Below are 68,077 nucleotides of genomic sequence, written 5' to 3'. Positions count from 1 at the left end.
CGACAACACCTCTGCGACAGTCGGAGTCGAGACTTTGTCTTTTTTCTACCGCGCCGTGTATTTTATCCTGCGTGAGGGAGTGACAGTGACTAGTTATACGAATACGCAGTGTTAATTAGTGACCTGTGCACTGGATTCGCGTTATTCGTTTTGTGACGAGGAACATTAATACCACTATGGCGGGCTAATCACGAGAGAAGGAGGGCTATGGGTCTTCCTAGCCTGCATGAAGCCGACAACGCAGCAGATCATCGCTCAGCGTCGCGACGTCACACCACTAAAACGCCGTCACAAACACCACATCGCCACAAATGACGCCCACAGCCCGATTAGAAGCCATGAAATGATACCGCCGAAAGCCGCCAGTCGAAACAGCATTCCTAGAGTACTTAGACGCCGACACCGACGCCCGACGAGAATTCTACGGAGAGAGAGAGAGAAATTGGAAGATGAAGCGACACCAGCCCACACTTAGATCTACCGTCTAGAAGAGAAGATTGAGATAATGAAGCGACACCTACTGCGTCTTGAGACGACGCCGACGTCCTGCGTGAGATTAGCAGCGAGAATCCACGAGTACCCCCGGTAAAGGAACTTCGCCCGTTTTTTCGCCGTCCCCCCAGAGAGAGAGAGAGAGACGATGCGAAGCAATTAATCGCTCCATTACGAGGCCGACAAGATGATCGCCGTAATGTTGAAGCGTAAAAGGAAGGTGTGTCCCAGAAGATTGCGAAGTGCCGCTACAAAGAAGTAGCGTGGGGAAGTGTTAGTGTTGCAAAGAGGACCGCGGATCGACGTCCCGCCGCCGTTTAGAGGACTACGGTAAACGTCGCTGAAACGCCTAGAACGCCGAGATGGTATAGTATACTACTGTTAATTTTCTATATGTGTGAGTGATCATCTACCCAAGCCTCCAAAGATCGGCCGTCGGACGAAAAGATACCTGTATTTAAAATTAAAAGTCGCAAAGGTATTGATTATAATTATTTCTCGCCAGCATCATCTAAATTTCACGACAATTGCTAATTCGGAAGATATATTCACAGCATACTGTTGTTTTTCCACGCTCTGCGCCGAACTGTTGAGTAATAATTTTTATTTATGTCACCTTATATGCTTTACTCGGTAAAATATTTGATTAAAAACAGCATAAATCGTGTATCTCTTGCATAGATCACCTCTCAAGTTTGCTAAGTGAGGAAGTAAATTAACTTCGTGCTATTTTTAATGTATTCATACAACAGTGTCTTCATTTTTATTCTGCAAACATGTGTGCCTTGCAGTTGATATCTAAGCCTAATGTTATTGAAGTTCCAAGGCGCATTAGTGATAATTCTACAACAATTATTTAAATGTTTTTAATAAATTGCAAAAATATAAAAGTTTACGTGTCATGCCCCTTTGGCAGAATGTAATGAGCACGCGCAAATGAAAGTTTAGTATCTTTAATTCTAAGCAAATTAACGTCTTCGGGCGCAGTTTAATATTCATAAGAAAAACTAAATATTGCATGGTGTCTAAAAAAGGGCCAATGTATTTATGTTAATGTAATTATTCCCCTGCGGTATGAGAGAGTGTGTGAATGCTTGAATGATAGTGAGGGGTTCTGTAATCCGTCTATTTTGTGTGTTATATAATATACATTTTTGTTATCTATGATTTGACTATGATTTGTGTTCATACAAATAGTATACTAATCCTCGTAACTGTTGGTATTTATATTTTAGTTCAACGTTAAGTCAGCAAAGCATTTCTGCTGGCTAACATCAATTATTATTATTATTGATTATTATTATTATTCAACGTCACTTTATGCACGAGTCGGCTATTCGTCGGGGGTAAAAACCGATCCGGTCACACGTACCCTGGAATCAAAACCGTTAGCTGGGCCCGACACCTAGGAAGGGGACTTCGGTCTCCGGACTAAGTGTCAACCTGAGGTCATGTACTAAAGGTCCCGGTGAGAATTTGGCATCCCGATCAGGGACCGGTCTATCTTTTACCCTCGTCGAGGGAAGTACATTTTCATTTTTTTAATTGATAGATAGCGTGAGGATTTTTTTTCATTTCCTTGGTTAAACTTTCATTAGGTATTTTGTGTTTACGTGTATTCTTGCGGCGTTATTATTTTTTTTTTTTTGTGTCATTTAGTATTTTGAGTTTGCGTTATTCATTCTTGTCGCGAATTTGATTAACGTAAAAGGGCAATTAAGTAGGCGAGTATCGGCAAGGGCGAATTTTCTAGGAATTATTTCATGCAAATTTAGTGGCAATTTTTTGTGTGTGCGCGTAGGCTTTTATGTAGGTAGCAGAAAGGGAACCCGTCGTGCCCTCCTCTCTGCACTTTTGATAGTTATTTGTTTGTATTGTTTTTTCTGTAGTGCGTTTCATGTTTTTGAAGTGTAGACTTATTTTCTGACAACCTCAGGACATAGCGAGTGCTTTTAAGAATCTAATGAAATTGCGAAGTAATAAAATTATTTACGGAAACATGGGCGAAGCACGGAATTGTGTAGTTTGCGGGATTGAAATCCCATTAGGTGAAATGGACCCTTTGAACGAAGCGCAGCCGCGCTGTAGTACTTGTGCTATTTCGTCAGGAACTCCAGGACACGGGGGCTTAGTGGTAAATACTGAATCCACGCCGCCTTTTGAAGACCTGAATCAGCTGACCGCTTCCCCTCCGGAAGAAGTCGCTCCGATGAAAGAAACAAATGATGCATTGAATAATGGCGCCGGCACCAACGACAGGATGTTCGAGATGATAAGACAGCTGATCCGGGCGGAGCACGCAGACACACAAAAGCGAATCGAACAACTTGAGACCCGATTCCAGGAAGTGGTGCGTATTTCGGTGGAACAAATAACTGATCGTCTTTCCACGCGCTTGCAAGACAGTGAGGAGAAACTCACCGCGGAAATCGCTCGCTTGGATTCCCGTGTTGATGACCAGGACCAGCAGTTGGCAACGCTGTCGCGACGGACAGATCAAACGGACCAGGATTTGGCAGTATTGAGACAATCGTCGGCTCAGCTTGAGGCTACCTGTCACCAGAACTTCGAAGGTTTGAGAGAGCGCGTGGCGAAAACAATAGGCGAGGTTGAAGACCATTCGCAAAAGATAGAGGCTTTGGAAAGAAGAATGGACAGTTTGGACCTTTCTCACCCTCAGCGACGAGAAACGCCCACGGCTACGAGGACAAACCCAGGTACTTCGGCCACCAGAAATAATGAGCAGCCTTCGCCTGAATTGACAAGTGTCAATGAGCCGGCGGTAAATGAGAGTTTCCCCGGTTTACCCACTCGACCAGCGACCACCAGCTGCGAAGGTCATTATTCGCCACCCACAATTGCGAGGCGAGCAATTTTTCCACTTGAATACAAGAACCATTTCAAAAGATTCAACGGGGCTGATCGGGTTTTACCGTCTGCATTTTTAGAACGGTTCGAAACTACCTCAGAGGAGCTGTCCTTAGGGAATAATGAAAAGATCCTGGTTTTGCGAGGTTTAATGGAAGATCGGGCCAAAAATTGGTTTGAGACGAATGAAAGGCATTTCACATCTTATGAAGCTTTCCGGGAGATGTTCCTGAGGCACTTTCAGCGGCCGATCCAAGTAGAACGGATGATAATGGAACTGCGCAACGAACAGTATAACCGAAACGCGGGAGTTACGTACGCCCAATATTTCTGGAAAAAATATAATGAATTCAAGGCACTGCAGCCTCAAATGACGGCTCCAGAAATAATCGCGGCGCTGATATATCATTTTCCTCAAGATGTCCGGCGTCACCTTAATGGCAGTTGTGTGTTCGACCCCGACTCGATGTCGCTGACGCTGGAGAACCTGTACCAGTGCTCAGAAGAAGAAGAACGCGACAGGACAGAGCGCTGGAATAAGCGTCCCAGAGGAGAAGATGATCGTCACGGCCGGAACCGACGCCAGCGAGATCAGATGGTTCAGCGAGGGCAGCACCATGATCCACGCGCCAATGATCAAAACTTTCACCCCTTACCACCTTCGCCACGGAGAGAACACCGGCAGTACCAGACAGGCAGACGTGGAGGAGGAAATATGCGTCGACCGCCGCGCGGCATAGAACAGGGTAACCGCGACGATACTTTCCAAAAAGGTCACATACGCGATGGTTATTACCGACCCCACAGTCGATCAAGGAGCCCGCAGTCGGACCGAAGGACTGAAGAGCGAAATCAGGTGCAAACAAGAAGTGACTCTCCAACACCTGGCGTCTCCGGACTTCAGCGTTCGGGGGACCGCTCTTAGAGATTTCAAGTTTATGTTAATGGACTAGTTATATTTTTATATTTTTCTCTTGTGTCATTATTGATTTTTTATATGAGTATATTCCAATGTATTTTTGAATTATGTATTGTTTGAGCCCTATTTACTTGTGTATTATTATTGTGAATCATGAAGGAATTTTTGTATGAAATTTTATATACAGGGTGTTTCAAAAAGAGTATTCATATACAGGGTGTTTTAAAAAAATATGTAACCTTCAAAAATCTCCCCAGCCGAGAGCGATTTTCAAGCCTACAATTTTTTTTGAAGTTAGGGGGGGCGAGATATGACAATCAGTTTTTGTCATATCTACTTTTTTTATCCTAGGTTTTCGTTATTTTATATTTTTCTGTAACTTCGTATCCTCGTGAAGCTTCGGTAGAAAAACACCACGTTTCTGAACCTTTTGTGTTTCTCTGCTTTTGTTGACTTTTCCCCCTTTCGGTCGTAGGAGCTCGGAACCAACAATGTGCTGTGATAAATCTTTCACTGTTTTTGAGCGACTTTTGTGCATTTGGCGACGGGAAGTCAACTTGGGAGGCCAATTACTGAAGGAACATGTTACGTACCGGATGAGGGTAAAACTATTCTTTTCACCCCATTCTAACGCAACACGTGTGCCCCAAGAAGCTGGACCAGGCAAAAAATGGACGCTTGACCACCAACGTCGTAACTTCAGATTCCCGCGCCTAAAAGTCAGTCCGTTGTATTCGAAGTTTCAAGCTGTCTTTATATAGTGGCAGAACGAACAAACAAGTACAGTCTACCGCCAGTTTTCGAACCGACAACACCTCTGCGACAGTCGGAGTCGGGACTTTGTCTTTTTTCTACCGCGCCGTGTATTTTATCCTGCGTGAGGGAGTGACAGTGACTAGTTATACGAATACGCAGTGTTAATTAGTGACCTGTGCACTGGATTCGCGTTATTCGTTTTGTGACGAGGAACATTAATACCACTATGGCGGGCTAATCACGAGAGAAGGAGGGCTATGGGTCTTCCTAGCCTGCATGAAGCCGACAACGCAGCAGATCATCGCTCAGCGTCGCGACGTCACACCACTAAAACGCCGTCACAAACACCACATCGCCACAAATGACGCCCACAGCCCGATTAGAAGCCATGAAATGATACCGCCGAAAGCCGCCAGTCGAAACAGCATTCCTAGAGTACTTAGACGCCGACACCGACGCCCGACGAGAATTCTACGGAGAGAGAGAGAGAAATTGGAAGATGAAGCGACACCAGCCCACACTTAGATCTACCGTCTAGAAGAGAAGATTGAGATAATGAAGCGACACCTACTGCGTCTTGAGACGACGCCGACGTCCTGCGTGAGATTAGCAGCGAGAATCCACGAGTACCCCCGGTAAAGGAACTTCGCCCGTTTTTTCGCCGTCCCCCCAGAGAGAGAGAGAGAGACGATGCGAAGCAATTAATCGCTCCATTACGAGGCCGACAAGATGATCGCCGTAATGTTGAAGCGTAAAAGGAAGGTGTGTCCCAGAAGATTGCGAAGTGCCGCTACAAAGAAGTAGCGTGGGGAAGTGTTAGTGTTGCAAAGAGGACCGCGGATCGACGTCCCGCCGCCGTTTAGAGGACTACGGTAAACGTCGCTGAAACGCCTAGAACGCCGAGATGGTATAGTATACTACTGTTAATTTTCTATATGTGTGAGTGATCATCTACCCAAGCCTCCAAAGATCGGCCGTCGGACGAAAAGATACCTGTATTTAAAATTAAAAGTCGCAAAGGTATTGATTATAATTATTTCTCGCCAGCATCATCTAAATTTCACGACAATTGCTAATTCGGAAGATATATTCACAGCATACTGTTGTTTTTCCACGCTCTGCGCCGAACTGTTGAGTAATAATTTTTATTTATGTCACCTTATATGCTTTACTCGGTAAAATATTTGATTAAAAACAGCATAAATCGTGTATCTCTTGCATAGATCACCTCTCAAGTTTGCTAAGTGAGGAAGTAAATTAACTTCGTGCTATTTTTAATGTATTCATACAACAGTGTCTTCATTTTTATTCTGCAAACATGTGTGCCTTGCAGTTGATATCTAAGCCTAATGTTATTGAAGTTCCAAGGCGCATTAGTGATAATTCTACAACAATTATTTAAATGTTTTTAATAAATTGCAAAAATATAAAAGTTTACGTGTCATGCCCCTTTGGCAGAATGTAATGAGCACGCGCAAATGAAAGTTTAGTATCTTTAATTCTAAGCAAATTAACGTCTTCGGGCGCAGTTTAATATTCATAAGAAAAACTAAATATTGCATGGTGTCTAAAAAAGGGCCAATGTATTTATGTTAATGTAATTATTCCCCTGCGGTATGAGAGAGTGTGTGAATGCTTGAATGATAGTGAGGGGTTCTGTAATCCGTCTATTTTGTGTGTTATATAATATACATTTTTGTTATCTATGATTTGACTATGATTTGTGTTCATACAAATAGTATACTAATCCTCGTAACTGTTGGTATTTATATTTTAGTTCAACGTTAAGTCAGCAAAGCATTTCTGCTGGCTAACATCAATTATTATTATTATTGATTATTATTATTATTCAACGTCACTTTATGCACGAGTCGGCTATTCGTCGGGGGTAAAAACCGATCCGGTCACACGTACCCTGGAATCAAAACCGTTAGCTGGGCCCGACACCTAGGAAGGGGACTTCGGTCTCCGGACTAAGTGTCAACCTGAGGTCATGTACTAAAGGTCCCGGTGAGACAAGGGAGAAGAACACAGGTTGGTTTGATGAACTAATTTGTAAACTAAAAGTGTTAATTAAAGAAACAAAATACGTTCACGATTTAATATGTCATTCAATTTCAGGCACATTCCACCAACTGAAAGAGTATTTTCAAAATTAATAATATTTGGATAACTGACAAATCCAAACTTGACGTTGGGGTGTAAGGGGTGACCTTCTATGTAGTACACCCAAATGTCAACCTCACTTCCACGTTAGTGCACCCTGGACTAAAGACTAACGAGCTCTGGTGACTGGCCCCATGGCCAGTATAATTTTGTTTGTATTGTCCTGTTGTCCTTATGTGTGCTGAGTGGCCGTTTACAGCCTCAGCGTTTAACAGAAGTCAGAACATTTTAAGATTTTTAATTATGCAACGTTAGAGTTGTTCTTTGTAATGATAAGAGGCTGGCCCCCTTATAATGTGACGGGAGCAAAATAGCCTAAGTGCTGACGCTCCCACAATTTTAAAATCAAATCAAATCAAATCAAACTTGACGTTGAGCCCGTAAAGCACTTGATAATTACAGAAATATACGTAATTTTGCTTGAACATGCCCTTAATTTTGTGTCTTGATTGTGGAAATAATGTGTTGCAACGAGCAGTAGTATGTTTTAGAGAGTGTTTATAATCTCTTGTGTACTGCATGAGTATACTGAAGTCATTGTTAGTTTCCTAATCAAATAAAAATTATTTATTGTAATCTTTAAAAAGGAAAGCCTTTGTTTCTTTGCAGCTGTTAATGATAGAATTCAATTGCAAACAAGTTACCAAATTAACAAATATTTATCTTACATATTTGTGCTATGTGCTCGTATGCTTTATACAGGATGAGGAAGGAAGCAGATTCTTCTTGGGTAAGCTGCCCTGCTTTTGTCAGAAAACCTGATCAGCATACTGAACCAAGCCATCACATCAGATACGACTTCAATAATAAGATCCGTTTCTATGGCCAACTAACTCCAAAAACGGTAATAAAATTGTCAGTGTGAGGAGACTGAGAAATAATTGTCTCCCATATTACATTATACTCTGTACGCCTAGTGTGGTTTGCCTGTCCCTAAAGAATAAGCTGAAGACAAACCTCTGTCGATTGTAACGCGTGTAAAGTCTGTTCCAGCTTACAAATTACATGAAATACCTTCGCTCGCTTCAGTGTGCTGCACAAGGTCATGTTCGACTGATAAGCGGATACCACGTATTCCGCGGCCAACCGACAGCACCCCAGAAAACCTTCCGTAACTTTGCGAGGTTCCTTCGCATCCCTGATAAAGCGCATGCGTGTAGTCCAGGCACATTTTGCATAACTGGGGAGTTTGGATTCTGGATACTTTTTGAACTCGGAGAAAAGTAATGATGTGCAGAAAAAATATTTTTTCTGTATGTTTCGATTGTGTGCTCAAATGTTGCAGTAAACATATCTCCGTGACACACAACAACAATTACATTAGTCAGTCACTCCAGATAAAAAAGCGCTTCAATGTTTAGAAACTTAACAAGCGTTACTCACGGGACGAATATATTGTCCGTTTGTCAGAAGGCCCGGTGGTGTGGTGGTAGCGTGTTAGTTTGACACGTAGAAGGTACTTGGTTCGATTCCGTTTGATTACCTCCAATTTTTCTTAACTCAAGCAACTAAATATTTCATTTTATTTATTGCACACATTCTTATTTTATTTGCTGTGCGAATTGTTGAATTTCGAATTGAATTTTGTTTTCCAAACTTTTACGATAATTAAACTAAACCCACAGCGCTACAGCCCTTGAAGGGCCTTGGCTTACCTACCGACTGCTGGTCTCCCTCCCACACTGTTCCTCCGTCACCTGTTATAGCGTGGAGGTCTTAGACCAGTATTGGGGTGACGGGTGATCAGCCCGACGAACCCCCAGTCGTTGTTGTAGGTCTTCTTGACCGGGTTCGCTCACTCACTCGGAGCTTCCCAATTTCCTCACGATGGTGGGTTGCCACCGGCCCTATACGTAGGCCGAATAAATTCCGACCAGAGCCGGATTCGAACCTACGCCGTCCCGCAGCAAACGATCTCAAGACGAGTGAACGCCTTAACCCGCTCGACTACGGAGGAGGACTTTTATGATAATTACTTGCGAATAAAATTATATTTATTCCTGGTTCATTTTCTCGAAAGAAATGTATACTTTTCACCAGGTATAACATTTTTTGAATAAAACACGTGGACAATTTAATATGTAAATGTTTGTAAAATGATGAGAAAAGTGGAAAACTATCTTAAAAAAATATTTCCATAAATAAAATTGAAAACGGTAAAATAGAGATTTCCACCCAAAAATAAAGTAAACATATATTTCACCTTTATTTCAATAAATTATTAAATAAAATGCAAACATTTGTTGCTAGAGTTTTTAAAATAAAATTGGGCAGTAGAACGGGAATCGAACCCATAACCTTCGGGACGTGATACTTATTCGCTACTATGGGGCTACCTGGCCACTTTAAAGTCATATAATATAATCTCCTCATCAAGGCACTTGGAAAGCATCGAAACCTTCAAGCGCTTTTCCTCGGATGCTTTCTTCTTTTAAGTCCACAGTAAAGAAGCTTATACCGGACTGGACCTACAGTTTAAAGTGGGATCCAACCACTCGCGTATAAACCGGGTATCAAACTTTTCCTCGGAAATTGCTGGTTAACGTGCGAATTTATCAATACTCTTTTCGGGCATGGATGTTTGTGTTTGTCCCAATGAGAATAAAGAGAACATAGATAAAAGTGACATGTGTAGAAACTGAGAAAAATGTGAAGAACTGGGGATACTGACAAGTAGGTGTATTCCTTTAATTCAATAATAAAAAAAAAAAACTGCAGGGTACCGTACCACTATAGAAAGTCCTGTCCCAAACCGTAGCCTCTCCTTCTTAGATGAAATCAACAGATATTCGCAGTTTGTGACTTGTGACTTGTGTGCTTTTTCCTGAGAAAATTAGATATTTTATTTTAGTTTACAATTTTAGTTCATCATTACTTCTTCTCTCTTGTTTATTTATATTAATAACTAAATTCCTATTATAGTACGAAAATAAATTTCACTATTCATGAGTCATGCATTGTAAACTGTTAAAAAATAATGCATTGTTCTCTGCAGTTTTGTGTAGTAAGTGCAGTTTATGTAATTACATTAAACGTGACAGATCAACTACAGATCAAATTTTTCACATCAGATAGACACTTGAGAGAACGTGGGAATATAATCAAAATATCCATCAGCTATTCAAAAAAGCATATGATTCGGTCAAAAGAGATAAATTATATAATATATTAGTCGAGTTTGGAATACCTAAGAAGCTTGTTAATATGATAAAAGTATGGACCAGTGAAGTCCTCCTCCGTAGTCGAGCGGGTTAAGGCGTTCACTCGTCTTGAGATCGTTCGCTGCGGGACGGCGTAGGTTCGAATCCGGCTCTGGTCGGAATTTATTCGGCCTACGTATAGGGCCGGTGGCAACCCACCATCGTGAGGAAATTGGGAAGCTCCGAGTGAGTGAGCGTAACCTGGTCAAGAAGACCTACAATAACGGCTGGGGGTTCGTCGGGCTGATCACCCGTCACCCCAACACTGGTCTGAGACCTCCACGCTATAACAGGTGACGGCGGAACAGTGTGGGAGGGAGACCAGCAGTCGGTAGGTAAGCCAAGGCCCGCCATGGTGCTGTAGAGCTATAGGGTTATGTTATGGACCAGTGAAACAGAAATTAAAATTCGTGTGGGTATTAATGTGTCTGACAAATTTACAATTCATGATGGATTAAAGCAAGGAGATGCATTATCTCCATTGCTCTTTAATTTTGCCTTAAAATATGCTGTTAGTAAGATAAAATAAACTAACGAAGGACTAAATTAAATGGTGTGACTCAGTTGTTATCATATGCAGATGATGTAGACTTATTAGGGGATGATATAAATACAATTAAGAATAATGCTAAGATATTTTTCAAAACTGCTAAAGAGATAGGTTTGGAACTTAACAAAGAGAAAACTAAATATATGTTTGCAGGCGGAAACCAAGTGTTAGGTAATAATCAAAATCTAATTATTGATATCAACTCGTTTGAACCAGTTTCCAAATTCAAATACTTAGGAGTAATATTAACAAGTGAAAATTATATTAAAGAGGAAATAAAAAGTAGGCTTAATTCAGGAAATGCATGTTACTTCTCTCTTCATAAACTTTTGTCTTGTCGTTTAATATCTAAGAAACTAAAAGTTAAAATATACAAAACAGGAATTTTGCCTGTAGTATTATATGGGTGTGAAACTAGATCCCTTACATTGAAAGAGGAACATAAATTGAGAGTATTTGAAAATAAGATCCTTAGGAAAATCTTTGGACCTAAAAGGGATGAGGAGACAGGTGAGTGGAGAAGGTTACATAATTTGTATTCATGTCCAGACATTATTAGAATAATTAAATGACGAAGACTTAGGTGGGCAGGCCATGTGGCACGAATGGGAGTGGAAAGAGCAGTTTACAGGATTCTTGTTGGGACACCTGATGGTAGGCCAAGACAAAGATGGAGGGACTACGTTGAGTTGGACCTAAAGGAAATCTTTAATGATGGTAAAGAGTATATAGATTTTGCTCAGGATAGAGACAGATGGAAGGCCTGTGTTGCTGCAGCCATGAACCTTCGGGTTTAAGAAGGCTAGAGAGTTAGTTAGTTAGTTAGTTCTCTGCAGTTTTGAATGCAACATTCAGGCTGTCTGATCGTGCATCATACATCAGGATATTGTCATTTATAAGTTGGTTTAAGCGAAATTCTCCATTTTTAGTATTTCAATATATGGTATCAATATCACATTGCAAAAACCGTTATTATTGGTTTCATTGTCATTTTCTGGGAATAATAAGAAAATCGTATTACTTTTCATCTTTGCTGCTTTCAGATTGCCAACATACGAAGTGGCATGTAATTCAACAGGTTTTAATGAAACCTGAGTTTTATAGAAAAGGTTGGAAGAAATTTGACAAAAAAAGTTACCTTCCGCTGGGCTCGAACTCAGCTTGACCGCATGTTAGTCGAATACGCTAACCAACACTCCAAACGAGACAACACGAAACGATTTTGCAAGTAGTACACCAAAACGAAAGTTTATTTTCGGATTTCAAATTCCCAAGGTATAACACTCGTAACTTTGGTCTCTCCCTAAGTTAATCACGGGAATAGTGAGGAATGTTTTTTAAACGAAGATGATAAATAGACATACAGGAATAATCCACCCCCGCAATAAATCCCGAACTCAAACCTGGAACCTTCAATGCGAGGTGTGTTTCTTGTTCTAATTATATCTGTGTGTTTTCGTTAGACTCATGGTATTTCGTGAGTAGATATGAAGAAAGAAAATAAATAAGTGAGTGGAAGGGACTTTAGAATCGTAGGTACGGAACTATTGAGAAACTATCCTTCGCTAAGATAGAGAATCTCTACATCCCTTTTGATAGAGAACCTATTAGAAGAATGAAAGGACAGATTAAAATATTAAATTTGATGTGTATCCTTTCGTTAAAATGCCTAGAAAACAATATAATAAACTTGTTCACTACAAGAAAATAATTAAAAATTGTACCCCTGGTGGGGATCGAACCCAAGCCTCCTTGATGAAAGCTCTGCACGCTAACCAACACACTATCAATAGCACTAAGTTTTATTTTTTCCAGTCCGTCTGTTTCCTTCCTCAGCACATGAAAAAGCAAATGCATCTTAATTTCTGATAATTGTCTCATTCACTATTAATAGAAATCACGTATGTCAAAAATAGACGCATTCTTTCTGTGAAATATCACATGTTTCGCACATCATGCTTCTACGTTTACTGTCATTTGGACATTCACTTGGAAGTTAAAACTTAGCTTTGTGTGTGCGTTTTCACGTGCATGTGTATGACAAGAGTGGTGTGAACGTGTGTTGGTTGTTGTTCTAGTTATTATTTTCGTTCAAAGCATTAATATAACTGTAAAATATAGAACTTAGTGTAATGCAAGGAGTGAAAATATAAACCCAGTCCGTCAGGTTCGTTACCAAACAACATTAAATAAAGGAACGTAACTTGGACCGAGTATTATTCCATGTCGAGAACACGAGACATTACTTCCGACAATGTTCATTTCGTATTTCTCTTTGGCATCACTGCTCAATTTACAGAAATCTATACCCGTGACTGGTATACAAGCCGCAGAATTACAATGTTGTTTGGGTTGTCTAGTCACAAGGCGCTTGGTGGTCAGACATGGATGGCTTGCTTGAGTGCTTCTTCAATAGGGTCGTTACAACCCAGAAGTGTCCGTGACTGTACAAGCCTTTCCATAATGATGTAATAACGATATTAACAATAATAAAGGGGTGGCAATAAAATAAATTTATAATAGTCATTCTTATTCTATTATTATTATTTCTACTGTAGAATTCCATGTCTAAGGCCTGGCGCCCTCTACAAAACTTTCTGGTAACTCCCATCTTGTTTTCATTGTGTGCATGAGTATTTTCATTCACATTACTGCGTCTATACTCTATCCTGGGAATATCTGAAGCACGGATTCGCATAACAGTAGTGAAGTGGCTTTAGCGAAGCAGTCGCTCTTCCCCTTCTACGCAATCCCGTTCCCTCTCATGTGTTCCCTGTAGAGTCACTACTTGCGCATACTTTTATTTTTCGCTCGCTCGCTTCTCGTTATTCTACCGAATAGCCACCAAAAGTTATGGCAGCTTTGTAGCCACCACGAATGGTGTACTTCAGCACCTAATAGATGGTTAAAGGCTTCTATATTTGTTGTTGTTTGATTCTGTTATAGTCGACGCGCTAGCTACGTTAACGACCGGCTGGCTTTGTAGTCCACGGAGCGGGCCCACCAGCTGCAACGATCACATTCAACACACAGTGTTGCCACACATCTACTCTCCGCCACCTTGTCCGCGCACAAGCACCTTCCCAAGGTCTCCACATTGAAGTTGTACGGCAACAGCGTATCCGCAGTCATGTGACTGAGACTCCACGTGGAGTAGACGAGCAGAATGACAGCTGCGCCCATTGGCTGAAGGTTGAGTATGATTGGACGAAAACAACTCGCCCGCTGTTTATCCCCACCCACGTTTGTGGCGGCGGCTTTCTTTAGTTCTTCGACGTTAACGAAGTAAACGCGCGGACTATACAAGACACTACAGATGGGGCCGAACAACAGCAGTACTTCATTAACACCAGAAGAAACACCGGCCTTGTCCTTGATGCGGCAACCGGTTAAGTAGATTGTGTTAGGTGATGTACACATGTTCCCTAACTCCTAGCCCTAACTTTCCTCGATGATGTTAACTCTACGTAATCCATTTTATGGCGCACTAATCAAATAAACTTTTCCAATTAATATAAACATTGCAGAAATAATTCCACTGTACGTAAATTTACACTACTTACGTTTCAAGGCTCGGTCTTGAGTTGGTAAAACAATGTGCAACATCTTCAACACGATTCGTTGCTAGTTTAAGGTCCAATTTCATATGCAGCAATAATGGCGTACTCATAGCATTTGAGAGTAGTAAAATATCCCTAATTATCCCTGACGTTATTTCCAAGCGAAGATCCTTTAAATGTTTCGCTGCGTAGCTAATAGTCAGATGTGGATATTTCCAGCAAACATTTACAACTCTAACGAACAATTTCGTACTTGGCTAATCGACCTTGAAAGTAATCGATCCATCGATCTGTTATGAATGAAGCTATATTCTCCTATCTCACCTTAACTGTTGTCTCTGTGGACGAGGCAACTGACAGTACATTCAAGTTAAATAAGCTTACCTCATAAGCCATAAGGAAACAGTAGGCATCTCGATATTCACCACCTTGTCATCAATGGCCATTCTGAGGAAATATTGACAGCTAAATTTCACAAAGGGTATGGTCTCTCCGGGATGGAACGTATAATTTTAGGACATGGATTAATTCATGAATGTAAACAAGACAAATAATGTGTGAATTGTTTATGAACATTAAGCATGTGACATTTATCGCAGAAAGAGTGGATATCTCGTAATGTTCTCTGTAAGTGACACACATGTCAAAACACACACCTTAAAATTAAGCGTCAAGTTTCGAGTTGTTTCATCGCCAAGGACGTATTTATGGAGGGGGGGGGGGTCCAGCGGATCCGGACCCCCCCACCCCCAAAGACTTATAAGTACTAACATTAAATAATGAAAATATAATTGTTTAGCATTTGTTCTATATTTATTGTATTTTTATTTATTTTTTATTCCCGCCGAACGTTTTGGAAGGCAAGGGTTATAATTTGATCATACGGCTTTGAATGGCAGTACCAAAGAAGATTTATACAGACTACTACTCATGATAATACGCATAAAATATTAATGAACATCTTTACTTTTCGTCAACTGTAATAGGTAATTAAAAGTGACCATCATACAATTATTCTTGCTATTTCAATTGCATCTAACGTCCTTTTTGTTATTCAATAAACATTCAATTCTTTATCTATTTGACATTAATTTCCTTGCCAGGGCAATTATTTTTATGCAAAATTTGGCGATCTTAACTACGCGTAAGCTAGATAATGAATATGTGCTGTTTTTATTTATTATTTTACCATCTTTTTACCTATTCATGTAATAATAATTCAATATTAATTAATTTTCATATTTAATATTTTAATGTAATTAATTATTCTATTATTATTAATAATAATAATATTACTATTGAAACACTTGGTCGGACATCCCCCCGAAATGTATTTCTAGATACGTGCCAGTACATCGCATACATGATTTGTAACTATCTTCAAAAGCATTTTATATATGAATTTATTCACTAATCACTAGCAAAGCCATATTATTAGTTTTATGTAGAAAGAAATATTGCCGAAATGAACTAAATGTATTAATATATTTGGCAGTTCTTTTAAAAAAAGATTTATCATGATCCATCCTTCCAAAATATATTTTACCAAGGTGCATTAGCAAAATATATAAAAATAAAAGCCTAGTCCCTGAAAAACAAGTTGTAAATACGCCACTAGTCATCATCATTAATTCACCTCGAAAGGTTTAGCAGGGCAAGATAGTTTCTTCTAACCAGGAGCGTTAGGTGTTTTGCTGAAAAACAATTGACTAATAATAATGCAACAATATCGACTTTTAAGTGCACAATACATTGTACATTTTTGATGTTAAATCAATCACGTAAAGGGCAGTAGAATGGATGTTTATTTGGTTTATTTTAACTCAAGTTAGAACCGGATCTCGTTTAATCTGCAAACAAGTGTTGTGTTGACAAGCGTGTTGTATAAACCCCCAACACCACTATCTGGTGTCATGCCAGTGTTCTTTTAAACCAATTTAAACTTCCCACGTAACGACGGACCGAGATGCTGGTTTGTGCAGTGAAAATCGTCTGCTACTTGCAGACAATGGCCGTGCTTCAAACTATTCGCGATTAAAATTACCACCTGAGCGCTAGTGTCGCTTCCAATATGGCCGCTCTATGTAGAATAAATCTTTTGCATAAAAAAGCACGTAATAGCAGCGTGTTCTCATGGCTGGTATGGGAGAAACGTTTCAATTACTCGATATTTATATATATTTCAAATGCGATGTGACTTCCAGGAACTATAACGAAGGTAAAGCTGTGCTGAGAACGAAGCATTTAATTATGATAGGCAAAAATAACACGGAAAACGCAGACGAAACTAATGTATACGCCCAGGTTCTCCAAAGCAGTGCTATTTCATCTGCTTGAACTGGGGCTCTCGGAAATGATCTGATAAAGCAATTTACCTGTAATTGCAAAGCTTGGGCAGGAGAAATATGAAAACATACCGTTGTAGTTTTTCACCCAAAGAGGCAGGCTGGTTTAATAATAACACAGGATAATAATAATATAATTCACAATTTCATCTAGGCTACCTTCACTGAAAAAGGACTTACTGAATGAAACGGCAACATTAGCTTGTCGATTTGCTTTTTCTGGTTACCATTATGATTACACATATTAATAATTAATTCTTAAACTATTTTCATTTTCTTACTTAATCGATGTGCACTTGTTCCAAATTTCATACATAATACCACAGACAAGGTCTGTGATAATACATTGTTTTTGGAAAAAAATGGTTTATTCATAAATAACAATTTAAAACTTTACTTTCATGGTAATAGAATCAACTTTCGGAAAATAATAGACTCCTTGCCACATTTCAATGGCCCCATGGCAATCTTCTGTCGATCAATTCTGATTTTCCTTATTTATCTACAAATTTCAATTTTGTTGATGCCACGGGTTGGGAACACATGTAAAGTTTTTACTTGTCCTGACCCACAAAACGGTTTAGAGCAAAAAACTGAAGAGTAGACGTTACTCTTTCGAACATTTCCCATGATTTGAACGACTTCAACAACATAGTATCTTACATAGAGTAGTTGCGGAAAATCCCACCAGATGGCATATCGGATAATTTTAATCGCGAATACTAGTTCAGAAAATGCATTTTAAATTTAACAGAGCGATACGAAGCAACATGCACGGAATCCACAGAACAAAACATGGCAAGACGAAGCGGAGAGCGTTCAAAGGCAGTTTGTCAAATGGCTGTCTCTCAAGGTGAACATTGTTCATCACAGAAAGGACTACCAAACGTTATATGAGCATTTCGGTTGGGACACTTTGTTTAACAGAAGAGTTGTCAGTGACGTCATTTTCCTACAGAAATTGATTAAATATGACTGTCAACGTTCCGAGCTATTACAAACCATTTCCTTTAATGTAGGCCGCCACAGTTCAAGACAAAAAAAACTGTTCTACCCACAAATTTCAAGAGTCAATGTGCATAAGTTTTCACCTGCAGTGCGAATGCATGAAACAGTGAACAAACTATTAAAAACTGTAGAATTTGACTTGTTCACGGATGCATTAGTGTGCTGAAGGAAAAGTTACTCACATCAATAAGTTCATAAGTTAGTGTAAATATTCTGTATACAGATTTTCATTTTATATTTTCTTTTCTTATTCTCTATGTACAGTATATTATGTTCAACATAATTGGAAAATGTATACTATGCTGAGCTAATAAATAATAATAGTAAGATAAATGAGCCTTAACTGTTCTTAAAATGTGATTAAAATTAGTAACATACCCCGCAGTAGAGTTTATTTCTGCCAGAACGACGTGCCTTTCACTCAACCCCTTGTTGAAATATTCCATGAAAAAACACTGTGACTGACCGTTTCGCCTATAGTGTTCCTTAAGTCTGTAAAATAGCTGGTTTCACCAGCTTCACGAGGCCTGTTGTCTTCGTAAAATTTGTGAGTTTCATTAAGACGTAAGGAATGCGCCCTTGGACATTCATAATTTTTTATGGCAGAGACAACAGTACCGATACAATCCACAAACTAATTCTACTGTAGGATAGAAGAGTCTCAGTTTTTCACCCTTTTCCAAGTTTCTATAACTTTTGCTACAGTGGATTGGCAATAAGGATTACCATTATGAGGAGTCTGTTCCAAGGTCCCTAGTGATAGAATGCAAAATCTTTCCGATAGAAAGGGTAAATTCTTCCAGCATCCAGTTCCAATCTTGGACGTGGCTCTGGTTTCTTTGCTCCTTCCAGATGATGAGATTCTCTCTTATTCCAGCAGATGACTCCAGTGAGAGGCTGCAGAAGAAACCAGAAGATCAGCTCCAACACGCTTACGAGGCTGGATCCCAGACACAGGGCGAAGATACCTCCTATGGCCACTGCAACAGAGAGGAATGTTGTTGCATTTCATCCATTGCATTCAACAGTGCATTCAAGGATGTATATGTAAATATAATATAATGTAAATATAATATACAATCTAGTATAAGAATTGGGCCAATCCATGAGTTCCGGGTGTGACAATCACACGCTTCAAATCTAAATATTTTGTGAACAAAGACAGTGAGCTCATCGATATCATAATTATAGTATTCAGAAAGATGACATTGTTACTGTCCTGAAGAGTGAGCTCTGTGAACAACGTTGCTTTGGAGCAATTCAAGAATAACTGGAGTTCCGGGCGTGGCTCACACGGAGGTAAAAGCTTCACCTCGTACCACCATACAACTTGAAAACTCTGTGAATTTTTACAACTTTTTTATCCATCATAATTTTTTTTGGAGAAATGTAGATTATAACCTTCCATCTCATGTCTTTCATTCCAGCAAAAACATTTTTATTTTTAATGTTAATATTAATTTTTAAAAATTTCCGGTGTGACCACTCGAAGTTCCGGGTGTGACCTATGTGAATACCTCATTAATTAACTCAATTTAATACCATATTACTCATCTAATAATTTAACTGAACAATATCAAAGGGGAAAAGAACCTCATCAACTTAAATTTTAATAATAAGCAAATTTATTTGTGAAAATTACAAATTTATTGAGCATTGCTTATACACTCAAGTCTTAATGTAAAGAAAACAACCTTTATCTGTATTCTTAAAGCCATTCAAGGACATGTAAATATCAAATTAGTAACTATTTAGTGTCCCGCACTAAGCTAAAACTAAAGCTTAAGTTCAATGATGTTAAAATAGTATTTGAACTAATTTTACTTTTTGAGTGGTAGGATCGCTTTGTTGTGGATTGGCCCAGTTACTAACCTTTTTTGCCTTTTTCTAATTTATTTTAATATTCTACCATTTCATTCATGCTTGATATACTCTGTCCTCTGTCATTACATTCACCAATATAATGAAAACATTGTTCTGGATACCCGAACAAAATATTAATATTAAAAGAACAAAAGCTGTCAAATTACACGTAAAATAGAAAATAATAGGAACAACTTGTAACCTAACTATACAATCCTGTAAAATTGACACAATGAATGAAAGTGACCAATGTGCAATTTGAAATGTAATAGATGAAAATGTAATCAAATACAATACAAATAAAGTGCTCAGCACCCAAAAACGGGGAAACCGTAATTCTGAAGATAAGACGCCTTGGTTTATTTATAGTTTGGCTTATTTTAATCTTATTTTGCAACTGTAGGTTAATAATGTACTACTTTGTATTGTATTGCATTGCACTTTATTGATGATGATCATAACATTGTATGGAGTGGGGTGTGTAGTTGTTATTGTCTTGTTACCCGCAGGTAACACACAGTAGAAATGCTAAATTTCTTCTCTGCTTCCACTGATTGATTATTTCATTTTACTTAACGTTTCTGCCACTTTTGGCTGATTGCGAAGATGAATGATGATAAGGTGAAATAGATGAATAGACAATCACAAACCCAAATGGCCAGAACACAACACGAGTCCGGTAGAGAATTATATTGGCCATGGGTCCAAACGCCAGAGCCTCGTTAGTCTGCAAAATGCAGTCCAGGGTGTATTAGGTGGAAGTGAATTTGACATTTGGGTGTCTTTGTGTATACCGCTTTCTGCTTTCACATTGCTCACACAACCAGATTGGGTAAAGCAATTAACGAAACGAAACGTGGCTTCACTGCATTTATAAAAATTGACAAGGCTTGCTTGTCTGCTGTAAAATTTCCCTCAAGACATGGAGACAAATTATTTTGTGTTACGAGAATGGTGGAAGTCATTCTTTCCTTCGCAAATTGTTCTGCAGGAGGTAACAAGATATTCGGACCACCCTGTAGATATTTCCTCACTTGCCAAATAATGTATTTATGCTTCATTAATTCATAACATGTAGAAGCAATCATAGTTAGTTTTTATTATTCGCCAAGAATTTTTAGTATTAGAGTTAATATTAAGATGCAAATCTTGGTTATGCGATTGAAATTTTTAATGAAATAGTCTAAGGCTTTTTTTTTTAAAATGTACCTTACATTGTACATTTTGTTTCTATTGTTATCGTAATAACATAATTTTAACTCACTTTGATTGGGCCATAAAGATATTTCTTCCATTATGTATTGCACGTGTCATGATGATACACAGGGTGTACAGAGGAAAGGTGCTACACATTCTAGTTCCCGGCCGTAGTGGACGTGATAGGATTAGCATTACACTCCGATCTCCTATACCCTTCCCACCTGAAGTCACCCATCCAGGAATCGAACACAGATGACAATAAAATACTTTACTGACAAGACCAGATTGGTTGACTGATTAAATTAGGTTAATTTACGTCGTTTTTCTGCCACTTTTGGATAATCGCGACGATGAAGATGAGTGATGCTATGATGAAATGGATGAGGGAACACTCATGTCAAGGCAGGGAATCGAGCACGGAACCACAGGCGTCGTAGCGAGCTGTGATAATCACACTAACACTAGGCTGACTAAACTAGACTTTATGAAAAAGTGCTAAATTATAGTGTATTACATTATGCAATGTATTGTGAAAATCAAAATCCGTTGCATCCTACCTATGAGATCGGACCATCCAAACACAACGTCCGTTCTGTACATCACCCCTGTGAGCCTCCCATAATACACCTGGAAGTAGCCGTTGCCATACTGAGCCGCCGCATTGCTTCTGAAGAGAAAGACAATAGAAAATGTTATTTCACGTATTCGTGTAAGCAGCAAATTTCTACACAGGACTATATATATATATATATATATATATGTATGTATGTATGTACGGTTTGAGCCAAAATATACGGTACTGAAACTCGCGCATCTCGAACACGTGGTTGCGTTTGTCAACGGGGCACAGCTCCAGCTGCACGTGTTCGCAGTAGTGAAAAGGAAATTTTGTTGTGTAGTTGTTGTTGGAAATGGGTCTCTCGACGGAGGAAAATGTATTCATAGTTGAGCATTATTTCCGCTCATACGGAAGCGGTCGTGAAGGTGGACCGAGTTTGAAAAAGGTGACTGGTCTATATGCAACCCAAATGACAATCGTCCACTCCACGTGCCCTAACCTAACCTAACCTAACCTAACCTTAGGTTTCCTGACAGTTATGCAACCCAAAAGGCACGATTGTTATTTGGGTTGCATATAGACCAGTCACTCTATTGTAACATGTCTTATACTTTGGTTCATCTTTTCATTTCAGTACTGTATATTTTAGCGCATACTGTATATATATATAAACTCCTCTGGTACCGGAGGCAACCAGAGGAGAATGTATAGTAAAACCTACTTTTAAGTCATTGATAAACATTTTTTAATTCAAAGCATATTAACTTTGTGTTCTTCAGGTCAACATAAGTTCCGGACTGAAGCTGATTTTCTGTACAGCTACTCTTACAATTCTAAGATTGATCAAGAAAACAATACTTATATATTAACTTCTTTTGCACGTGTTCATAACAAATTTCTATGTATCTTTCACGAAATATGAGTTAGTATTTGTATCATTCATAGTTAGGCCGCAGACCAACCATACAACAGCGGTGCCGCCGAGAGTTACGACGTCACGGGAGGAGATGCTGCGTGCACCTCGTTCTATAAGCGCATTGGTCACTTCCCCGCTCCCCACTCCCCTTTCCAGCATGTAGGCCGCCCGCCGTAAGACCAGACAAGAGCAATAGTGTACATTAATGTTTACTAATCTTCAAACTGAAATCTTAACATGTTAAAACTGCAATATATTAGTGTAAAATTAAGATTTAAGAATCATTAATATACAATGGTGGTGACTTAAAACAGAATTTAGCCATATATTATTTCACTGTACAAATTTTAACATATCAAGATACATATTTTAGAAATCTACAAATAAATGTCGAATGACATCATCCAAATCTGTGAATACATTATAGAAAATAGTCATCGTTGCAGAGAGTAATAGACAATAAACTGTAAATGTATTTATGAGTTGTTTTGACTCTCTCATTAATTTTGTAAATTTACGTACAATAGTATCCAGTGGTGGCGATTAGGTTCCAAAATTTGGTGGGCAAGGCGCCAAAACTAGGTGGACAAGGACATTTTACTTTTCCTTGCTAGATAAGGTTTAGCATAGGGGGGCAAAAGTGGCATAAAATGGCAAGAGCTCACCCCCACCCATTATACAGGGTGATTCAGAATTCCTAGTACACACTTCTAGTGATTGTAGTACATCAAGTTTTTATAAGGAACCCATGTCCGGAAACGTACCGTTTTGGTACTATACAGATGACAAGATCACATAATTTCACATCTCCCTCTTTAACTGCGTCACTACAAGAGCTGCTACAGGTGGATAGGTTGCGGTGGACCAACTTCTTGGCCACCACGATCGCCAGATCTAACTCCTAACTTTTTCCTACGGTGCCACATGAAGAGTCTTGTTTACGAGACTCCTGTAGTGTTGGAGGAAGACCTAGTTGCACGAATTCTGGCTGCAGCAGGCACGATTCAGCACACAAAAGGTATTTTTGAACGTGTGTATGCAAACATCCTTCGGAGGTACACTGTTTGCAACGAACTTCAGGGTCGCCACATCGAGCAGCTCTTGTAGTGACGCAGGTAAAGCGGGAGAAGTGAAATTATGTTATCTTGTCATCTGTGTAATGCCAAAACGGTGTTTCCGGACATGGGTTCCTTATCAAAACTTAATCTACTAAGTCCCCTCTACAACACCTAGAAGTGTGTAATAGGAATTCTGAATCACCCTGTATATGTAGACAAATTAACATGATTATTAAAAAATAATGTAAAGTGGAGAATTAGAAGATTAACATCAAAAGGATGAGTGTAACATTTGTGTAATTATCTACAATGGCTCAATAAGTGCAATAGAAGGCAACTACAGACAGAAAAGAAGAAGAGAATGGTGTCATTTGGACAGTTGGAAACTGAGCTGCCAGAGCGACAGCAAGCACAGAGGAGTGTATATTTAAGTCAAACGGAATGACTGCATTATCATCATCATTACTAGATTATTGTGTAGGTACTCACGTGTCTTCTGCTGTGTACTTGGCGTCGTAGGAAGTGTCAGAACATGATCTGTAGCAAGTGCAAGTTAAAGATGTAGTTTCATTCGAGCCTTCATGGTTCTCAGTGGGCTTGGTGAATCTCAGAATCGCTGGTAAATCCAGAAACATATAAGGTTAGAATCATCTGCGGGAACTTTTCAAGGTAAATACCTACAGCGTCTGTAATGTAACTTGAAATCTAAGTTTGTTCCAAGCTTACTACAGAGCATTTCGTGACATTCGCTACGAGACTCGGCGGCAAGCGGCCCGGCGCTGACCGCCAGGCCGCTTGCCGCCGAGTCTCGTAGCGAATGTCACGGAATGCTCTGTATATGCTCACATTCGGAAATCCGAAACTGTAGATGTGATTCCAACAGGGATCGAAAAAGAGTCTCCTTGATTACAAGGCGACATCGTTGCCATTACGCCATCCCGGAGATCCAGATGTGACTTGACATAGCAAATAATTTTAACTCAAGACTGAATTACAAACTGAATTTGTTCGGTCAATAATGTGATAGTCGAGTAGATTGTCACAATTTGTTTACATTAATTGAAATTGTTTGAATTTTAGAACATTTTGAAATTATTTCCACATAACATACTTAAATGACGAAACTTACTGTCATGTTTGGAGAGACAGGGCATATCCTCTATTCCACATTCGCGAACATCTGAAATGAATATTGGAAAATTACATATTAAATAGACATAGACATTAAATTTGTTGAGTGTAATAATACGCAGTCATAAATTGAGCGAATATCACTTTAAAGTTTTAATTTTTCCACATTCCTGAAAACTGACTGAACAAGAAAAAAGCGTTATACCATAAAGTTTTAGTTTACTTCGTTGTAAAATCACATAGTACCCGAGTAGTACCACAGTTTGCAATCTTGTGAGCGGTGGTGGGTTCGATCCATTTATTTTCAATATTAACCTAGCATAGTGAGGATAATTTTGAGGTCCCAGGTTCGAATTCCGGCCTGGACATGGGTGTTTGTGAATGTCTATTCATCATGTCATCACTCATCCCCATCTTCGCAAATTAGCCAAAAGTGGCACAAAAAGCGAAGTAAAAATAAAGCAAATCAATCAATCATCCTCATCGTCGCGATTAGCTGAGTATGTCAGAAAAGCGAAGTAAAATAAATCAATCAATCAATAACCAGGAGTTACTTGAAAAGAAGACAGATAACAGCGGAGATGGGACTCGAATCCTTGACCACGCGTCACAAAATGAAAAAAAAAGTCACTTGGCAGGCTTTCACTCTCAACGGGTTGTTGCGCCACGGAGTAGTTTTAAGAATATAGATTGGGTGATTTTATTTCGCTGTTCCCGCTACTTCTGGCTACCCAAAGATGAAGATGAGTGACAATATGATAAAATTAATGAAGGAACATTCACAAATAACACCCGGAAGCCCCGGAGTCGTAGCACGCTTTACTAACCACTCCGCAGCGAAGGAAGACTCAAGAACAGTGATTCAAGCTGTAACGTGCTTTACTGTTGAAACTTTTTTTATTTATCAAGATTTCACGTCTCTACAAGGACGGACGAGGTTGGCTAGCAGGAATCATCATTCTTGGTGTGGTGGTATACACAAACAATTCACAAATACTTAATAAAAGCAAACTAAAAACATAAATATGACATGTTCAACATTATGTAAGAAATAGGGTGACCCGTTTCCGAAGCGTGTCCTGTCCATATTCTTAAAAAGTCACTATTTGTCCCGTTTAATAAAAGTCTAGGACTTATCTTGAAAACCAAGTCTAAATTTGAGTCACATTTCATGCTAAAAAGAAGCATTGTTTTGGATGTGTTCCGTTATGTACAGATCAAGATAAGCATGAAGTTTCTTTACGGAATTGCAACAAGAATTTAAATTTGCTGCGTCTTGAACCAAACTCAAAAGAAAAGTCTAGAGTTGTGTGTCTGATATGCGGGTTTGAGTTGAGTTGGTGTTTTTAAGTCCACTTCATGCACAGGAAGGCTAATCGGGACTGGACCTACAGTTTAAAGTGGGATCCGAACCACTTGTGTTTCCACCGGGTATCGAACCCGGGACCCCTTGATTACAAGGCAATGACGCTACCACTTTTTTTATTACTATTATTACAAGTTACATTTTATGTGAACATGGTTAAAAATAAGATATGTATCTTCTTTTTATTCATATACAACCTTTAGGAAATTTGCATAATTCTTTCTGTTATAAACAATAGTGTTTTCCATTAATTCTTGTTGTAAGAAATCTTTAAAATTACATGCGTACTTAATATTTGTGCAGTTTAATGTATAGTAAATAGAATTGCTAATAAGCCATTGTACTGCATTCAATTTGGTTTTAGGATAATACTTAAAATCTGGTACTATTACAGTCTGTGTCGTATAATTAGCTGTTGATGTACGACATATTCTACTTAACATGTTTCGTAATTGTTGCCACATGGTACTTGCGTGACGACATTTAGATATTCTGTGTTCTATTGTATCTTCCTCATTGCACACGTTACATAATGACGTGTCACTGAATTGAAGTCGATGTATTTTTCTTTTGGTATCATATTTATCATGTACTATCATGTACTCGTATTAATATGTACACTTCGCAACATCTTATTTGACCGCCCCGAAAGAATTCTAAGTCCCGAAATCGTAAACTTAGCAACATTGCACTTCAGCTCCAGGTGAGAATAACCAACTTTGAGTAAGTCCTTCCACTAGACGAAAAAAGCTGCGGTGAAGGGTTTTCAATTTAACACTTTCCATGAACTTAGAAACTATAAACCGCTATTATAATACGCAATCAAACAGAAATAATAAATTGGAAAAAGAACCTTGAAGGATATTTACGATTCTGCTTGCTCGACTTGAAATTTGGGGGGTTTGAAACACTGAATGGAGTTTTTCTCCACCTGGAGGAAATTGCCATCACGTTTGTACAGAAAGAAGCAAATTTGTGAGGAGTTTATTGCGACATTTTATTTACAATACCTTGCATAATATCGAACAGTTCTCAAAAACATATATTTTGCACGACTTGTCGAGAAAATGTGCTTGAAACACAGGAAGGTGGGAGTCTTCATAAACGTCAACATGTTTTTAAGGGTATAACGTCATTAAGTTAACGTAGAGCAGTTGGTTAGGCGCTGCTATCCTTCTTTTTCATCAAGCGTGAAAGGTAGCGGGTTCAAATCCCACCCTCTACTCTTTTTTTTTTGTTGAACAGATACCGTTGATATTAGAATATTTAAAAAATGAATCCGATGCACACTTGAGGGAAGTCCCTTCTGCGCATATTTCCCCTTAGAAGTTGGAGATTTCCTGGATTTAGAGTTAAAACTTTTCTTTTTAGTTATTGTTCATATGTTGTGTTAACACACACATCATGATTAATTCACAAATCACATATATGTATTCAGGATGCAAAATGTAATGTTATTTAAGTTATGTATTGTTTGTTCTTCACTGACACCTAAAATATTGATTATTTGATTTCGATATACTACTTGTCGAAGATCTCCACGCTTAGAGGTGACGAAGGAAAGCGCGGGAGGAAGACCGGCAGTCGGTAGGTATGCCTAGGCCCTTCATGGGCTGTTGCGCAACGGATTATTATTATTTAAAAAGAGATATACAGTAATGTTAAGTAATGGTAATATTAAGATCAACCAAGGAAGACAACTCTTTTTTAGCCATTCAAAGTTTTATGTGCAATTGTTCGGTCAGGACGATGGTTACCCATCTTCGAAGGAGGATTTCATTTACAAATACTGTTGTCAGGAGAAAAAAGGTACTACTTTCTTGATATGAATTGTGTAAGGTAGACGAGAATTAGTGCCATTTTCAGACATCGCAAGTTCCAATGCACATAAAGCACCGAAAAAGCAACTTTACATACAGTTTTAAAAGATTAATCTAGGTAACTATACCCGCCACCCGTGTTGTATCAGTAAAGCAATTTTCACTTTTGGCGAATTCGTTATGTACCGTACAATTCTATTTCTCTTAAGTATCGAGCGATGCGATATTTCCAGACAACAAGTTTCCTATTCTCGGACAACTGTCTCGTTCTGCTCGTCAAATCACCTCTTTTTTTTTTGCCCAAGTTTATTTTAATGTGTGTCAATCGGCACTTTGAAGGTTTGTCTTGTGTACTAGCTGTGATGTCTAGTGTAAAAGTAAAAGTGTGGTTTTGTTTATCTTGTGTAGTAGTTATGCTGTCTAATGTGTTTCTATTTGTCTTGTGTAGTATCGATGCTGTGTATGTATGTGTCTTGTGTTGTAGTTGTGCTGTCTAGTATGTTTGTGTAGTAGCTGTGCTGTCTAGTATGTTTGTTTTGTCTTGCGTAGTAGTTGTGCTGTCTAATTTGTTTGTGTTTGTCTTGTGTAGTAGTTGTTGTGTGTTTGTGTTTATATTGTGTTATAGTTGTGATGTGTTTGTGTGTGTCTTGTGTAGTAGTTGTGCTGTCTAATGTGTTTGTGTTTGTCTTCTGTATTAATTCCTCCATTCATATTGGGGGTTAGGCGTAGAGCTGACAACTCTGCACTGTAAAAAGCCATGTCAAGAATCAGCAATATAAGGCCATGGATGTTCCCAAGGTAAAATATTCCGGAGGTAAAATAGTCCCCCGTTCGGATCTCCGGGTGGGGACTACTTTGGGAGGTCCCTGGACTAAGGATAAGATCTACGTTAGGAATAAGGATATTAAATTAGGCACCTGGAATGTTCTGAGCCTTTACCGGCCTGGGGCATTTCAGTGTACAGTTAATGAGATAGTCAAGTACAAATTAGATGTAGTAGCTGTCCAGGAAGTTAGGTGGCCAGGAGAAGGGAATTGTAAAACTAAAAATTATACTTTTTTCTATGGTGGTACTGAAAATCATAATTTTGGAACAGGCTTTTTCATAAATAATAGAATTATCTCGGCTCTTAAAACAGTAGAATTTATTAATGATAGGATATCATATGCAGATTTACAGGGTAGGTGGTGTAAAATTATTTTAATAAACATACATGCACCAACGGAAGATAAAGATGATAATACTAAAGATGATTTTTATACAGAGTTAGAACAGGCCTTTGATAAATTTTCTCAGTATGATATGAAAATTCTGTTAGGTGACTGTAATGCACAGATTGGCAAAGAAGAGACATTTAAACCCACAATTGGTAAAGAAAGTCTTCATGAATTAAGTAATGATAATGGTATAAGATTGATTACTTTTGCAACCTCAAAGAATTTAATTGTGAAAAGTACCACTTTTAAACATAAAGATATCCATAAATATACCTGGTTTTCTCCAGATGGTAAAACTCATAATCAGATAGATCATATTCTCATTGATAAGAGAAGGCATACTAGTATAATTGACGTTCGTACACATAGAGGTGCTGACTGTGCCAGTGACCATTATTTAGTAATTGCTAAATTAAGAGAGAGACTCTCAGTGATAAATCATAAGCAACAAAATCTAAAAGTTATAAAATTTGATACAGGAAAGTTTACTGATGAAAGAATTAAGAAAGATTACCAAATTAAACTGTCAAATAGATTTGATGTTTTGCAGGACTTAAATGATGATGAAAATATAAATGAAACAGACGTAAATAAGAATTGGGAGCACATACGTAATGCAATAGAATCAGCAGCTAAAGAAAGTATAGGATACCATAAACCGAGAAAAAGTAAGCCATGGTTTGATAATGAATGTCATAATCTAATAGAAATAAGAAATCAGGCTAGACTTAGGTGGTTAAATAACTTGGATGATACAAATCTAAGCAATTATAATAGAATAAAGCGAGAAGTTAACTGCACGTTTAGAAGTAAAAAAAGAGATGACTTGAAAAGCAAAATTAACGAAATTGAAACAAACAGCAAAAATAAAAATATCAGAGATTTATATAAAGGTGTAAAAACTTGATAAAAGATAAAGACGGTGATTTTCTAGCTGACCCAAGCGATATTCTAAATAGATGGAAGAACTACTTTAATGACCTTTTAAATGTCCATGTAGGAGATAAATCAGAAGTAAATGAAGTACACACAGCAGAACCTTTAGTTCCAGAACCTAACTTGACTGAAGTTAAAGATGCTATTAAAAGGCTAAAGAATAACAAAGCACCTGGCATTGATTTAATACCAGCTGAGTTAATTAAATATGGTGGAAATTCATTAATATGTCAAATTCATAAATTAATTTGTTTAATATGGAATAAAGAAGAAATCCCTCAACAGTGGAAAGAATCCATAATTGTTCCTGTGTTTAAAAAAGGTGATAAAATGAACTGCAATAATTACCGTGGAATTTCTCTACTCTTAACAACATATAAAATATTATCTAACATTCTTTTAACAAGACTAACCCCATATGCTAATGAAATTATAGGTGATTATCAATGTGGATTTAAACGCAACAGATCAACTACAGATCAAATTTTTCACATCAGACAGACACTTGAAAAAAAGTGGGAATATAATCAAAATGTCCATCAGCTATTCATTGATTTCAAAAAAGCATATGATTCGGTCAAAAGAGATAAATTATATAATATATTAGTAGAGTTTGGAATACCTAAGAAGCTTGTTAGTATGATAAAAATATGCACCAGTGAAACAGAAAGTAAAATTCGTTTGGGTATTAATATGTCTGACAAATTTACAATTCATGATGGGTTAAAACAAGGAGATGCATTATCTCCATTGCTCTTTAATTTTGCCTTAGAATATGATGTTAGGAAGGTAAACGAAACTAAAGAAGAACTAAAATTAAATGGTGTGACTCAGTTGTTAGCATATGCAGATGATGTAGACTTACTGGGGGATGATGTGAATACAATTAAGAATAATGCTAAAATCTTTTTCAAAACTGCTAAAGAGATAGGTTTGGAAGTTAACAAAGAGAAAACTAAATATATGCTTACAGGCCGAAACTAAGTGTTAGGTAATAATCAAAATCTAATTATTGATAACAACTCGTTTGAACCAGTTTCCAAATTCAAATACTTAGGAGTAATATTAACAAATGAAAATTATATTAAAGAGGAAATAAAAAGTAGGCTTAATTCAGGAAATGCATGTTACTTCTCTCTTCATAAACTTTTGTCTTGTCGTTTAATATCTAAGAAACTAAAAGTTAAAATATACAAAACAGTAATTTTGCCTGTAGTATTATATGGGTGTGAAACTTGGTCCCTTACATTGAAAGAGGAACATAAATTGATAGTATTTGAAAATAGGATCCTTAGGAAAATCTTTGGACCTAAAAGGGATGAGGAGACAGGTGAGTGGAGAAGGTTACATAATTTAGAACTACATAATTTGTATTCATGTCCAGATATTATTAGAATAATTAAATCAAGAAGACTTAGGTGGGCAGGCCATGTGGCACGAATGGGAGAGGAAAGAGGAGTTTACAGGATTCTTGTTGGGAAACCTGAGAGTAAGAGACCAGTAGGAAGGCCAAGACGAAGATGGAGGGACAACGTCGAGATGGACCTAAGGGAAATCGGTAGGGATGGAAAAGAGTATATAGATCTTGCTCAAGATAGGGACAGATGGAAGGCCTGTGTTGCTGCAGCCATAAACCTTCGGGTTTAAGAAGGCTAGAGAGTTAGTTAGTTAGTTAGTTAGTAATGTTAAGTAGTGATGTAGTGCAGTACTGTAACCAAGGAGAGCGTTTAAAGAGTTCAAATTGCTAAGATTGGTAATTTTATGTCCGTTCCTTCGTAATGACTGTTGTCAATACTAATTAACACAAATAAATTGTTATTGCGACGAAGGCCGATTCGATAAGAAACTACTAATAAGTATTTATATAGTGAGTGACAAACAAAAAATTCAAAACCTCGTAATGATCGTTAATTCCTCACTGCTTTGTATCTAAAATGTTTGTCTTCTTTGAACACAAAGTACTAGTATGAGATATAACAAACTTTCCGCACTTACTTTGCAATATTCGAAACCACCATTACAGACTTAGCTCTATGTAACTTTATTCTGCGCATTCCACGTGGCATGTGACTTCCTCCTATCATCGAAATAACTTTCTCTTACTATTTCCTTTCACCTCGTGAAATACTGAGACCAATGTTAACTTCTTAGCACGGTGGATAAACTTTACACCCAACGATATACTCCTGAAAAAAATCCTGCCTAGGTGGAGAATCGGACCTACGACCTCCCTCGTAAGAATCAAGCACGTTACCTCTTCTCCAGGTAGCTCATGTTAAAATTTGCTACCAGTTTGAAGAAACCAATTCACACATAATGTCATATCTATAATTTCCTCATGGCAATTTTCATGAGGAAACGAATTCAGATAAAATCGAGAAACGCTGAAAGGGAAAAATTATGAACATATCTATTGTCGTTTTGTCGAATTTTGTAAATTGTGTAAAAATTCCGGGTTTTGAGAAGTATTTTGTTGTTTGTTTAAAGTAGGAACAGGAGAGCGAAAAGGAGTCATTTGAACCAGACCCCGTTTGACAAGAAACTTCAGCTTATTTCCAAAGACTGTATGAAAAGAGAGAGGAACGTATGAAATATAAAATATGTGTGAAATTAAAACAATGGAAACCTTGAAAGATAATACTAACGAACTTCAAACTATGAAAAACATATTTTCGTGGTGGAAAACTCCAAGGCATTTTCGAAATATGAACTTGATGTTTTTCTATATTATGAAGTGGAGACATGGGACGATACGATCCCTCAGCAAGAAAATTTTAAGTAAGCTACCTCCAACATTTTCAATGGTCATAATTACTAATTAGGATCCGGAAGTTGATGAAAAATCAACTTTTTAAAAAAACAATGCTAAACCTGATATCATGTCCGTGTCCCTTCAGTTAGAGCCGGAAAACACTTTCTATATTACACTTTTTTTTTTTGCATTCTTCGGCCTTCTTTGGCTTTTAGTTTATTTGTCAGTATTTTTAACAGTTTTGTTGCATTTTTACTTATTTTTTTAGTTTATTTTTCTCCTCCCCTGTTGTTTCGTGCATTTTAAATGCATTTGCTAGTAAAACTTACATATTTAGATTTCTTGACATGGTCCTTTTAGCAAATTCACCATGAATCAAAAATACGGTCAATGGAAAAGCTTAATATTATTCTTAACTGAAATGTTTGGCAATGGATTAAAATACTTTGTGTGAAGACTACTTTGAGGTTCTTTTTCTGGACACTATTATCGCTTTAATCTGTAGTTTTAAAGTAAAATTAGTCACAATATTAAATGCAATTACACTCTGGTATACGCGAAGCAGAACTGTATTTTCGGATGCTGGCCGACTACAGTATCATAGAAGGCCCACTCTGAAAGGAGATGAATTGGTTGATTTGGTGTTTTAAGTCAACTTTATGCATAGTAAGGCTAATCGGGACTGGACCTACAGTTTAAAGTGGGATCCGAACCGAGTGCATAAAATAACGTGAACGGTGTAGGGGGGTCGTTTGCTTATGGAATAGAATGTCATGGGTTCAAACTTACTTCTTTGCAAAACCTTTTTCGGGAAGTAAAAGGCTTTGGACGAGAATGCTTATCTACGTTTCTTGGAAATTTCCGTTGATATTTATGCGATTTATGTCCAGCATTTCCGGATGGAGAAAGTTGACATGTAAGTTCTTAATATGTGTTAACTTATAACAGCTGAATGAAAGGAAAAGTATTTCCTAAAATCCTGCCAATCACTGAAAGATTAAAAACATTAGTAGAAGCATTACTTGGGGCATGCACAGTGGCGACGATTATGGAGTGTGGAGGGGCAGATGACCCAGCACTATACTTAACATTATCTACCAAGGGAAAGGAACTGTCCTTGCCCCCGCCCCCTCCCAAACCTTGCCCCATCAGTTTTGAAACCCAATCGCCGCCACTAAGCATGCATCGCATAAATATTTACAGTAATATCATATTAGAACACTTCGTACTCGGTAAATAAAAAGGAAAGGGTGTATTTGAACCTACGATGTTTCGATCTTGACGAAAACAGTAAAAAAACGAAAGTGTTGTTATCTAACCAACTACTCCAGCACATTGCCAACAGAAATCTGAGTAAAACACGTTAATCTCAGTTGAAGCAACCATGTGCCGGAGTTTCGAACCATTTTTCGCCAAGAACCAAGGAAAAGACACACTTTGCAGAATCGTTTGGTGTTGTGCAAGGTATCTTTACTAAACATTTCGCATAAAATCATCATAAATTTGCCTTCTTGCATTCAAATGTGACTGCAATTCTTTCCAGGTGGATGAGAACCTGTTCAGTGTTTCACAATGCACACACATTTTCCTATTTTCAAATTCAGAACGAAGAATCTTGAAATATTTTCAACATTCGTATTTCTACTTAACATTTTTTTTTTGTCTACTGATATATTTTATTACTGCTTTAGGGTATCTTTACTTTATGGAATGTGAAAGAATGAAAAAAATCAAGAGCGTTTTCATTCAGGAAGAAGGAATGTTGCAAAGTTGGCTACTCTTAGTTGGCTCTGAAGCGCTATGCTGCCAAATTTACGAATTCCGGACTTTGAAATGTTTCAGGGCGGTCAAATAAGATGTTGCGAAGTGTACCATAAGGATTGAACCTTGTTAGTTAAATGTTCCGCCCAAACATTCGTCCATACTAGGTTCCATTCCTTATTGGTAGTTTGTTGCTCTACTTTCGTTAACTGCGTATTTAGGTCAAGTTCCTGGCGATATAAGTCATTGACTTGTAGGTTCCCTGTCGTACTTCCTGCCCCCACTCTGTACACACATTCTGCAAAGAAGGTAAAAGATAAACAAAGTTTTTCGGGATAGCTGCTGTGTGCATTGGCAAGGTCAAGGATCGATCGTAGCACTATCGCTGTGTAGCTATCTGGTTGTTGTATAAGCATCTGTAGATGAACAATGCCGCTATCACTGCGCCATCAGGGAGGCTCTGATATGTGGTGTAAGGTCTTCAGTTATGAACGATTGATGAAGAATGAAGATGCTCTCAAGAAGATTGGTTCTTCTTCTAAATACTTCTGGCATTACTCAACTTCAGCGTAGGACTAACTAGTATCAAAGATTGATCAGAAAAGGGGGGATAAACTGATCTCCTTGGTATGTCCCGTTTTTGGGTCAAAATATTATGGTCACCCTAGTAACAATGCATATGAAATATGTACATAAAAAATCAATGAAATATGTAAAAATAATGGAAGAATATTAAAAAACGTAACAATATTTTCAACTCTTAGTTCCTTTCCAGTTGTTATGCTAGTTTTAGATTGGGGTGGATCTATCCAAAATTTCTTCAGGGTCACCACCTGACCTACAGTCACTATTCCCGGAATGAGGAGGGGTTATATGAGAAATAGGGCAGGAGGGAAGCACAAGCTATACACAGAGCCTTGATCTTTCAGCTGAGATTTCCATGGGTGGAAACACGATTAAATGAAAGTAACGTAAATTTGGGGAAAATAACACCAAAATGTAAAATACGTAATAATAATAGTTGGTTTTGGGGAAAAAATAACATCAAAATATCAAGGTTCCTATCTATAGCCGATTCTTGAAAAGCGACATAAGAATAGGCGCAATGCAGCACAAAAGAACTCACCATTCCTGGGGTATAAGTAAGGCGTGCAGTGACAATGTTGAGCAAGGTGGAGCATTCGACACTCCATCTGACAAGTCCGCTGCTGGTAGTCCGGGATGAGCGTGAGGTTCCCCTCGTCGGAGAAGAGGCACTTCCGCTTCGACAGACCGATCTTCTTCACTTCCGGTGTGCTGTAGGTGGCCACGGGAGACACTATGATGTTTGTCTCAATCGTGTTGTTGAACGGAACGTATGCCCCGTTCGTCACGCTCGGGTAACTGTTCGGATGGTGAATATACACCTGAAAACGAATATATATTGATGGACCATATTAGTGTGACGTCACTGAGCAAGATTGAGTCCAAACTCTTCACGTGGTCTCTTTCTGTGCGCTAGCTTTGGGAAAATCCATTGCATGGGGCAACTTTTAAAATTGTAACAGCATTATGAAACAACATTGTGATAAATATTGTGCATCAGTGTTAAGTTGATATTACGGAGAATACGTCTGATATATTACACATACCTTACAGAGCATAAGGTAAAGATTAACCGAAGTGAAAAATCAAATAAGGGAATGCTACCAGCCGGCGTCCGATCCGGATCGGCAGCCAATGTGTGGCGCCGCTGCAGTCACGTGAAGCTGCTGGACTCCCATCACTCATAGCGACAGCGTCGTTTCTGTTGGATATCGGAACAGCAATTTCTTTAAAAATGCACGATTTCCTTGTTCCAGTTATTCTTTACCTTATCCTCCGTAAGGTATGTGTAATTTTATAGACGTATTCTCCGAAATGTCATCTTTACAATGGGGGCGTACAATACAACACAATTTTGTTCCATAACTGCTGTCACAATCCTCAAAGCTACCCCTTGTGGTGGATAATCCAATGTTATAGCATAGAATAAAGCCACGCGACAAGTTTGTTTGGACTAAATTTTGCTCTGGTGATGTCACCACTAATATGGTCAATTTCGCCTTGTTTTCATTATCAAGTTAAGAGTGTGGAGCCTTTTCTTCCACTTAACCATTTTTACATAATTTTTTTTTTGGACAAGGAATTTAGTAGACTACATTTTAGTAATTACATAAGGTTGAAAAAGAGAACAACGACAGAAATATAAAATATAAAGGAAAAAGTACATACAAACTTAAAAGTCTAATCTATACACACGGATATAAAAAAATGTGTACGTTTAGTGGATCAATTAATTTCAGCCAATTTAGTTTCGTGTAAAGAAAAAAACAGATAAGTGATCTCTAGGGGACGGATATCCGATATTGGGCACTTAACAATCCACGAGAACTCCATGGACGACCCCTATATTCTGAACATATTACCGTATGGTGTGGAGTAGCCAATTTCGGCGTAATTGGACCATATGTGTTTGAAGAAGATGGACATTCAGTAACAGTAAATTCTGCATTACCATGTTGCAAGACTTTCTCTTGCCAGAACTTTGCAGACGACGAATTGAACCCACACAATTCACATGGCACAGTGGTTCGGATCCCACTGTAAACTGTAGGCCCAGTCACGATTAGCCTTTCAGTGCATAAAGTGGACTTAAAACAACATATCAATCAATCACAAGAAGAACTGGATACATAATAGGGCACTATTGGTCTGATACAATGTGTTATGTTTACCTTTCGATCACGGGCCTATTTGATGCTGGCAGTACTCTTTCGTGTGGCGCTGGTAGAAGTTGCCAATCAAAATTTGCTATTGAAAATTTGAAATCCACTCATTGCCGTAGAGTTAGGTAACACACATAACGCCTTGCAGGAAAGGAGTAGGTATTTCAGGATCTAGATGTCGCATTTTTGATTCATGCCCGTTTCGCTCAGTATCGAAAAACTTGTTTTAAGTTACCGTTTCGCCCAGAGGGAAATGTGAATGTAAAAAATCCCAATTGTGTAAATCCCATATACAGGGTGTACCAAAAGTCCCTTTACCCCCTCTTTGACTTGTAGACAAACATGCAAAATGTTATTTTAACTGCATGCGTATGATGAGAGGATGGTATATCATTAAATCAGACCAATAGCCACCATTTACTCTGTGTGCATACCGCCATATTCATGGCACAGTAATATTCGCCTCCAGGTGCGATGTGAAATCCTCCGTAACTTGGTTGGCGTGAAGGAAGCAAACGCACTGCGAACAGCTTCTTGAAGTTCCTCAGTTGCCTGATAACGATTATGGGCGACTTTCTGTTTGATGTGCCCCCATAGCGCATTTTCACAAGATGTCAGATTTGGACTTCGGGGTGGCCATTTTGAAGGTGCTGGTAAATTTGGCGATCCTCGTCCAATTCGTTTGTCTCTGAACACATCACTGAGGAATTCTCTTAAAATGGCCACCCCGAAATCCAGAGCTGACATCTTATGTTACGGAGTATTTCACATCGCAACTAGAGGCAAATAATACTGTGCCATGAAAATGGCGGTGTGCAGGTGTGCACAGAGATCCTCTGGAGAATATAGTGGTCATTGGTCTTATTTAATGGTAAACCATCCTTTCATCATACGCATGCTGTTAAAATAACATTTTGCAGGTTTGTCTACAATTCAAAGGGGAGTAATGGGACTTTTGGTACACCCTGTATATCAAAATTCACTCGCGATCTTCTAACAAATCGTACTGGAAATGCAACGAAGGATGTCGCGCAACTATTGTGTTTGCCTAACCTAACCTAACCTCACTGGTTAATACTATTGTTGATATTGTGATTGTACTGTGTATTCTTGTGTACATATGTTACTAATGTATTAAACAATGCGACAAGGCTCCCCTTTGGGAGCCACATCTGATTATTTGGCTTTTTACTTTCATATTTGCCTTCACATTCAATCCATCTTTTAAAAATTCCCTCTGGGCGAAACGGTACTTCCGTTCTGGGGCGTGTTATCACTTGGATCAGTAAAACAAGTGTTTCAGTACTGGTCGAAAGGGGAAGACACGCCCATTTTTATTGACGGAGACTGCACGTGAGGTGAGTTACACTCCTTGATATATATTTGCGTGATCGCGCAACACTCCCCCTTCCATTTTTCTATATTTATAATTATGCTTAACTTCTGAACACTGGTGTACATAATTTTTTTTTAAAAAAATAAAAACTCACTGTAATGCCTTTCAGTCTGTTGTCCTGTGTCAAGTATTCGTTGCTTAGATTGTGTTTTAACAAGACTTCCAAACCACTCAGAGTGCCATGTCCATAGTTTCTCCAGGGTTCGAAGTCTTCTCTCCTGAAACATAATATATTATACAGTTGGATCCACTAGTAGAGGAAAAGGTCAAATATGGGCCCCCATTTTAATGTTGTCATTCTCGGAGGAAAAAAATTAGTATATCAAGCACCTGCCTTTAAAATGCATATCTATGAAATATATACTTACATGTAATAGCATGCTAAAGTATAGAAGGTCTCCATTTTTTTTAAAAAAAAAAAAGCAATTTCCAAAGAATGGTAAAAGGGTTGTATTTCAAAATTGTGCTCTAAATATGGGCTACTAGTGGCAATATCAAAAAGCAATTAAAATAAGAAAAACCAGTCATTTATCGCTAAAACATTATAAAATTCATATTTATGAATAATCTGTTGTTTTGAAAATCAGGCGGAATGGAATGAAAAAATCGAAATTAAGAAAAACATCCAAATATTTGTTGAAAATGTGATCTCAACATTAGACCTCATGTCATAGCCCATATTTAGACCATCACGCTATTTTTCTTCTTCACTTATTTTCGCTCTCTGTGGTACGTATTTCACAAACAAATCATGGCATTATGAAAGCCCATATTTGTTTTATGTACCGCTAATATCATAACCTATACAAAGCAGATGAGAATTCAGAAAACGCGGAGTTAAAACATACCTGCAAAAAGTTTTCGGAGGTCGCAATTATATAACACGTCCAAGGCCGAAACTAACCACCACTTTCTCTTGCGAATTGGCGCCGCAACCTTTGTCCTTGACAGATAACCAGTTCCCATAGAATCTGCCAGGCTGCCAGGCTGCAGCACCCGGCAGCGCTGATAACTCCAAAACCCATATTTAAACCTTCGCCCATATTTAGACCTTGTCCTCTATTACTCGGCAAATTGTCCATGACAATTTTTCATTAATTTTTCTCTTACATGTGTTTTAAAGCGATGATTTTTTATGTATGCTGGTGCAGGACTTGTCTGCAGCTTGTTTTGAGTTCCTGAAGCTCCTATTGGGTCAAATAAAATGCACGAACATGGTGATGGACAATTTGCACGGCAACACTCATGGATCCCACTGTACATATGCGTGTTTGTGTGTGGACCTTTACGTTCCGGTTGGGTGACCGCGTAAAAAGTTAAATATAAAAAGGAATAAATAAAATAATAAAACTACACAAAAAGATGTTGAGTGGCGAATCCAAAGTTGACAGGTTCGAATCCAGGCCAGAGCACTGGTGTTATTTGTGAGTGTCCCTTCGTATTCATCTAATCTTCACACATTTTCATCGATTAGCCAAAAGGGACGGAAAAGCCAGGTTGAATAACAAAAGAGAAACAATACAATGAATAATTTCATGTATTTTATTTGAAGGGCTCCGGTGTATAACATGGTAAATGACATTTTGGTAATTTTTTTAATGACAAAGTAAAATGGGCCATCCTTCAATTTTCGAGTGAAATTGCCATGTCATACAATTTGCATTGGACTCAGTGAAGCCTTCTGAAATTGGTAAACACGAGAACAATTTATTTACAGCATAGCTTCTAATAACAGTTTATCTTAATGAACTCAGAAATAACCAAAATGTCACTTACCATGTTTTACAACCGAGCACTTCATTTACATACATAAGTATCTCGCATGACACTATATCTAATGCATCAGAGTAGTATCGTCACAGGCTGCAATTTTTGTTGAATTAAAAGTTCATATGCAGACAGGCACGTATCCAGAGGGGGGGCTTAGGGGGCTCGAGCCCCCCCGAAAGTTTTAGGTTTACACTAGATAAAATGAGGTTTTTGGTTTCTTGTGGTGTGAAATAAAATAATGTGACAATAATTTAAGGAAATAAATAATTATCGAGGCAAGACGGAGAATGTTCCGTAACCCTGTTATTGATAAAAGCACGTATCCAAGATGGGGCACAGAGGGCTCGACCCTTTCCCCAGGAAATGTTTCAGTTTACGTTAGATAAAATTAGGTTTTCGGCTTCTTAAATAATGTGAAAATAATGTAAATAGAGAAATAATTATCGAGGCAAGACGGAGCACGTTTTATATCCCTGTTATTATTAATAGCACGTAGCCAAGGTGGGGATGAGGTGGCTCGAGCCCCCCCCCCCCTCAGGAAATTTTAAAATTTACACTAGATAAAATTAGATTTTTGGCGTCTTGAATAATGTGAAGATAATAAATTTATAAATGTGAGAGAAATAATTATCGAGACAAGACGGAGAGTGTTCTATAACCCTATTGTTGTCAATAGCACGTACCCAAGGTGGGAATCAGTAGGCTTGAGCCCCCATTCAGGATTTTTTTTTTATTTACACTAGATAAAATTAGGATTTTGGCTTCTTGAATAATGTCATGATAATTTGGGAGAAATAATTATCGAGACAAGATGGAGAATGTTCTATAACCCTGTTATTTTTAATAGCACGTATCCAAGCTGGGGTTGAGGTGGCTCGAGCCCCCCCCCCCAGGATTTTTTTTATTTTACACTAGATATAATTAGGTTTTTGGCTTTTTGAATAATGTGACGATGATTTAAGGAGATAGACAAGTATCGAGGCAAGACGGAGAATGTTCTATAACCCTGTTGTTGATAATATTGCACGTAAACTTTTCTTGCGCTTTCGGTGTTGTCTCAGCGCACTTGAGGACTATGTAGAGACTTGTCAGCATTTGGAAGCTGCAGAACAAAGGTAGCGCCACACGTAGGGCAATTCGTTGTAATTTCTAATCTCTGGAAGGCGGGAGAGGGTACGTTCTTGAATGAGAGAAGGAGTCAACTACTGGCAATATTAACGAATCGTCATCTGCGGAACGTTCTACAATATAATGAGGATATAAATACGCGGATTCAATTTTTCGATTGATCTGTACAAAGAATCGGTTAATGAGATTTCAGAGGTAAGTGTGACAATTCATACAGTCGATTGGTGATCAGATCAGTCAGCGTCCTCTGATTGCTTTATAAGATATAGTGATTCGAAAATGAAGACATTGACGACAGCAGAACTTCCGGGCCTGAGTGTGGTGCTAGTTCGGTTCGAGGGCCGAAGAGATCAATGCCTCTCTCTCTCTCTCTCTCTTCTCTCAAGTGAATATTTCATCAGTACCGGATATTAAAACAGAAATAAACTGCATAGATCAACTGAAAATCAAAGTTTTGAGTGATGCTTTAGTTTTGCCAGAACTAAATTTCGTATATGCAGTGTGAGAATTTCATGATATAAAAAAATACTTTTGTTTAAGCCTACTGGGTTCGAAACACATTCAAACACTTAACTATCATAAGGAGACAGCCGAAAATTTTATGAATGTCGAGAAGAGAAAGCAGGAAGATGTTGCATATGTAGACATTTTAGGCGGAAATTGCAGGCTCTACCAGGATCCAAATCAGGGTTCTACCAACTGAGCCACCTAGCCATCCTTTACTTCAACCGATTTTTCGTTAAAATGTCTACATAGTACATGTCCTGTGTATATCAAATCGTAAGGTGTTGCCTGTATAGTGAACAAGCACAGAAAATATAGGAGAGAGAAGAAAACTGAGGAGCATTATCACCGGTTGAGGATAATTTTTTCTGTAGTCAACAAGAGCTACTACTTCGAGGTGACAATGACAGTGGCCTAATAAGGGAGATTTCACACCGTGTCGCCTGAAGATTAGGTTTGTGCGGCCTTTTGTGTCGCTACGGTGTGAAACGTTGCTGTTGATTGGCCCATTCCAATCGACATGTATCGCGTGTCCCTTCGGTCTGAAACCTTCCTAAGTCTTGAAAATCCAAGTCACAAGGATGGAAAATAAGGGCCTTGTTAAGGTTAGGTGTGAAGGCAGGCAGACGACAGCACCCTAAAGGATCATATTCAAACCTGCAGGAAGAACGCATCTCCAATACGATGATAAAAACTTCTGGTGAGTGCATTTTAAAAAAAAATTGTCCGAGATAAAGAGAGGCGTGCCCAGGATTTTCGGAAGGGAGAGGGGTTACGCATACTATTTTTGGTGGTCAGTCCTGATTTTGCCATTTTTCCCTGTCTTTGACGTTCTTCTTCTTATTTTTTTTTTAAAAAAAAGGAATACTGGGTCAAATGGGGTTATTACCTCACCAACCCTCCCTTGGGCACGTCACTGGAGATAAATGAGTAAGCATTTGATCATACTGGGAGACGAAACATTAGATGTGTTGGGAACGGAAGGGTTTTTCACTGTGCACTAATTGTTTCGTGATCCACCTGTATTCGAGTAGACTTCCTTTGTTTCGTGCCGATATATGACAAGACAGCGGAAGCTGTGACAGGCATTTTTAAACACTTGTGAGTGCTAAGGCCTGAATCTGAACAATTTGGTGGGTTTCGGCTTTTATAAGAGCTGCAAACATGGGAGGACAAGACACGTTAGTGGTGTTCAGGCTCGAATCAGAGAGTAATATTCGAGAGCTGTCTGCGTCCAGTTCGCAACCCACAATTTGAATCTCGCGTTGTTGAGTGGATTGTTCATCCCGTGCATGTGTAACAGCTTCGTAAAAACACTCAAAGATACCATAGATGTTTTTATGCCTGATGAGAAGAAATGGACAAACACACATACTGAGATGGTTCCGGCACACATTATTAATGCATGGAAACAGAGGAGTCGAGTGGTAAAAAATGTTCCGATTTCACGTTCTGATTAAAATGATAGCCTTACAGTGGCAACGATTTAAGGGATAGTTGCTCCCCATGTTTTATTTTTCTGCCTCAACATTATGGCCTCTTAATGTTAAGCCTTGGCTACCAAGAGAAAGTAAACTTTCCTTGCAACGCCCTCCGCACCCCCCCCCCCCCCCCAGTTTTGGAACCCAATTGCCACCATTGGTCTTAAACATACAATTGTGAGGTTCTTACTATACCCCTTAAAAAATGATGTTGAGCCCCCCCCCGAAAGGAATTCCTGGATACGTGCCTGTATGCAGATAACATCTGGAATTTCTGACTTTACTTTATATTTATGAAGAAAGTTGGGCAGCTATATACAAGGCTTTACAGAAATAATTGAGGGGGTTACAAAAATGTATTGCAAGTAAGCTATTGGACTCACCTTAATGAAACCAGTCTGGAACGATCGAAGAACGCAAACAGTTTATGCGTGTATGTTTTGTTGAGCAGATAGTTCACATCCCTGCCGCTAGGCGACACTCAAATCACCCATATCACTCACAGTGTTTTGGGCAATGTTTTGGTCTCCAAGATCACCGGAGCTTACGCCGTGTGACTTCTTTTTGTACGGTTTCATAAAGTTTCATGTGTCACATGTGGTGCACACATTGAATATTTCAAAGTGTTATAAAAAACTGTCTGCGTTCCCCGATCGTTCAGGACTGGTTTCATTAACGCAAGTTCAATACTTTATTTGCAATAAATTTTTGTAATCCCCCTATTATTTCTGAAACACCCGCTATTATTGATGGATTTAGTTCGACGTATATTCAATGCACAGTTTAACATGTTTAACATAGTCCCATAGAATTATGAACACTGTTTTTTCTTCTTTCAAAGGGAAGAAGTAATATTTACCCGCTCTGCGCATGCGCAATTCTCGAGTTGAAAGAGTAGCAAAATCCGTCCTCGGTTGGCAACTGCAAGAAGATTTCGCAGCAGTTTTGACGACTCCCCCTCCAGAAGCAGTAGGCAAAGATTTCTTCGCAAGTAGGCTGGACCTGTAGAAAAATCAAAAAAATATTTTCTTCCTGCTACATTTGACTAACGAGTAAATTTCCATTGAATTTCTAGTAATCTATTTCAATTGCTTTTGAGCGATACGGTTATCCTGAAAATTAGGCACAGTTTTCATGAAATTAAAAATGTATGCACTAAGTTCAATCTTGCTTGTATTTTTCTTATTCTACATAGCTTGTCTGCTACTTTTAGCTAATCGAGACGATGAGCATGAATTATGATTCAATGAAAATTATGTAGTCATATTCGCAAAGAAACACCTATAGGACTCGAATCCAATACCACTTAACGTGCTCTATCATCAGACAATGGCTGTTGCGATTGCTATTATATTTTTTTAGAAATGTTAGCGAACAGTAGTATTAATTAAATAACAAAATATCAATATCATCATCAATAATAATAATAATAATAATCGTTTATTTAGAGCGTTGAGCACAGTATGAAACCTAATACAGCACTAAGTCAAATACAAAAGTACAAAGTTACACGAATAAAATACATAAGCTGTAGAATAACATAACATAACAAGTTAGCATATTTACACTTCAACTTAGAGTTTTCAACGAGATCCATTATATTTCTGATACTAATAATTGTTTATTGCTATATAATCAAAATGTCCATCAGCTATTCATTGATTTCAAAAAAGCACATGATTCGGTCAAAAGAGATAAAATATATAATATATTAGTAGTGTTTGGAATACCTAAGAAGCTTGTTAGTATGATAAAAATATGCACCAGTGAAACAGAAAGTAAAATTCGTGTGGGTATTAATATGTCTGACAAATTTACAGTTCATGATGGGTTAAAACAAGGAGATGCATTATCTCCATTGCTCTTTAATTTTGCCTTAGAATATGCAGTTAGGAAGCTAAAGGAAACTAAAGAAGGACTAAAATTAAATGGTGTGACTCAGTTTTTAGCATATGCAGATGATGTAGACTTACTGGGGGATGATGTGAATACAATTAAGAATAATGCTAAAATATTTTTCAAAACTGCTAAAGAGATAGATTTGGAAGTTAACAAAGAGAAAACTAAATATATGCTTACAGGCCGAAACTAAGTGTTAGGTAATAATCAAAATCTAATTATTGATAACAACTCGTTTGAACCAGTTTCCAAATTCAAATACTTAGGAGTAATATTAACAAATGAAAATTATATTAAAGATGAAATAAAAAGTAGGCTTAATTCAGGAAATGCATGTTACTTCTCTCTTCATAAACTTTTGTCTTGTCGTTTAATATCTAAGAAACTAAAAGTTAAAATATACAAAACAGTAATTTTGCCTGTAGTATTATATGGATGTGAAACGTGGTCCCTTACATTGAAAGAGGAACATAAATTGATAGTATTTGAAAATAAGATCCTTAGGAAAATCTTTGGACCTAAAAGGGATGAGGAGACAGGTGAGTGGAGAAGGTTACATAATTTAGAACTACATAATTTGTATTCATGTCCAGATATTATTAGAATAATTAAATCTAGAAGACTTAGGTAGACAGGCCATGTGGCACGAATGGGAGAGGAAAGAGGAGTTTACAGGATTGTTGTTGGGAAACTTGATGGTAAGAGACCTGTAGGAAGGCCAAGACGAAGATGAAGGGACAACGTTGAGATGGACCTAAGGGAAATCGGTAGAGATGAAAAAGAGTATATAGAACTTGCTCAAGATAGGGAAAGATGGAAGGCCTGTGTTGCTGCAGTCATGAACCTTCGGGTTTAAGAAGGCTAGGGAGTTAGTTATATAATATTGTGCAATTATATGTATTGTTCTAATAATTATAATAATCATCATATTTATTCAAGTGATGGTAACGCTTAAACAACCAGGTATATCACTATGTCAAAATTGGTTATACCAAATTAAAAAATTGAATACATAATTATAAAATAAAACAGTGGATTCTACAATCTTATACATCAACATAAATTCAATTTGTAGGTTTCAACAAGATCAGCTATTAAACCTCTGGCCTTGTTTAGGTATGTGAGAATTGAGATATACCTATGGGAATATCTGGGAATTTTTATTCAAAAAGAATTCATTGGCAACTTGGAAAGTTAAGATCTTCTGTTACAAAATTTATCCTTTTCATTTTTCTTCTTTCTTCTAAGGTAAACATATTCAACTGTGTTAACCATTCAGAGTAATGTTGGTCATAGTAATTTTAATAATAATAATAATAATAAAGGTCTTCCCGATGGCGTAGTGGTAACGTCGTCGGCTTGTAATTAAGGGGTCACGGGTTCGATACCTGATGGAAGCATAAAGCACACTGGTTCGGCTCCTACTTTAAACTCTAGGTCCAGTCCCGTTTGCCCTGTATGTGCATAAATTGGTCTTAAAACAAAAACTCACAAAATAATAATGTAATATAATCGGCTTCATGAATACCTTGAATGGACTTACCTGTATAACTTAACCTTTTCTTGCAATTAGGTATTTCTGAAGCCCCCCACCTACACTTTTCTTACAATTCTAAAAAAAACTTGGGTTGTTTCAAAATATACTACCTTGGTTGCATGCAAAGTTTCAAATAAACATTAAATATTTCCCAACTTTACCTGCAGCATGAGTTTCGTAATGTTGAAGTACTGTTCCAACCGCGGTAGATCTTGGAAGCTGTAGTTGTGTGTTTCGAGGTAATACATGGGCTGGTAGTACTTCGGGTAGAGTAAGTAGTTCATGGCCTGCATGGCTACCATGTACAGTTCGATGGCGCTTGCGTTCGAGGATTTGGTAAGCCTGAAGAAATTCAAAAAGATCTTATCACGATTGTACAGTCAATAAGTGGATTCTAATAGCAAATGCTCGATGGCAACTTCTACCACCGCCGTACATTTAGGCAACGCACATAACACCTTACAGGCAAGAGAGTATTTCAGGATCTAGGTGTCCCACTTTTATTTCCGGTGAGTGTACAGTCACGGACACTGACGGGTTGTAACGATTCCATTGAAAGTCAATGTATTCATTACAACCCAGTAGTGTCCGTGACTGTACATCACCATCGTCCTAAGAACCGGTATTAAGTGGGAATGAGCAAGAGGGTAATTTACCCCAACTAAATAGCATACGAAAAAATATTATATTATACCGGGTGTCCCAGAAGTCTTTCCCTGATTACAAACTTTATTCATATCCACTATATGCAATGCAGAGATGTGAAAGTGGTGCCAAAATGTTGGAAAACTAACCAAGTTTATTTGTTGCAGGTTTCAGTAATGTGGCTGTAGTGTAGCAGTGTTAGTGCCAAGGAATCCGGAATTAATGCTCTTGACATCGGGTGGCATCTTTCCATACAATGTTTCTTGGACTTGACAGTATTTGGGAATGAAGATAAATTCAATTTTAAAATACCAACTTATTGATGGCAGATGTTCTAGACGAAATACTTCTGTACATTTGAAAGTTCCTCTGTACTGTTATTGGTGACCGGGTCTCGTGATACCAGAGGACATCCTGAACTTTTTCCTGATTTGTGAACATTTCCGGTTTTCTGGACACCGACACTCCTACACTACAGCCACGTTACTCAAACCTGCAACAAAAAAAAATTTGGTTAGTTTTCCAACATTTTGGCACCACTTTCACATCTCTACCTTGCATATAGCGGATATGAATAAAGTTTGTAATCAGGGAAAGACTTCTGGGACACCCGGTATTACAACCTGAAATTATACGCAGTGGACTTATAAAAATCCGAGCTTGGACAATTCGAATTACTCGATAATTCGAACAGAAGAGGAACGAGCGGCATTCCGCCCAGGGAGACAGACACAAGAGCATATATATATATATATTCAATTCGGATCATATCGGAAGATTTTTGAGCAGAGGAGAAGAAGCAAACCTGGCATTCCTCGATTTGAAAGCTGCTTTCGACATGATACCACGGAAGATAATATGGGAACTACTAAAAAGGAGGAAGGTGCCACCAACTCTATTCAGAGCAGTTAAGTCAATGTATGAGATAGTAGAAGGAGTTGTTCGACTGAACAGGGAAACATCACAAACCTTTATGATGGATAGAGGAGTATACAAGGGGACAGTTTGAGCCCATTACTCTTTATAACAATAATGGAGCAAGTGATAAAAATAGGCAAACGAAGAACAGAGAAAACTAAGGTAGGAATGTGGATAATGAGGCCAGTGTATTGTCAAAACATTGGTGTATGCAGACAATATAGTACTCATTGCAAATACAGAGAGAAAGTTGCAAAGAGCGGTACTAGAATGGACAGAAACATTAAAGGAAAAAGGAATGGTGGTTATTGAAAGTAAGAATAAAGTAATAAAGATGAGCAGAACAAAAGATAAAGTAGAACACCGAAACATAAACTGTAATGGAAAACAGCTCGAGCAGGTCCCAAGCTATGAACACCTTGGAACAATACTTCATCAAAATGAGAAAATAGAGCTAGAAATTTCAAATCGTGTCCGAGAAGCAAAAAATGCATACTATCAATTGAACCAGACATTTTTTTTTAAAAAACCAGAAATAGGAACAAGGGCCAAACCAATACTATTGTATGGAAGTGAGAGCTGGCCAACGAGAGGAAAGAAACTTAGTAAGATAACAACTGTAGAAATGAAATGCTACCGAAAGATAGTAGGAAAAACAAGACGAGACAAAGGTAAGAAATTACAGGATAAGCAAACAACTGGAGCAAACATCAATTGTAAACCATCTTCTGAAAAGACAAATGGAATGGTTTGGCCACGTAACCAGGATGGAGGAGGAAAAGGAACCCAAGCAGTTCTTGCAGGCAAGACCAGAAGGAAGAAGGTGTAGGGGCAGACCAAGGAAGACATACGAGGCAATGATGGAATAAATAGGAAGAAAAAGAGTGAAGGCATTCCAAGTAATAAAGAAGATGGCCAAGAAGAGAGAAGAATGGAGACAGTGGGTTGAGGCATCCCCGACACTGTAATGGCATAAGGGGTAGAGAAAGAAGAAGAAATTTCTATTGAAACCAATGTACAAGTAATTCGAAATTTCGAACCTCTTAACTGGATAATTCGAAGGTAGCTATTCAGCAAAATAGTTTAAAAGCAATACACAATGGGTAATGCCCAATTAACACTGCATGGTAATGTAGAACCATTGTCACTGACATTCAGAGAATTATTACGTACCACGTGACCATACATCACATTGTAGTACACCGCTTCAGAACGTGGCTGTTACAAAGTACACTACGACACTAAATCAAGGAAGTAGACGACTCGGTGTTGCACTTTGTAACCAACTAGACACGTGAGTGCAAGGAGAGCGAACTAGAGGGAGCCACTGTATCCGCTCACATCAACCATGTCTCAACAACTGACATTTTGAATTCGAGCAAGCGTTCCGTGTGACCTTGAGAGAAGGGATGCCAAGCACGAAAACACGGTCTCAACATGATACATGCAAGTAGTGGTACGGGGACTTTTCGAAAATAATGTAGAATGGAACTGGACCTACCTGAAAAATAGCTCTTCTGCCTTCGATTTCTGGACCTTGTTGACGCTGCATACAGTCACTGCAGGGAAGGGGTAATTGTACACCGGGAGATTGATATCGTCCACAACAGTCATTGTTGGGCTGCCAATGTACATGTTATACACAGAATAGGTCATTAAGGCAGCACCAGCGACTCCGATGGTGCACACGACAGTCCACACTGCCCTAAAAGCAAAAATAATACTTAGAATAATTGCACAATTTGTATTCCTGTCCAGATATTATTAGAACAATTAAATTGACTCATGTGGGCAGTCCATGTGGCACGAATGGGAGAGGATAGAAAGATAGGAGTTCGGAGGATTTTTTCAGGGAGGGGCAAGCAAGGTATGTTTTTCAGGGGAGCAAAGGAGGCATATTTTCCCCCATAATAGTAATGTCTCAAAAGACACTGCATCAGTCTGAAATGGTCATGTTTCTTCAACGCCCTTATAATAATTAACATAAATTACTGTGACTGAATAAAATTATGTGCGAAATATATACGTTTTAGGTGGACATTCATTTTCCAGAGGGGCGTGGCCTCTCCTTGTCCCCCACCTCTTCCGAACGTCCATGGATAGAAGAGTTTACAGGATTCTTGTTAGGAAACCGGATGGTGAGAGACCAGTAGGAAGGCCAAGACGAAGATGGAGGGATAACGTTGAGATGGACCTAAAGGAAACCGGTAAGGATGGAAAAGATTGGATTGATTTTGGCCAGGATAGGGACAGATGGAAGGCTTGTGTTGCCTTCGAGTTTAAGAAGACTAGATAGTTAGTTATATGTCACCGTATTAAGGTCTGTAAGACTACACTTATGTAGATATGGGGACAATTCATAAGCGTCACTTGGACAAGCCACGACACTTGGAATAAACCAATGCAGTAGTGGCATAACATGTTGCACAATCATCACGACTGTTGAAAAAATTAAGTGATACGAGACACATGTCGCTTAGGTGTGAAATCTTCCATGCAGTTAAAGGTAGCTCTTACTGGAGTAGTGATTTCCTTCGTGAAATCTTGATCTGCGGTGCGCCGTGCGTGAGTCCAAAAGAAACTCGTGCTTTTGTCAAAAATTCAAGGAGAATTTTTTCGACGAAGATCCACAAAAGCTTCCTTAGCCGCATGGTGAATGCCTAAAAATGTTGATGACTGCATGGAAAAGTAGTTTGGACATAATAAATGTATGAGAAGTGCATTCATTGAAAAAGAAAAATGTGAATACCGTGAAACGTCGTGTGAGAACCAGAGGGTGTAACTTGCCTGGCCCACCCACATCTTTCCTCCGCACTCAAGGTTCGGTGCACTCCGTACACGGCTCTGATTTGTCTAGAGTGCGCGTCAAATCTCCTGTATATGACCTTGAACGGCTGAACAGCACCAGCGAATCACAGACGTGCGGCGTTGCCGTGCTCTCCTTGACAAGGCATTTCGCTCAACCACGCTGTCTCTTTTCCGTGTGAGATTTCGACATGACACAGCTGCAATGCACTGCTATTGGCTATCCCCATACGCAGGACATTTGACGCGCACTCTAGTGGTTATCTTTTGGTGTACGGCAATGAACGTAGGTTGCAACAAGTCAACATAATTATATAATTAACTACAAATACCAAGAGACAACGGATAACCTTTGTGAAACCTTATTGTTATAGGGGTACATGCAACAGCTGCAACTGTGAAAATAAAATCAGAATTTTTTATAAATTTTCTAGTTTAATTAACGTAAATTTAAATATATACAAGCCGTATCCAAACGTTCGTTTCTCTAATTATTTGGCCAAAACTCTAATTTTGTGATGTTGGAAATTTCTGTTTGTACCTGGAAGCTTTACGCTTGTCCCAAGGTAGGCTCGTCGTCATAACTGGCGCGAGGTCGCCCAACGTGCACATTTGACAACACTCCACGGTGACAAGGCACAAGGTTGCGCAAAGTAATTACTTCAAAGAACACCCAGTACAAATATTTTACCTGTAAATCGGACACCAAGGCACTATCTAGCCAATCCAATTCCTTACAGCGTCCGTTGCGGGACATCTGCCCTCCGATCCGAATTGACCGAAGCAAAACAGCCTCTCACTTCCAAGTCCCAGTTCAAATAACCAACTTCCCCCACTCTCAACTGGGAGTTTATATACGTCTGGTTGGCGTCTGTTGCCAACGGCCCTTCTCTCTTAATTTTTTAACTTCTAAAAACGTCCGCGTTTTCCTGAACGTTCGAGACACGAAGAAAGAACAGAGTGCTACATCGTTTGTATACAGGAAAGATATGAACCTAACAAATGCATAATAGATTGAGTCACACATATTTTTGTACACGTAATTACCTAATTAATTAACATATTAATAAATATGTCTAGGTGACCAGACATACTCTTTTTAAGAGTATTATACACTTTTAGAGGTTCATATACTCTATACTCTTTTCAATTTGCAAACATCCCCAAATATACTCTTTTCCTTGCTATTCAATTTCATTCATTATTTTACGCGTAAAAATGCGTTAAAATCCACAGAATGAAAAGAAACAATGATGGGTAAGTGGAGTTCAGTGTACAAAGATTTAGTACAGGCTGGGTCAATTTTAAAAGTGATTGTGCCTCTTATAAAATTCTTGTTTACTTTGCCTGGTACAAATGTTGATTGTGTGTTATTAAAACTTATTGGTGAGAGGAAAAAAGTACACTCCTGGTGTCAACACTTGAACAAGTAATGAAAGTGAAATTCAATGTGGACATGACCTGTGAAGAGTTTGGACTGGCAGTAAAGTACGATTTAAACATACTCAAGAAAGCAAAATCATCCCAGAAGTATGAACGATGGTGCCCATTGGTAAGTATTTGTAATTAGCTAATTACATTAGACCCATAAGTAATTTGAATCTGTAAAGTGTAGACCTATTTTATAGGGGCTATAATAGAAGCAATAACAAATAGCCACCCTTATTTTCGTTTTCTTTTCATGTTTTGTGCATGCGCACCTTCAACCTATAGACTATACTCTTTTTGGTCAACAAATATCTGGTCACCCTAAATATGCCAATAAGGAAAACGCAGTGTTGCCCTGACAGGGCGACAGGAAAACAAGGGATGTGACTCAAATTTATCAAATTTACAGGAGAGAGGAATACAGTATGTACATACGTACCATACTTGTTCGTACAGGCTGTATACATTGTATGAAACCCCTCTGTACGTGTTCAGTTGGCGAAATATGATAACGAAAGGTGTCCAGTATTCAGGGAGGACCTTCGATAAGGTAATTTGTACAAAAGATGCGAGATCCAGTAATTGTACTGGATGGAGAGCATTATAAATCGTTTGAGGTTGTATGATGTATGTACCTTTCTTGTGACACAGCGTTTTTGTACTTACAGCTTCAGTTGCAGGTCAGTGTAATCACTCTGTCACCGTTCAATCACTCTGCCAGCGTGGGCAGTTCGTAATGAGAAAGCGAAAGGAGCTTAGCTCTGACCTTAAAGGTGTGATAGTGAATTTTGCTCTTAAAGGACATTCTTCGAGGGAAATGGGGTCATTAGTGAAAAATTCGCATTCTACTGTGCAGTACATAGTAAATAAATTCAAATATGAGGATTCAACAAAGAATCGGGCAAGACGAAGTAGGGAGATAAGGCTAACCGAAAGAGAGGAGTGTTTCTTGGTAAGACAAAATAAGGCATATCCAAAATTAAGTGACTCCAAAATTGAGATCACGGATAGAAAATGCAACAGGAGAGACAGAGCAATTCAACCGTTCGTTGTGCATTGTACAGATAGGGATATCATGGGAGAATGCAAAAGAAGCATGTGCATATAGACCAGGAGTTCTGGGACAACGAACGTCATCTGCTCCAATGAGACCAAAATAAACCTTTTCGGATCAGATGGTGTCCGCAGGGTGTGGAGGAAGGCGAATGAAGACAGCAATGTACCATTGTTGTGAACATCATTATAGCAATTTCTTCTCTAGCGGTGCACTTTATCATTTCACTTTCCAACTACCTCTGTACGGATAAGACTGATACTGTATGTCTAACTTAAAAGGATTCAGAAAATTGGAGATGCGTGACTCCCTCCACCTTGCTGCTAAGGATAATAAAAACGTCTAATCTACTTGAAGATAAATCGATCTCACTCCAAATGGAGCTCTTCAGACTTTATTTCAACAAAACTTAAAACTGCATTTTTGAAGTTGCGTTCCTCTGGTTATCATACCTGAACATGTAAATGACAAAGTTATCTCGTATGTCCTCTAATACATTATAGCCGACCTCCGCGTCGGAGTGGTTAGCACAACGTGCAAAGGGTTCCGGGTTCGAATCGCGTCCTGGTCATGGGTGTTCTTTGTAAGTGTTTCTTCATCAATTTCATCATATCATCACTCGCCTTCATAGTTGCGATTAGCCGAAAACTGCCAAATGTGGAGGAAAAGCGACGCTAAATGAGAAAAATCAAGTCAAACCAAATACAATGGATCATTTTCAAACAAAACATTTGCGTCAAACTGCCAGGCCTCGTCTCGACAGACATGGCGGTACTGTCGCCCTCGGCTTACTCTTTAAGCCTTTGTCTTGGTGTTTGGAAATTCGACGAGACCTCAACTTGTTTCGACTCGGTACCACCCCTCATCAAAAATCCACCTCACCCGGAGGAAACTTTTATCTTGAGCCGACCCTGTCATTCGTTGTGAATTATTCAAAGAATTGGAAAGATTATTAATTAAGCAACTACAAACACAACAATCTGGCTAATAACAAATGCACTTACCTGTGAAATGCATGAGTGTCATCGGCTGTTATGTAAGGAAATCCGTGTAATGAAGTCCTCTTAAAGTATAGTTTGATTAAGTTTAGGCTGCGCCTGTGTTTTGTGCATACAAAATCACTATTTGAATGGCCAAATACATGTTTCCGTATCATTGGATAGTTATCACTTGGTTCTTAGACTGTCTGCAACAACAAAAAATTTACATCAGTTTATTTATACAGGGTGACTGGTAATTAGATGTATTCCCTGAAAGGGGTTAAAGTAGAGACAATTTGCAATAAATTTGACCATATGATACCCCGTCCGAAAATTAGTAGTTTTCGAGATAATCGAATTTCTTTTGTTTTTTTAAAAAATGACAATTTTCCACATAAAAACGTGAATTGAGGAAAAACTGCTCAGTGTATGGAACTTATTTCAGCGTTTTCTGATAGCTAAGGAATAAGTGGTTCGTGGGAAAAAAAAGTTTTTCCCAAATAACAATCACATGTAAGTACCGGGTGGGTCTAAACTTACAAGTGATGATAAAAAAATGCACTCTTAGTTTACTTGGCAACGTATTAATAACAAAAATGGTATGACACGAAGCGTACAAATTACTTAAATTACTTCCTTGTGTCATCTGCTATCCAACAAGGTACAAATGTTGCTAACATTCACATTTGTGTACAAGAAATAATACTTCATTCATCTTCATGTGAATGGAATCAATGAACAATACAATTAAAGAACATTACACGTCTTGCTCAAAGTGGGCACCTCCGTTACGAATGCAGGCACGCAGGTTTTTTAGGGACATTTGGTCTCTTAACTCGTGATGTGATGGTGTCCTTGATGTGTTGACCAGCTGTTAAGATCCTCTCCCTGAGCTCTTCTTGCGAGTTTACCGGTGTCTTGTCATGTGGCTCCAAATGTAAAAGTCGCAAGGCGTCAAATCGATCGGGGGATCAAGCCGGCCAGGGAATCGGGCCGCCTCGACCAATCCATTTCTTTGGGTATTTTCATCCAGCCACTGTCGCACGCCCAGGCAGAAGTATGGATGGGCGTCATCAACAATCATTTGATCGAGCCATTTTTCCTACCCCAAATCTTAAATGGCATCACTTATGAACATTTTTTGAGGAACGGGATGGCAATGTTGTTGGAGAATGTGCCTCTAGCTACAAGACGTGACATGATTTATCAGCATGATGACTGCCCAGCTCGATCCCCCGATCGATTTGACGCCTTGCGACTTTTACATTTGGAGCCACATGACAAGACACCGGTAAACTCGCAAGAAGAGCTCAGGGAGAGGATCTTAACAGCTGGTCAACACATCAAGGACACCATCACATCACGAGTTAAGAGACCAAATGTCCCTAAAAAACCTGCGTGCCTGCATTCGTAACGGAGGTGCCCGCTTTGAGCAAGACGTGTAATGTTCTTTAATTGTATTGTTCATTGATTCCATTCACGTGAAGATGAATGAAGTATTATTTCTTGTACACAAATGTGAATGTTAGCAAAATTTGTACCTTGTTGGATAGCAGATGACACAAGGAAGTAATTTAAGTAATTTGTACGCTTCGTGTCATACCATTTTTGTTATTAATACGTTGCCAAGTAAACTAAGAGTGCATTTTTTTATCATCACTTGTAAGTTTAGACCCACCCGGTACTTAGATGTGACGGTTATTTGGGAAAAACTTTTTTTTTCAACGAACCACTTATTCGTTAGCTATCAGAAAACGCTGAAATAAGTTCCATACACTGCGCAGTTTTTTCTCAATTCATGTTTTTATGTGGAAAATTGTCATTTTTTAAAAAAACAAAAGAAATTCGATTGTCTAGAAAACTACTAATTTTCGGACGGGGTATCATATGGTCAAATTTATTGCAAATTGTCTCTACTTTAACCCCTTTCAGGGAATACATCTAATTACCAGTCACCCTGTATATCTCGAACTCAACAGGCAAATATCTAATCTACATGGTGGGAGCTTCATTGTTAAACCGACAGTGAAATAACCTGAAACATTTTTTTTGGCTACAGAACTCTACGTGCATATGCGAATACATTTTATGTAGTAAGAAGAGTAATAAAATATTCACAACTACTGTAGAATAACATGTGTAAAAGAATAGAAGTAATTAAGTGTTGATATTACGATCAAAGTTCTGGCGTGTGGAATGTAATATATTAGGCTTTGTGCATAATATACACACACCCTCCTTGGGAAGTGAAGGCCAACGAAACAAATATATTCCGCACATATAGGGTGATTCAAAAGTCCCTTAACGCCACAATATTTGATTCAACTCAAAATTCTAAAATGAGAAGGTGGTGATATAATGCATCAAATCGCGCTAGAATGACGCGAGAAATGCAATGGTGAAATTTCTCTTCAATCTATCTTTGTGGGGGGGTTATGAGTGCATGATTGTAACAAATGTATAATTTTCGATGTGTGAGAAAACAGTGCCAGAATGCTCCTGACGCGCGAGGAACGCGTCGAGGTCGTACTGCTGTCTGGGGAGAAAAATTCACTTGCCATTGTAAATGATTTTAATCTACTACATCCTCAACGCAATCCCGTGTCACATGTGACAGTTGCATAATTACTCCAGAAGTTCCGGGAGCAGTGCCGATTCTACAAGTCTTGGGCCCAACTCAAAAATTTTTAAATGGGAAAATGATACATTTGTTACAATCATACAGTCGTAATTTTTTCCTGATTAAAGATAGGTCGAAGAAAACTTCACCAATGCATTTCTCGTAAAATTCTAGCCTGATTTGATTCTAGTCTGACTGCCATGTGGGAAATCTGGGGTGGGTGATCTAATGTCGGAAGTTCTCCGGCTTTGTCTCCGCATAAAACGACTCTATAGGGCCCACCCAGCCTCAAATCAAATGGTATCGGGCGGTAAAGGTGGCCGCAGCGTGATGCTGATCACATCACCTCCAAGATGACCAACATCGAAAATATGTGGGGCCCTGCCCCCCATTCCCTAAATGTACCTTCATGTCACGGTGCTATGTGCACAAGAAACTTTGACTTTTCTCTTACCTGTATATATTGTATTCGTTCCTGTACCCCTGAGTAACTAAGTTGTTCTCTTACATACGCATATACGAACCCTCTACTATGTCAATGGCTGAGGACCCCTTAAAGGCTTACTTATCTCCGGGGCCCCCCGCACTGCGGGGGTTTTGCGGCTTGTAGATCCGGCACTGTCCGGGAGACAGGATCAGTGAACGACAGGCAACGATCAGGACGTCCAAGAACTTCCACTGACGCGTTATTGAGAATTCTGGAACTGTTTTCAAACACGTGGAATATGAGACATTTGTTACAATCATGCAGTCATAACTTTTTCCAGATTAAAGATAGGTTGAAAAAAACCTTCACCATTGCATTTGTAACGACCGCCATGTTAGCCAAATTACACTCGTATCATATATTGAAATATATCTTAATCGTATACCTTCAAGTTAATAACTTGAATTAAATTATTTATACTTAATTGTTTTCATAATTCATGTATATACTTATGTTTTTCTTACGTTATTATATTATTCGCGTATTTTTTAAACATAATTCAGATTTTATAAGCTACCTATATATATAGTTTATGCAATGTTTTCATTATTTGTCATCAAGATGGCTATGATTATTTCTATCCTTCATGCAAATGTTGTTGTTTAAGCACAAGATAAATACATTTCTTCCCAATACAGATATTTGTTCAACAATGTACAAGATTGAAGTAATTTAGTCTTCGTTATAAATCCGTAAACTAAATATTTATTTAATCCTTTATGTGCAAGGGCAAATGTGAATTATTTAAAAAAAATCAGTTTCGTTATTTTATTTTCTAATTTAATATTGTAACTTGAAAGCAAAGCAATTCTCTCTCGCTTTCAATAATATAGCGTTATCCTATTGGCAGTTGGTTTTAGGAGTGGAGAATGACGCTTCGTGTATTGGTGACTTCAAAAGTTCCACTTTGACATTCTTAATAGTTGCCAACCATAACCAAAGTTTACTATCGCTAATAAGCATTAATCTGACATATGCATTATCAGCTTTCCTTGTGTTTGTAGCATTGTAAGAAAGAACAATAAGTATATACGTGCGCGATCGTTGATTAAAGTTTTTGAACATCTTTATTATAACAAATTTTATTTTATTTGCGGTGACGTGTTGCAATTCGGTGGTTTTGCCAATTCGTGGCTCCATACCCTGGAGTCACAATTGTGGAGGCGCTTTACATATTTCTCGTGAGATTCTAGCTTGATTTGAAATATCACATCACCCCTTTCCAATTTAAATATTCCCTCTAGGCCTAACCTGTTTGTCATGACCATTTGTATCAGCCCAACTCCTTTATATTTTATAAGGGGTGTTAAGGGACTTTTGAATCACCCTGTATAATTTAATTTCAGTCACAGTAATATATGCTAATTATTGCGAGGGTATTGTAGGAATATGATAACTTCAAAATGAAACAGTGTCGGTATATACGTACATATGTAATACATTGGTTCGTCTTGGTATAATAAATGTTACAAGCATTCATTAATGCACTACTTACACTATAGATTCCTGAACTTGAAAACCACATAAACAACTTTACAAAGAAATGAATGTTGATAATCAAATATGACACATAAGCAATTCAAATATTTACCAATACTTAACAGCAAGGCAATATCATGCTTGAAAACCCATAGAACTAGTACATTCCAACTAAAAATACTTTTAAAAAATAATTAAAATCGATTCATAGTACGACAAAATAAAACATGTTTTACTCCCAGCATATTTCTAATTTATTTTTCCCAAATATTTGTAATTGTATCTTGAATTATGTTAAGAGTTATTATTATTTATATAAAATGCACGACGTTCTGGTTTCATAGTCATGTCCTTGAGTAATAATAAAAAGAAGGAGGTATTTGACGGGGGCCAAGGGGAAATTTCCCTCATCTGGTTGGTAACTTTTACTCTTGGACGGAGAACTGTATGTATCATCCTTATGCTTCAAGAATGGTTACTAGAATTTCCTCACTCAGTGGAAACTTTCGAAATACCACACCGAATAAGAAACATAAAAATATGATAGAACATATATGCAGAAAGGAGAAACTTTCTTCATTGACCAGTGAGAATGATATTAAGACTGTAGAAGCTGGAAAAGAAACCTATAAACTTTTCTTATCTTTCCTTTATATATCTGTTTTTACACCGTTTTTCTTATCTTATAATTGAAATATTGACATGCAGGGGTGTCCACAGGGGTCATCATGACGCGCCCGCGTCATGGGATTTTTTTGGGGGGACAACATTTTATACCAATTCTTTATATCTTCACACAAAAAAAGGGGGGATCGTTTCGTTTGATTGGCTTGTTATTGATTTTTAGTTATGGTTATTATGCACAGTTTCTCTAACTACCTATGGGTGATCGCGGTGATGGGATTGAAATGAAACACCACCTCTTATGCCTTTAGAACAAGTTTGGAAAGAAGGGGAGGGGGGACGTGCGATTCACATCAATACAAGGTTAGTCAAGCAGACAAACTGTTAAAATAATAAGGTTCAGTACACTAACAATGGCAGTAAGCCTGAGAAGTCTAGTACGTTTTATGTTAACAAACATGAATGTGAGCCTAAAGTACATAGAGTAAACATATATTGCTTAAATATGTCTGTATTATATTTTTACGCAAATTTTCTCTGACCAAAATAATTTGAGTAAATAATTCGGCATAAAGGGAGGGGGCGGGGTGAATGTTCTACCTTTTTGGGGGTTGCGTCATAGGCCTTGAGCGGGATTGGCACCCCTGTTGACACAATATGCTTAAGATTTTTCCCTGCGTCTGTGAACTGATCTTTCCTAACTCTACCTACCTTTCGGTTACGTTAGTGTTTGTTTTGTCGGTCTTCTCTCAGGCACAGATACGTTAATTGGGACTGGACCTAGAGTTTTTAAGTGTACCTCCACCGGAAATCAAACGCAGAACCCCTTGATTACAAGGCGACAGTTACCACCACACTTAAGGTATTGGATTAATCTTGACAAGTGTTCCTTACACCCAGTCCCGATTGGGCAATCTGTACAAAATATAGTATTTATTACTGCTTCGGTTATTTTACGCTTTTCTATCTCTTGGGTAAGTCGCAACGATGAAGATGAACGATGAGTCAAAGAAAATTCCAGGCCGTAGTCAGGGTTTGAACCTCCGACCTCGGAGCGCGTAGCATTAAACACTCCACCACAGACCCCGTCAGAAAGTGGTTTAAAACTAAACTTTTCAAACCTTAGTGGTTAGTATTCAAGTACACCTTACCACTGGAACAAGACGCAACTCGTTTCCTTCCAAAGTCTCAGCGGCGGACAGCTTGTCGGTGTGTCCTTTGTCACTTCCTCGGCTAATCGAATAAACTCGAAGACATCGCTTTGGTGTAAGTACGTGATTCAGCTATTCCATGCGTTCCGTACTTGTCAAACACGCATGTTATTTTTCTATTGATTAATGCTTACAAGCTCGAGCTTGACATTGTGCGATTTGAGGGCAGATAATTTCCATAGTGCACGTTGTTAGTGATGATATTTTGCAGAGCTTGATTACTACAGAGTCACGTATGCAGGATAAAGCGCCGCAATCGAATTGATCACACTTTAGATTCAGGATTGCGCACAGATTTTGATCGAACGTTGCCACTTTGATAGCTTTAAAGTCTGTGCGCAAAACTGTTTTTTCCTTGTAGCCGGCTGTAGCCGCATAAAGCCATATTTAATTGAATGCTTGAAATCTGTATTTTTATTGAGGATCTTTCATATCAAAATGACTTGCGACAAGCGACATATGGGGAAATAAGCCTTTAGAAATAAATACTATCTTTCGTACCGGAGTGGCACAAGCTGTTCTTGGTTTAAACTGGACATCCATTCCAGATTAGCCTCTCTGTGCATAAAGTGGGCTTATAAAACAAAACAAGTTCAATATATAGCTGAATGGGGTCCATGTCACTTATGACTTTCTTGCGTGTAGCTTCGGTCTGAAAGCTCCCTTAATGCACAAAGAAGTACTACATAAATATCTTATATATTTCCTAATGACATTCAGAAAACTTTCAGACGTAAGCGACATGTGACACGCGAGTTTCACAACACAATGACAAGCGAACACCTCCAATATATAACAAAGCATTCAAGGCGCATGCGCGACCAACACACCGAGGCAACATCTGTAGCTTGTGCGATTTCGGTATGAAAGACTGCGGTTATATCTAACTGTTCTTTTTCCAAGTGACACGTATCGCTTGTCACTTCGCTGTGAAAGGACCCTCATGTAACTCAAAATACAGTGCCTTTCCGTAATAAAAAAAACATTAAAATAACTATATACAACATTACAATGTATAATAATCGATTATACGATCTATCAGAGCCAACTGGCTTACTGTGTTCGATTCATCATATAGCCACCATAGGGTTGAGGTTTGAGTCCTGGCCTGAGGACGGACATCTCTGACCGTCACTTATTATTATCGTCGCGGGTAGCCAAAAGTGATAATAGTAATTGAGGAACTATAGATCCACGATTCAGCAGAAGTCTCATACATCCGGTGTTGAACTTCCATTGATTGACCTTGATCACCCAGATATTATTAGAATGATTGAATCAAGAAGACTTAGGTGAACAGGTCATATGGCACGAATGGGAGAGGAAAGAAGAGTTTACAGGATTCTTGTTGGGAAACCTGATGGTAAGAGATCTGTAGGAAGGCCAAGACTAAGATGGACAGATAACGTTAAGATGGATCTAAAAGAAATCGGTAAGGATGGAAAAGAGTATATAGATCTTGCTCAGGATAGGGACAGATGGAAGGCCTGTGTTGCTGCAGCCACAAACCTTCTAGTTTAAGAAGGTTAGAGACTTAGTTTATATTGCGGTCGTCCAATCGGTCGGGTGTCTGACTGCTACGAAGGAGTCCCAGGTTTGATTCCCGGTGTGGGTGTTTTCAGGTATTCCACTAATACCCTTGCGTATGACAGCTATGGACTTCAGCCAGCCAACAATAAATACGTAGCTAGGAAATAAAATTGGGTGGACAGTGGTACTGATCGCATCACTTCCCACGGGAATTTTCAATGTGCAAGACCTGGAATTTCCAGAAAGTAACGACAATCAAATTAAAAATGTAGTTCACAACTCTTCATGTACTTTTACTTCGACTGTTAATTTTGTTTCACCCGGTACCAGATAATGCCACTAATCAAGCAGTTCCCTAGACTGCAGCAAAATCCAACCACATGATAAACGTGCAACTAATAATACTTTCACGACAATTTCATACAACATATTTCATGTAATTGTATGGTAAGTACTTTGTCACATTTTACCTGATTCTCGTGACAAAATTTTGGACTGCTTCAGTGGACATTTCCACTCAATTTTTTTTATAACAAGTTTAAAAGCTACACCCTGGAAAAATGACCCCTGCAAGTTCTCGCGTTTCTCTGCGTCCAGTTTAAGGCAGAAACGAGACTTCCAAAGTTGGGAGGCTAGCGTTGCGCTGAAAACACGCCGCCGCCATGTTACTACGTCACTCCTTAGGGAGAGCTCGTTTGTCGTCTGCTTCGAGCGTCCAGTTCCGAATGGATAGCCCACGGTGAGCGAACACGTGCAGCAGTTTTACAAATCTGTACCGATTTAAATAATGGAAGAAGGAGCGATAGGAGAAAGGAAAGCTATGCTTTGTAATGATCATTCTTCCATGAAATATCCGTGCTGCTCACGTGCAAGATGAATGAAAGGGTTCAGCTGCGTGTGTGTTCTCAGGCCATGCGAAAAATATGGCTTATAAAATTGGTTGCTGACCAGACACTCAAAAATATTTTTTAAACTTATATTTATCGATATTTACCGTAACCTATGTAGTGCAAAATAGGAATTTTTACATTCTTCACTTTATTTATAAAGCCTATTTAACTTTCTTTTCCATGAAGCAATTTCAGTTTGTGTTCCATTTCTGTTGCGCAAATTATGATCAAACATTTTTGTGCAGATAAGAGAAATTACACTGAGAAGATTACATTAGTTGCACAGTACATATCTATACTTAGTTTTTGTATAATTATTACAAGGAAATAATATGTATAACCATGGGCGTATTTAAGGGGGATTCAACGGGTCCAACCCCTCTCTTTTTTTGGTTCACTAAAATTACCAGTTTTCTTGTTCTATCCGCTTGTTCATAAAAAATTCCTTTGGACTTATTTCATTCTCTTAAATTAGAGACGTATAGGACGGGATACGGATGGGAAGGAAATTTCGTAATTCTACACACCAGATGGAACTGCAGACCAATATCTGCAATTTCCTGATAGTTTCGGAATTTCTGCGATAAGAAACTGCATTGAGACTATCAAATCAGTTAGTTTTTCCCCCTCGAATCATATTAAAGAAATTTGGTTCTTAAAAACGTAGAGACACAAGATGAACAGAAAAGTATCAATACTTCGTGACTACAAACACACAACTTTGTCGGGTCCAACATCCCCTCCCCCCATGCTCCCCAGCAAGCTTCCGGCCAGCAGTGTCCTGGATTTTCACTTACGAAATAAAACAACCCTAATCATACCAAAAGTTGATCCATCCCTCCCCCCCCCCCCCCCCCCCGTGAACTATATATACGCCCATGTGTATAACAATATCCCATACTGAAATGGTACGATATAATTATTTTGAATTTTGTACTGCGAAAAAAGCCGCCTTATCTCGTTACCCCGAACGCATTAATTGGTTGATTCACAACTTCACCACTAAGGATCCTATCGAGACGAGACATGGCAGCCTTGGTCTCGTTCTCGTTGAGAGTTGTAAATGTCTGTCTCGTGTTTATTTGTAAATGTCTCATTGACAGTCTCGTCTCGATTTATAAACATCCATCTCGGTTAGGGAGGGCAATTCTCGTTCTCGTCTCAAGTCTAGAAAAATATAGAATTAACAACGTATGCAGAGGCTTATCATTATAAATACAAAAAAAAACCTTAATATTTTTTTTGACTCCTCGTTTCGGCGGTACAGCCCTCGAAAACTAAATATTATCCTGCTTATATATGCAAACCAAACCAGATTCAGAATTACCAGGAATGAACTGGCGTTGTAATTATTATACACAAAATTCATGATTTATCTGAGGAAGTCGCATGTTCCAGGTTTGACTCTCGACCTGGGCATGACTGTTTCCTTGTGAGTGACATTTCGTTGAACTGGAAATTGTTACATGGGAGGATGTTTGCTCGAGATTTTGGGGACAGCTAGGGGGATGCTTCTATTGTTAATGTTAGTGTTGCTCACGAGACGAGGCATGTTCCGTCTCGTCTCATAAAAGGAGATGGGACAAGTGAATGTTTTCGAAATGAGATGGGACAGAAAAAAAAGTTCGTCTCTTATCGTGGCAGGTTGGGTGATACTTAGATTGTGCAGTTGGTGGTAGTGTGTGTGGGGGGGGGGATGTACTCCTGCACCCCGACTTCGAATACAGCTTGTAGTCATTCATCTTCATTGTAGCGATTAGCCAAAAGTGGGAAGAAATGTGATGTTAGAGATGATAATTAATAAATAAATTATAATAAATTAACGATGCGTTCTCATCGTTGCGGTTAAACAAAATGACGGAAAAGCGACGTAAAAGTAGGCTAAACACAAAAATTTGCAATATATATATTAACTGAAGAAAACTATCATTTACTGCAGGAAATTGAAAAACTCACCGTACCTTTTTATACCGTATCACATCTTATATTGCAGAAATTGGCGTGTAAACCAGTGTGTTCTAAAAGTATTATCTTAAAATTTGCGAAGAAAATATTATGACGAAAATAACTGTAATTCCAGAAAAGGCATTCCTATAATATTAAGTTCTTGCCAGTCATAACTAACCTACGGTATGTATTCGCAATGAACAAGGCTGTTCACGTGTTCAGCCATTGGCTGTTACAAGGTTTGCTTTGTCACCCTACTGGGAAACCCTCTACCGAGTGGCTGAATTATAGTAAATACTACTATACTGCTAGGGCATAATTCATCTCCAAGAAATGGAACACAGATTTTTGCACTGGAAGTTGTAAGATACCATTTTTCACCTTATATTTCTCTAAGGATTTTAAAACTCAGAACTTCATCTGGAACCAGTTTGTGCTAGGTTACAAATGTTTTGCTGAAAATAATTTTCCTGTAAGCCGTGAATTTACACCATGAAGGTAACTCGAACTCACCTCAATTCATTATTCGAAGGACGATATCCTTAGCCACTTTATGATTCTTCATATAATTGGGTGTGATTCAATGTATTCGTTATTTCTATGTACACTCTTCTGGTTAATCTCGTGATTACTACGTACAATGGCTTCTTCCAAGTGCAAATATTTTGGGTTTTTGTAACAATCTTAAAATTCAGCAGCGTTAAAGAAATATAATTATTACCTATAACGAGGAAAACAAAGACAACACACAAATCATAATTAATGCTCGTATACATTAAAATAAACTGCTCGCCATTAAAAATGCAACACCCAGAAGGAGTAATCGGAATCGGACGAAATGTGCACAGTGTGTAGAGGAGAGGTGCAGAAGGAAATGATTAGGTGTTCAAGGCCGTCATGCGTCATGTGCGCCTGCCACGCCATCTGGTAAGTGATACCTGTAGCAGGTCAGATAGGTGCAGAAGAGCAGTGAAAGTGCATGGTCGTGAGTGTAGTGTGTTAAAATCGGTCAGCAATGCCACGTCGTCGAATACGGCAGCGATTCCAGCAGGTTTCCCAGTTCGATCGCGGCCGAATTGTTGTATACCGTGAATGCGGATTATCCTACCGTGAGATCGGTGCCCGTGTAGGACGGAATGCATTAACAGTGATCCGTGTATGGAACCAGTGGGTCCAGGAAGGCACTGTAGAGCGACGTAGAGGTTCACAACGTCCGCGTCGGACGACGGAACGAGAGGACAGACGTCTGATACGCATGGCCCTTACAGACAGAACGGCCACGTCAACGAGGATTGCGCATGAAGTACGGGATGTTTTACAACGTCCAGTGTCCCCACGAACCGTGCTTCGTCGTTTGGCGAACCGGGGAATTTTTTCCCGGCGCCCACTGTTGCGGATTCCTCTGACGCTAGAGCATAGGTGTTTGCGTCTGAGATGGTGCCAAGACCGTCGTGCATGGATGGCGGAGTGGAATGCTGTAGTGTTCTCTGATGAATCCCGCTTCTGTATACAACATCATGATGGACGCACACGCGTGTGGCGGCACCGTGGCACTAGGCTTCATGACGCCTGCATCATGCATCATCACACAGGGCCTTCATTGGGTATCATGGTATGGGGTGCCATCGCCATAGGTGTTCGTTCGCGTCTCGTACGCATTGAAGGGACATTGAACAGCCAACGGTACATCACACAGGTTCTCACCCCTGTTGCTGTCCCATTAATCCATGCACTGCATAATGCCACTTTTCAACAGGATAACGCGCGCCCCCATGTTGCAAGGAATGTCCTCGCATTTATGGAAGCTAACCACGTGCCCCTGCTTCCTTGGCCAGCACGTTCGCCGGAAATGTTGCCAATTGAACATGTCTGGTCCATGGTGGGCCGCCGGCTGGCCCAACTCAGGTTTCCGGCACGTAATGTTGAAGACCTCTGGCACCGTCTGGAAGCCGCTTTGGACGCCATACCGCAAGCAGACATCGATAGACTCATTCTGTCCATGCCTCGCCGTGTTGCAGCAGTTATTGCCGCCCGTGGAGGCTGTACACGCTACTAGCTCTTTGGGGTTATGCAACCATGTTCTACGTGTCACATGTCACTCCACCGAGCTCTAACTGTAATCATTTTCTTATCTTATTATGAACTACATATTTGCCAAGTTTCGTGTTTCTATCTCATTTCCTTCTGGGTGTTGCAACTTTAATGGCGAGCAGTGTACATAATGCTAGTGGTGATCATTATCTTACCTATAGTGAATCTTCCTGCTTCTTCACCTGGTTGCTCATCAGCTGCGTCAGAGTATCCACCAACCCATTTCTCGTGGTTGATTTCATAGTGGGACACAGTTTCTCTTCGTTGTCTTCCCGAATCAGCACAAGATTACTCTCGGCGAAGTGAAGAAGTGAATAGATCAGCTCCGTTTCCAAAACATCCGCGGACTCGAGTTAAATTAGAGTTCTAACGTAACATTGCACGGGAAGCTTCTCCAACACGTCGCTTTCACTTCGCCAAACCACCTTCTGCGCATGATTCTCTCACCTACAGCCTTCCGTTC

The 68,077-nt window shown here is 38.8% G+C and overlaps 1 protein-coding gene across 1 annotated transcript; it reads right to left on the bottom strand.

Moving 5' to 3' along the window:
• Positions 1-18,599: 18,599 nt before the first annotated feature.
• LOC145979375 (pickpocket protein 28-like) lies at positions 18,600-46,890 on the bottom strand. Its single transcript, XM_083112243.1, has 8 exons — positions 46,861-46,890; positions 44,329-44,471; positions 38,681-38,804; positions 35,570-35,849; positions 24,590-24,640; positions 23,950-24,076; positions 21,485-21,594; positions 18,600-18,844 (listed from the first exon to the last, which is right to left on the bottom strand). Exons 1-8 carry the CDS (start codon positions 46,888-46,890, stop codon positions 18,618-18,620), a joined length of 1,092 nt encoding a protein of 363 aa, XP_082968369.1. The 3' UTR covers positions 18,600-18,617.
• Positions 46,891-68,077: the final 21,187 nt, after the last annotated feature.

This window comes from Lepisma saccharinum, chromosome 26 (genome assembly GCF_977018435.1).
Source record: "Lepisma saccharinum chromosome 26, izLepSacc3.1, whole genome shotgun sequence".
Lineage (NCBI taxonomy): Eukaryota > Metazoa > Arthropoda > Insecta > Zygentoma > Lepismatidae > Lepisma > Lepisma saccharinum.
This window is presented reverse-complemented; position numbering and strand designations above follow the sequence as displayed.

Excerpts from the sequence above, each read along its gene's own strand:
- LOC145979375 (XM_083112243.1), bottom strand. The coding sequence starts at position 46,890 with ATGAAGCCGATTATATTACATTATTATTTT. Across the intron at positions 38,805-44,328 it reads ATTGCGCATGCGCAGAGCGG|GAGAGAAGACTTCGAACCCT; the intron begins GTAAATATTACT and ends ATTATGTTTCAG. Across the intron at positions 18,845-21,484 it reads TGGATGGTCCGATCTCATAG|TGGCCATAGGAGGTATCTTC; the intron begins GTAGGATGCAAC and ends TCTCTGTTGCAG.